The sequence below is a fragment of the Desmodus rotundus genome, chromosome 7, assembly GCF_022682495.2.
Source record: "Desmodus rotundus isolate HL8 chromosome 7, HLdesRot8A.1, whole genome shotgun sequence".
In the NCBI taxonomy this organism is placed as follows: domain Eukaryota; kingdom Metazoa; phylum Chordata; class Mammalia; order Chiroptera; family Phyllostomidae; genus Desmodus; species Desmodus rotundus.
In genome coordinates, this window is record NC_071393.1 from 18,072,035 (window position 1) to 18,125,592 (window position 53,558).

Consider the following 53,558-nt stretch of genomic DNA (forward strand, 5'->3'; position numbering starts at 1 on the left):
TGTTTTTTCACCCTCTCTGCTTAACACCTGTGTTATTATTTACTTAACGTTTTTATTTAAATAGACTTACTATTTTACGCTTATACGCCTTGATTTGTAAATAAGACTTTATAACACTACAGGAAGTGGAAAATCGGCATCATATGCCATAGATACAAAGCAATCTCATAAATAAATACAATTAAGAGAAGGCCAAGTAGCGAATTCTCAACAGCCACCGCTGCCTGAGGGAGGCTCTAAGCCCGCGAGACCTGCTCCTCTTCCACAAACTGGGTGATTGACAGTGTCAGGGGGATGAAAGACAGGCTTGTACCAAACAGATTTTTCTCCCTGATTTTATCAAAGATGATTGAAAAGAGCATTGTTTTCTTGTATCTGATTCAGTGTTATTTAATCCCGGGTCCAAATTGCACCTAGAATCACCTCTCCTGCTGCAAATGGTACGTGCCCTACGTTTTAGAAATACGCACCAGGCAATATTGACTCCCGTATCACCAGTTAGCATTGATTGATGTTGTTAACCTTTAATCCACGCAGGAAGCCTGGGGGAGGTGTTTCCATGGTTATCTTCGAGGAGGATGGGGAGATAGTTGAAGGAGGCCTTGAAGGATGGAGCAGGAGCTTGCTTAGTGGAGAAGGGGGAGGTGGAGGATATTCCAGGTGGAGCAAATAGCAGGGCACCAGCTAGCGCTACAAAAGATGTCTTTTCCTTAAGACATTTGACTGCCATCTGCCAGAAATGAGTGGCATAAACCTGTAATGCCTGCAGCGTGGACGTGGCACCCTGTGCTGCGCTCAGCTTGAACAACTGACCATGGGCCCCCTGGAGCAGCGTGGGCAAGGGCACAGAGGTTGGGAGTGCTTGTGGTGGGCCCAGGGCCCAGGCAAAGCTTACTGCGGTGGAAGCAGTGGCTTGGTGGTTGTGGAGGCAGACGAAGGGGGTGGGAAGGGGATGCTGAGTGGCGCAGGAGATGAAGCTGGAAAACAAGACGGGGCCTCCTGACTCTGCTCCATGGTTTTGCTGAGCTTCCAAGTATAGGTACAGCCTGACCTAGAAGGTCTTTCCATCTGGACCAGGCATTCTCCCTCTTCCTCCCACCCTAGCTCCCCTACCTCCGCCCCCCAATTTGCCCTGCAGCTTGTGTTAGAAGGGAAGTTGTCCTGTCTTGGCCTAGAAGATGGGATTCCTGGGCAGGAACCAGGAGACACCCGTATTAGCCCTGTTCTACTGTTAGAAGCCACAGCGTTGGGCAAATCACTTCTATTCCCTGGGCTGTATTCTCCTCATCTGTGAGATGCCAGCTCAAGTGGACACCCAGCCCCGAGATTCTGATGCGGGGATTCTGCGGTTCCAAAATTCCACAGTTCTTCCAGATTCTGTAATTTATCTCCAGGGGTCCACAGTTCTTTGATTTCAAAGTCAAGCTACGTAGATTCCCATCCTCAGTCCCTAAGGTCTGTGGCTGCAGCTCTGAAATTCTACTGTAGTGGAGCCTAGCCTTACAGTATGAGCCACACAAACCCGACATCCGTGCTTCCTCAATGCTAAGACCTCGGTGGTGGCCAGACGCACCCTGATTTTATGACCCAAGAAAGACAAAGAGAAATACTGTCCGTTCCAGGCAAACACAACTGCTTTCTGATTACCTACAATTTGTATTCCATACATGTTGAAAAACTATTTCAGACTTCTTTATACGTAACTGTTTTGTTTTCAGTGTATTTGTATTGTGAATATTATATTTTCCATAACAGGAAAATATAATAGAAATTTATCAGCTAAGTCAGTCCTAAAACTCCTTTACATTCATTCATAGTCTCGATCTGGATAACTTTCATCTCAAAGTTGTCCCCATTGCATTTTCTCAAGGGTGTTAGATGGAAAAATGTGCATATTCTCATTGCTGAAACATGATATGTACATCAGGCAAACGAACAAAAACTGGAAGAAAATAACAAAGCGATTACATTTATTTAACTTCTGTTAACAAATGTATGAATTAACAAAGCATGCGATAAAAAACAGAGACGTTACTAAACTTACAAGAAAAAATAAATAACAAAGATAAAAAGAACCAAGTAAAGGAAAATAACATGTCGAAAGGCCAGGAGGGAGTGAGACAGAAGAGTTCTACATGAACCTGTTGTTCCTTTGTGGGTGCCAGTTTCAACACGCCTCTTGAAATGTGAGCCTCTTACCACCTGAGGCAGAATTTCAGAGCTTAAAGATGTCACACTTTGTTTGCCTCAAAACTGAAACTTTGAGTTGGGTACGATGCTGGAGGTGACCAGTGGAGCTGAACTTGACCGAGGAGCCGTGCTGCTCACAGCTTTGTCTGGGGCTCCTCAGCGCTGGTTTCGATTCTGCATTATTTGCCCTAAACACAGGCTTTAGAATGCAATGCTGGGCGACCTGGGATGTCCCTATGTTTCATTGCTGGATCGCAGCTGGTGAGTCTCTGAGTCGCAGACCTTTGGGAAGACAAGCACCTTGGTTATGGGACACCATCTGCTGTCCATAGCAACAGGAGGCAACCCACAATCTTTTGGGCATTAAGTCATGGATACAAAGCCAGCAGTGTGTGTTCAAGGGGCAGGCTGTGTGTGGGAGGGAGAACAACCCAGAGGCATGATCCCTTTTGTGCCAGCACCAGATGCTGGCAGACACACAGCAACTGAGTTTTGGGAAAAAGGTATGGTGCTGGGGTGCCCTGAGGAGGTTTTAGACAGGTAAGCATCTCTTTAGAGCTGTGTTGCCATGACAGCCAGTCACCTGGATCAGATACCCCCAATCAGAGTGCTTTGTGAAACCTGGGTACCCAGCTAGGTATGGTAACCGTGCATCCTTCCAGCAGGAGGAGGGCACCTGACCCTCTCTCTACCTTGGCTTCCTGCCCAATGCTGCCACACCTGCTTCCATCACTGTACTAAGTTTGTATCTCCGCTCTGACATGTACAAGCTGTTGCTCTTGGTCAAGTCACATTACCTGATAGAAACTCTGTTCCCTCATCTGTAAAATGGGAGCAATGATAATAAAACCATAACAGGTTGTAGGAAGGGGTAAATGGTCAGCTTGAATATAATACTTACGAGGTGCTTAGAGCATATCAGACACCTGCATCATCATCATCAGTATCCAGTATCATCTTCCCAGATGTCAGAACTGGAAGGAGTTTTGGAGTCAACGTGTGTCTCGTGCCACATTTATTCTTCCTGCTTAAGGAATTTTTTTCATGTGATCGTTTTCTTTTTTTAAGATTTTATTTATTTATCTTTAGAGAGAGGGGAAGGGAGCGGGAAAGAGAGGGAGAGAAACATCAATTGGTTGCCTCTCGCATGCATCACAACTGGGGACCCGCCTGCAGCCCTGACTGGGAATGGAATCAGCAATGCTTCCCTTTTCAGGACAACGCTCAGCCAGCTGAGCCGTGCTGGCCAGGGCTATTCTCCCCACTTTGAACAAATATTGATTCACTATCTCCCAAGCACCAGGTTTGTCTAGATGCTGGGGATACAGGTTAGGGGGAAAGAGAGTAGAGGCCCCGCCCAGCTGTTTACAGAGTGGGGGAGCAGACAGGAATGAGCTCTTTCATCTGCCTTCAAAGTCCCATCACCTTCCAGTGTCTGTCCCACCAGGATGTTCTGGGGGCTGGCTGCACTGGTAGGCTTCCTCAAGGCAGCCAGCTGGAGGGCTGAGTGGGTTTGCCGAGTTGGGGGGCTGAAATGATAAGTCCCAACCTGAAAACCAGAAGATCATTCTGGTCCGCTTCCTTAGCCCTGCAAAAGATCTACCAGTTCTGTCCTCCTAACAGCTCTGGAACTGGATGCTCCCTCCCTGGGTTAGCCAGCCTTCCCTGGAGTATTTCAACAGCCTCGAAAGCAGTCTCCCTGCCTATCCTCCACCGCGCAGCAGACAAAAGGATCTTTGTAGGAAGCAAAGCTAACCATGTCTTTTCCCTGTTGAACACCTTCCATCCGTCCATCGGCCATCACTGCAAGATGAAGCCCTGACTCCTCCCCACAGCCCAGGAAGCCCTGCAGCATCCAACCCCTGCGGACTGCTCTGACATCCTCTCATCCCTTCCCCCACATCCTGACTACTCTTTAATTTATGCAAGGCCCTGAAACAAAGGGACTTCCTGCTGAACCTTTGCACGTCTGGGTGCCTGTCACTGGTGTACTGTTCTGTAAACCCTCATCTGTGTTTCAGGGTTCAGTACAAGGAACGGTATAAACCACCCCGGCCCTCCCTTCCTGGACCAGGCTACCCCCTCTGTTCCTAACGCCCCAATCCTTGTTGGAGGGTCCAGCTTCCCCACTTGGACACAGGGCCCTAGTCCTCCTGTTACCTGCTGACTCCCAGTGCCCAGGAAATGCCTTACTCAGTCCTCTTCCCTTGATCTCTATTTCTCCACCCATAAAGGAACATTATAAAACACCCAGCAGGGCTACAATGCAGCTGGCCATACAAAACTTCTAATATGTGCACAATCAACACTAGATAACGTTGGTCTATTGATTCCCGACCACTAACAGCCAGCTCCACGAAGGCAAGGGATTCTGTTTTGTCAGTTCCAGCACTTTCTGCATGGCGGGCTCTATTTATTAGACATTTGAATGAGTCAATGTATGAGCTATGGAGGAACTTACAGCTGTCCATGGATGATCACTTAATATCTCTATGCCCTGATTGCCTTATCTGTAAGATGGGGATGGTAACAGACCTAGCGCCAGGCAATGCCTGGAACTTAGCAGGTAATTTTTATATAGATATAAAATGTTTGTTATTGTTATAACTATTACAAATATTTATTTTAAATAGGTACTATAGACCTACAGTAAAAATTAAAAATTCAAACAGAACAAAGAACAAAGGTTTACAGTGCAAAGTAAGCGGCATCCCTTCCTCTCCTCCCTTCAGGTATTCAGTGCATATGCATTTATGCACATAGATCTAGTACATGCCCATTTTATTGAATGAGAAACAGAGGCACAGAGACATTAAATATCCTAGGCTGAGCTGAGCTCTACCAGCCTGGAGTTTATTTTATTCATGTGTATCGGGGTTCCTCAAGCTCGGAACAATCTACATTTTAGGTTGGACGGGGAAAGGTGGCTGTCCTGATCATCGCAGGGCATTCAGCAGCATTCCAGGCCTCTACCCGCTAGATGACGCATCCACGGTCCCCTCCTTCCCCTAATTGTGACAACCGAATGTTTTCAGACATTGACAAGCGTCCCTGTAGGTAAAGGGGGCAGCGCAAAAATCATCTCCTCCTTGAGAACTTTCATATATTTAAATATATACGAACATTCCCTCTCTTTTTCCTTTATTTTATACTAACAGTAGCGTAAATGCACCCTGCTCAGGGTCTAGTCTAGTTTTCTTGTCTTACACCACTTCTTGGCGAACATTCTACTCATTGCTTATAGACAGAAGGGAACGACTCTTAAACAGAGCTGCCTCAGGAGGAAAAATCGGTGAGCGGTGGTGCTGGCAGTAAGCCAGCAGTCAGACCAAGCCTTCCCGGTTTGGGGTCACCTCCCAGGGCCCCTCCCCACCGCGTGGCCTGGAGGCGGGCGGCGAGGGCGGGGGGGGGGGGGGGGGGGAAGAAGAAGCGGGCGTGGTTTCTCCGGACCTACCCTGTCCTGACGTCACGGCGCCGTGGCCCCGCCCCCCGCGCGGGTGCCTCCCCTGCCTCCCCTGCCTCCCCTGGCCCAGGCGGCTGGCGAGCCGGGAGTCGCTCGCTGGTCGCACGGGCCGCTTCGCTGCTTCTCCGCACGGTAGGTGGCCCTGGGGCGTGCGGGGAGCCTTGGCAGCAGCCACCGGCAGGGGGCTGTTCGCCGATCGGCTTCGGGCCCTGGCGAGCCCTCGGCCCTCGCGGTGTCTCCCGGGCCCGGCACGGCTGCTGGGGCTCCGAGGCTGGGTGCAGGCAGGGAGGCAACCCGGGCGCTTGGTTCGAAGATCCCCGCTCGTCGGCGCTCCTAGCGCTTTCCGCGTGGTGGGACAGAGACCCAGTCCAATTCCCGTGCGTCCCGCTTTGTACTCTGCACCGGGGAGGCGCTCAGTGTGTCTGTGTGTGTGTGGCGGAGGGTGGGGAGTTGGGGGAACGCGGCGTGTCACCGCCATCCGAGTCTTGGGACCTTTCCCCGGCTGCCGGGACCCCCAGGTGGGCGCCAGGACGGACGGAGGGCGCGTGCAAGGTAACTTGCAGCCGTCGTGGAGTTACGAGGCGAATCAAAAGTGGAGGCATTGGGAGGCGGCTATTGCTGGCGGGGGACGGGCACGAGGAGAGCATGGGGTAAGGGAGACCCTCATGAACTTGGGAGTCACCAGGGAGGAGTGGGGCGAAATTTGGCCAGAGGATCCCGACTCCCGGCAACCTCCCCCTATCCGTATGAACTGGACGGAAGGTGCCTCATAAAGCCGGGACTAGGAGGGCCCCTGAGGTTGGGCACGCCTGACCTGACAGTCTTTATTATTGTGTGGGAAAGCACGTAAAGGTCCGTGCCCCTGGGAGGAAGAGTGAGAACCACTTGATTCAGCAGGCCTTAGAAAGAACTGTGCCTATCACCCCGCCCCTTCAGCTTTTACAGATGGGGAAACTGAGGCTCGGATAGGTCACCTGTCCGTGGCCCTAGTCTCTGCAGCTAGGATGTGGCAGGGCTTAAACTCACCCTCAGACCTCCTGGTTTGGGGTCCTATAGGGATGTTGGAGACCGGGCTGGCCAAATCTACTCATCCTTTGGAAGCCTCTCTTGGCACCTTGTCCTGGAAGCCTTCCTTGGTATTCCCCAGGCATTGTTGGGTGCTTCCTGTTTTGAACCCCAAAGAGGTAGCTGGGCCTTGACCTCACGTGCCAATTTCCTTGAAGGTCTGTCTCCCACACTGGGCGGTGGACACCCCTTGCGTACCTCATCTCATATCCTTTCATTCCAGCTAGGTCTCCTGGTGGTTAGGCCGAGTGCTGGATTTGGGCAGATTTAGGTGTGGCTCTCTCTGGTTTAGTAGAGATGCGGCCTGGGGAGCCATTCTCCCCCAGCCTCAGTTTCAGTAACTGTGGTATTGGGTTCAGTTGTTAACCGTTGTACCCCATCACACCCCAGCTGTACTGTTATTTACTTAATATGTAGGTTTCTATCCCCTTATTTTTGAAAACCTCATGTGATTGGTTTTATAGCCGCTTTATTGAGATGTAATTCATATACCTTACAATTCACCATTTTAAAGGGTTCGATTCAGTAGTTCTTAGGATATTCACAGAGTTGTGCAGCCATTTAATTCTAGGACATTTCATCTAATTCTAGAACATTTTCATCCCCCAAAAGAAACCCTGGAACTGTCCCTTCTCAATCCCTCCTTCCCCGTCCCCTGGCAACCACTACTCTACTTCCTGTCTCTGTGTATTTGCCTGTGCTGGGCATTTCCTGTAGATGGAATTATGCATTGTGTGGCCTTTTGTGACCAGTTCATCCATGTGATAGTACTTCCCTTTTTTTACTATTTCGTTAATTTTTTTTTGATAGATTTTATTTATAGTTAGGGAGAGGGGAAGGGAGGGAGAAAGAGAGGGAGAGAATTATCCATGTGTGAGAGAGAAACAGCAATCAATTGCTTCTTGTACGTACCCCAAATGGCTACCCAAACTGCAACCCAGGCATGTGCTCTGTCCAGGAATCGAACTGGTGAGCTTTTGCTTTGTTGGGAGGATGCCCAACAAACTGAGGCACACCAGTCAGCACTCCATTACTTTTTATAGGTGAGTAATATTCCATTGTGTGGGTAGATCACAGTTTTTTTTTTTTTAGCATGTATTAGTTGATGGACATTTGGGTTCCTTCCACTTTTTCGCTATTATGAGTAATGCTGCTATGAACATTCATGTATACGTCTTTGTAAGGCCATACGTTTCGAATCCTCCAGGGTAGAGCCCTAGAGTGGAATTGCTGGGTCGCATGGTAATTCTTTGTTTAACCTTTTGAGGACCTGCCATACTGTTTTCCAAAGCGGCTGCACCACTGAACATTCCAAAGCAGCCTATGAGGGTTCTGATACTCTTCCATAAATTTGAGTCTTCTCTTAAGCAGTTACAGTCTTCAAAATCCCTGGCTTTGATAAGCTAGCTATAAATTATTCTCTCATATGCATGCATTTAAGGGCCTCATTAGCAGAGTAAGGAGTGCCCTGCAGGTCACCCGCAACGTCTCTGGGACCATCAGTCAGCGAAACAGGTCAGGCCTGTCCAGCGCTTTGCTTAGCCTGAGGTGTGTGCGCACTCTGTCCTTTCTGTAACAAAGTGACAAATACTTGCGGAGGGTACTCACCCAGGCCCTGGGCGGGACAGGAGGAGGCAGTGGGGAACCCAGGGCCTCACAGCACCCACCCTAGGGACTTGTACAGGACCGGGTAGTTCCTGTGAGGAACCTGTGAGTGGGGGGTCCCCTTGAGAGCTGCAGATCCATTAGAGTTCAGGGAGACCCTCGGGTTTCCTGGACTGCAGCCCACAGGGAAGGCCTGCCCCTGGGCTTCAAAAGGGAATCTGGTCCTGCCCCACCCTGGCCCCCCATGCTCACTCTGAAGTTGAACTTCCCTGGTGGCCATCGTGTGGCTTCAGTGAGACACTTGAGACCAGGCCTTCTGGCAGCTCTCTCTAGCCTCTCCTGCTTTTATTCATTTGTGTATACTTTTCCTTCTTTGCCTTTTTAAATCCTGAATCCCTGTGCAGGAAGAACTGGGGAGCCTGGGGAACTGGAAATCGGGTTGAGGAGACTAGGCAAGGGACTGCCCCTCTCTGGGCCTCAGCGTGCCCTGCTAGGGAATGGGCATGGACTGAGCCAGAAAGGGTGCAGGAGGGCGAGCAGGGGGCAGGCTGTCATAGGCTGTTACGGATGTGACTTTGTGGATCCATTTGTAGAAAGAGTAGCAGTTTACACGTGGCCAGGATTGGTGATTTGAAAACCCAGATGTGGCCTGGTGGCTGGGATTGGCCATGTGGCCTTGCGGAAGCTTGTCTGGGTAGCCACAGCTCCTGTCTCCCCACTTTCTACCTGTTCTACTTCCTGCAAGGCCCTTTGCTCTCTGTTTACATTGGCCCTGTTTGAGGCCTGTCCAGAGAAAGTTCTGGGATGCACACCCCTTGCCACGCCCCTTCTCAGGTATCCTTCACCCCGGGCAGTGGCCTGAGGAGGATTCCTGGGAATGATTCATTCAGAGTATCCCTAGAACTGGGCCAAGCCCCTGATATTGCAGGGAAGGACCTTTAAGGGAATTGCCCTATGGCCTGGGGAGCAGCACCTGGGGCTGCCGCAGGGCGGGGGGGGGGGGGGGGGGGGGGGGGACTTCGTGTTGTCCCGTGCTCAGATGGCAGGCAGCAAGACAGGTATCCAGCGGTTGCCAGGTGGATTCTCCAGGCAACCAGACGTTTGACCTGGGCTGCTGTGGCCAGAAGGCAGGCTCAGTGGTCGCCTGCTCAGAGGCTTGGGTCTGTGTTAAAATCCCGCTGCCCCGTTTAGGGTTCGTGCGTACGAGGCCTTTGGCGGCCTTCCCTACGCATCAGGTTTCTCATCTGCGGCACAGAGGTGAGAATCAGGCCCAGTGCCTGGGGTGTTGGACAGGAGGGGATGGGGGTAAAGTACCTACCCTGCCACCGGGCAAAATGTGGGGCCCCTGTTCAGACAGGCTCTTTGGACTTTTGAGGGTGCTGTTTGTTTGCCAGCTGACAGAAGGTAGTCATTATAAATGCCTTTTATGCACTTTAACTCATTCAGTTCCCCCAGCAGCCCTGTGAGATGAGCAAGCTGAGGCACAGAGAGGTGAAGTGATTCGCACAAAGTCACCCAGCTGGGCAGTGGGGGAGACAGGGTTTAAATCCAGAGTCTACACTCTTTAACGACCATCGTACCCCTGTCACTACCCTGTCTGGGTGCCCCGCACATAGAAAACACTCAGAAAATGTCAGTTATTTTCACATCGTTATGTAATTATTGCTGTGTACGTTAAACATTATTGCATGTTACTGATAAATGTTCATCTCTGTCCCTTTGTCCACGCTCTTTCCTGGGTGGACAGAACAAGCCGGGTCTTGGCCTGTGAAGTCGAGATTCCTGCCCCCCACGTCCCCCCGCTCCCTCCCCCTTCCCACATTCTCATGAACATTTCGGGGTGGACGAGAGCTTGGAGGCAGCCGAGTCCCAGCCCTCCTCCAAAAACACTGGGTCACACTGGGCAAGTGCTTCCCCTCTTCGAGACTCAGTTTCCCCCCTGTGAAATGGGTGTGTTGGGCTAGAAAAGAAGCTGCCAGTCACTGGTCCTGGCTCACAGGGTGGGTTTTGTTTGGCACCTGTGGTGTTTTATTTTAAATTGAGCCAACAGTCAAATATTTTTTAGAGAATAATTCCAATTTCTCGCTTCTCTTGGAAACTCAGGAGCTTGGGCCAAATTGGAGCGGCCTGAAGCTGCTGCTCAGAGGGCCCCTGGGCTCTCCTGGTCACTGTTCCCCGTCACCAGTGGGTGCCCTGCCTGGCCCGAGGTGCCCTCTGGCCCTCTGGCCCAGCACAGTCATCAGGGCCCTGAGGACACCACGCACCTGTCCGGGTGTCACTTGAACGAGCTCTTCCGTTGCTTTAAGAGCACTTTTCTTTTTAACCACCACTCTCTTTGCTTCCTAAGAGTTCTTCCAGCTCCGCGCTTCTAGGACATCAGAGGCTCTCTGAGGTCTCCTGATGCCTTTTCTGCCCCTAGAAACCTTCAAGGCTTTCAACGCACCAGAAGCTTGTCCCTCATTCCGTGCTACCCAGATGAGGAGCCCCTGTCTCTGGGCCCCAAGGTCTCTCCTTCCCTGGTTCAGGCCCCCAACTAACCCGCACTGAGATGTCCCGGGCCAGCCTCAGTCCGTCTGCTGTGAGTGCTGGCGAGTGCGTGCCTGTGTCCCCGCACATCTGTACCAGCTGCACAGCTGCCGCGGCCCCGTCTCATACCCTTGCTCTGTCCTCTCAAGGTACCGGGGAGGCCACCCCCTTTTCAGAAACAGAACCTCAGAGACACTTTCTTGAGGTCATGCAGGCCCAACGGGACAGCACCAGGATTTAAACCCAGGTCTCCCCACCTCCGGAGGCTACCCGCTGGAGTGCCCATCTATCCCATCACCGCGCGGACATCCACAAAGCAACGTCCTCCACTAGCGTCTGCGGTCGCTGTGTGTCCCCAGCGCCTGGCACTGGGCCTGGTTCATAGCACGCACTCCGTACCTACTTGATGAAAGGGGACAGGTGGCCTTCAGGATTTAAGAGGCCACCAGGTCTCAATTTTCCTGGAATTTACCCTCTGGTGGAAGCATCAGATGAGAAAAGGGACCACCCGTGTCTCTGACCCGAGGAGCTGAGCCAGGAAGTTGGGCACAGCCCCTCTCAAGCTTGAATGCTCACACAAGCCCCCTGGGAACCTTGTTAAAGTGCAGACTCGGATTCAGCAGTTTTGGGGCCGTGACTCTAACCAGCTCCCACGGGAGGCCAGTGCTGCTCCTCTAGAGCCCACACTTGGAGCAGTGAGAGCAGAGGTCAGAGGTCAGCAAACTATACTGCCTATGGGCCAAATTCGGCCCGCTGCCTGTTGGTATAAATAAAGTTCTATTGGGACACAGCCATGCTCATTTATTTACATTTTGGTTACTCTTTCTCCATGGCTGCTTCTGTCTCCAGCAGAGCCGAGTAGTTCCAACAGAGACCATATGGTCCACAAAACTGAAAATATTATCAGGCCCTTCACAGAGAGTCTGGCAATAGCTGGTATAATCAGTCTCTGGGTGCCTGCAAGTTACGCTTTGTGGTTTGGTGAACGTAAGGTGGCGATGATAATGTCTGTAGTTAAGTGAGTGTCTACTGGGTCCTTGGCTCAACCCCGTCATAGGTACCACTCTTGTCTCCATTTTGTAGATGAGAAAACTGAGGCTCACAGGGGCCCGGTCACTGGCGCAGAGGCTGTGGACCGGGGAGTGGGTGAGGCCCACGGAGCCTTGTTTTACAGGAGCTTCTGCCTGGAACTTTTTCACAGAGCACATAGAGGGTTTTGTTTGGATTTCAGCCTGTCCAATGGCGGTAGGGTGCCTTCTCTTCTTTATTCGTCTCTTTTTCCCATTTAGTCAGCTGGGTAACCCATGCTGGGTTACCAGCACCCTGCTGAGTCCTGAGAAGGTGTGGGGAATTCACACCTCTACACATTCCAGAGAGGTCACACAGGGTGATACGCGTTTTAGGAGATACTGGTACAGGGGTGGGAGACAGTCAGGGAAGGCTTCCTGGAGGAGGGAGTATATGTTATGCCAGTAGAAATTCGCTGGGTAGAGGAGGGCAGGAAAGGTTTTCTAGGGGGTGGGAGTCACACAGGTGCAAGTTTGGAGGTGTGAGATGCTATGGCCTCCTAGGTTTGGTTTATGGCTTAGGGATTGAATACGTGTGTGTGTGTGTGTGTGTGTGTGTGTGTTGGGGCTGGGTTGGGGGTGGGGGTTAAAATTGGAGGTCAGCAGGAGTCAAGTCACAACACAGCCTCAAGTGCCGCACCAGAGAACCCCAACATGATCCTGGAGAATGAGTTTTCCTCTCCAAGTCCCCTCCACTCTCTGGTGACTTCGGGGAGAAAACCTCCACTTAGTGCTAATTTAATGCTTCTTTCCAGACTTCCATCATTTAATAAGGACGGACTCCTGCTGGGCTCCCCTGGGCCCCTTGGGCAGGTGGCAGCCTCCAGCTAGGAGGCCTCTCAGGATTGTTTCCTTTGCACATATTTTTGTTACTTTTTAATTATGGCATGTTTTTAAGTTTAAGCCAGTGGGTTACAGTTTGCTTGGAAAATATTGAATCTATTTAACAAAAATATTAAGTGAGAATAAAGGGGGTTCTGGATGTAGCCAATACCAGCAAGGTGGTCCTCAGCAGGGGGAATTTGGGGAACCCAGTGACAGGAGGTGGGAGGCTTGGAGGGGGCCAGTCCAGCAGTGACCTTGCACTTCATGTTCTGCTCCTTCCCTGAAGCTTCAGGAGCCTTGCCTGGGGGGCTGGGGATGACTCTTAGCTGTGGCCGGTGCGGGTGCAATGCTGGTTGTAGCTGAGGCTCCTGTTCCAGGCTGCTCCTACTCTGTCTCCCTTTTGGTCTCTATTTTTGTCTTTCCTTGTCTCCTTTCCATCCTTATCTCCCTCTGTTTGTGTCTCTTCCCCTGACTGTCTGCCTCCGCCCATCTCAGTCTCTCATTGTTTCCCTCTCCCTCTTTCCTGCCTGTGTCTCCCATCCTCCAGTTTTGTCTTGCCTGTATCTGTCAGTGTCTGGCTGGCTCTCTCCTTCTCGGTGTGTCTGTCCTCTTCCTTCACCACCCCCTGCACTACTTCCCCTCCCCTCTCCCCTCCTTTCCTCGCACAGGCCAGCAAGCGCAGCTCTCTTCCTTTCTCTCTGTCCCACTTCCTTTGGCTGTGAGTGACATCCTGGCCTGGGACCGTTGGAACCCTCGCGGAGCCTGTTGGCGTGGGAGATGGTGGTATGCCACTTCCCTGTGAAGAGGTGGAGGGAGATCTGGAGCCTGAGAAGGCCACACTGTGCTTCTAAGGTTCTGGATCCCACCCTACAACCACCCACCAGCCTCTGGCCACGCCCCACCCCGCCCTACCCCTCTGGCCCTAGGGCCTGGGTGGAGGGAGAGAAAGAGGAAGCCTGGGTTAGGATACCATTTTGGGTTTGGTTTGGTTTGGGGTGCTCAGCAAGGCTCATCACTTGGGGCGAGGAGTTTGTTACCTGCCTCTGGGGCTCCTGCTCACAGTAGGTGTGCGCCCCGCCCACCCCCGCAAGCCCCACGCTGTGTTCATTGTCACTTGGCTAAGAGTTTTGGGAAGAACAGCAGATTGGAAGTTGAGTCCAGCCTCTTCCCCGATGGGGACGGAAGCCTAGGGAGTCCAGGTGACTTGCTCAGGATCACAGGTACAGCTTCGGAGGACAGACAGAGTGGGACCCTTCCCCTGCCGCCAACGAAGGGAGAGTGTAGCTGGTGCATGCTGAGAAAACCTTCCCTTAGGAGGTGGGGGACTTGGGTTTGAGGCTGGCCGGCCCTCCCCCACTTCTGGGGGACTCTGGACAAGCTGTTCCTCCCCCGAGGGCCTGAAGGTCTCTGCACCCTCTAGGTAAACCTGTACCTCAGGTTTACCCTCTGCTTGCTCTCGGTCAGGGGCTGTGGCTGCCCCAGGCTTGGGAAGCCCAGCTTCTGGTTCTGTGTGGTCTGGTGTGTCTCGGATCACAGGGATGCTGTTACATCACAGGGCCGTTGGCAAATCACCTGAAAAATCCCAGGAGGAGGAAACGGCTCCCAGCCTCAAAGGATTGTGGGGACCTCCTTCTCATGTCACTGGAGCCTGAGCTCTGGCCCCTGCCTTCTTCTCCTGCATCCTCTCCCCTCCCCTCCCGAGAAGGTGTGCAGGAGCGCAGTGCCCGTTGAGAGAGCAGTGCCCCCTGGCCCACCTGTTCGCCACAGCTTGCTGCATCCCAGGCAACCATCCCATCCTGTGTCGCCTGTTCAGAAAGCCTGGAAGGGGCCCGAGAGTTTGTTTGCCTTTCTAACGGGTTATCCAGTGCCGCTGATACTGCTGCTCTGGAACCCAGTTTGAGAACCGCCCTAGTAGAGGCTGATGGCCTGTAGGTATAAACTATTTCACTCTCCAGAGACACGCTTTTAGTACATCCCCATTTTCAGATGAGAATAATGGGGCTCAGAGGAATCGGGCCATTTATCTGGGGAAGTGGGGGAGTGGGATTCGAACCCAGCCCTCCATCAAGGGGCTGAGGGCTCATATAGGTAAGTGATGGGAGGTGAGACTGGTAGGGGCCTGGGCCAGGTGAGGAGGGCTTGAGTTTTGCCTTGAACCCCAGAGGTCAGGGAGCACATCCTCCTGTTGGAGTCCCTACCACTCCCGTTGGTGGCCCTGGGTACAGGGTGGCGAGGTTCACGGCACAAATTCTCATCGCGTGGTCCGGGAAGCCAGTGCGGCGTGAAGCCCTGCAAGAGTGGGTGGAAGAGGTCGGCTGCTCTTCTGGTGGGGTCAGCTGGTGGGCGGCAAGTTCCTGGTGGGGCTTGGTTGGGGCAGGAAGTGATGGGCACAGCCGGCCATACCTAAAACACCTATGACTTGCCAAATTCTGAGCAAATAGGTGCGTGTTCACCTTTTTGTGTATAATGCCATTGAAACAGTGCAGGGACCCAGGAGGCAGGAGAAGCCTTGATGTGGGACAAAGATGGGCCTTTGGAGTCAGACACACTTGAGTGGGAACACCAGCTGGCTTGTACACGTGCTGTGAGACCTTGGGCAAGTCACTCGCTGTCTCTGGGCATCAGCTTCCTCCCCTGTAAAACAGGCATCGCAATGGTGACCATCTCTTGGGTTGCTGTGGTGATTGTAGGTGAGATTGTGTGGTGCTTATGCAGAGAAGTACTCAGTGCTTCAGAGCAACAGGGACTGTTGTTCACCCATTTTATAGATGAGGAAACCGAGGCTTGGAGAAGTTCAGGGACTCTCACACAGCACTTTGCTCCCTGACCTTGTTCCTGGCAATGTCCAGAGACGGGTGCAGATGGAAATACTTTGCAACGGGGCCCCAGGCTTCCTCACAGCCCCAGGCCGTTTTCCTTTCGGACAAGGCCGCTCACTCACTTTGAATCAGGCCCAGAAGACAGTGAACTTTAAGGAGATGCCCCGTCTTCTGCGTGGGTTTCTCTCTTGAAGCCTTTGAAATTCTTCCTCTTCCCTCTGTTGTAGAAGCAGGGGACAGGGAGGAGGGTCTCCTAGTCCTGGGCTGCGTTTCTCCAAGAGGGAGGCCGAGGGGCAGGTCAGTGCCCTAGGAAACTGGATTCCCTGCTGTGTGCTGCCTCAGAACCTGGCCTGCAAACTGTGCTCCTCAACCCCCCACCCAGCCAGCCCCGAGTGCTGTGGCCCCATGGATTGGGCATTGCCCCACAAAGCACAGCGGTTCGATGCCCGATCAGGGCATGTGCCTGGACTGTGGTTCCGTCCCTGGTTAGGGTGAGTGTGCGAGGCCACCGATTGATGTTTCTCTCTCCTTTCCCCTCTCTCTAAAAATAAATACAATCTTAAAGGAAAAATCCACCTGCTATAGGTGCCCAAAAGATCACCAGGATGTAAGCCTAGTGCTCTTGGATGAGCCAGAAAAGCAGGTTTTCACCATCTTATCTGGGAACATCCACATCCGGGGACATGACATCAGCAAGTACTTACACTCGCCTGCTTTGTTCTTGGTCAAGCTTTTCCACCTTTTGGCTGTCAGCCATTTCAAAACCTCCACAACAAAGCAATGGACGGTAATGCAATCAAAAACCCCATAAAGTGCAATTAGGGGCAGGGGAAGGGGGAAGTTAGCCAAACTTCCTTGGCAGAAAAGATCAGAACAGTGCTCTGACCTTTGCATCAGGATATTCTGTAGTCGGCTTCCCCAGTGGGAAACTCAAGTTCATTACTGTGGGACAGAAGTGAGAGTCTTCGAGGAGCTGGCTCCAGCCATCAATCACCCTGAGTCTTCAAATAAGACTTGGGAAATTTATTGCTTAGTTTCGTCAACCTTTTTTTAATTTTTATTTTTTTAAACACTTTATTTTTAGAGAGGTGGGGAGGGGAGGGAGAAAAGAGGAAGAGAAACATCGATGTGAGAGAGAACATTGATCCATTGTCTCTTGCCCATGCCCCGACTGGGGACCGAACCTGCAACCCGGGCATGTGCCCTGATGGGGAATCAACCCGGGACCTTCCACATTGTGGAATGACACCCAGCCAATTGAGCTACACTGGTCTGGCTATTTTTTTTATTTTTAAAGTCATGCTGGGACCTGGGAGAAGACCACCTGAGTGGTAAGGATTCAGAGGTCAAAAGAGCCTGTTATGTGTCTGTATCAGTTGGCTATGAGTGGTAGAATCCCAATTTCAAATAACTTAAGCTAGCAAGTGAAGAAATGTATTGCCTCAGGTAAATGGAAAATACAAAGGCATATTGCCTTCAGGTATAGCTGTATCCAGGTGCTCTGATGTATCAGGGTGCTGTCTCTTTTGCTGTCTTAGGTGGGCTTTCTTCTGTGATGACTTTGTTCTCTGAGGCATTAACTCTGAGATGTCAGCTCATTGCCCAAGCAGAGGTGACAGGGAGACAGTTGATGTCTGATTCTTGTTTTGAGTAAGGAGATCTGGCTTAGGGATGACAGTGTGGGAGTCAGTGGCCTTTAGGAAAAGAGGAAAGAAGGCCTGGCTGGAGGGAGGGGAGATGGTGGCAGAGAAAGGTAGAGTGTATGGAACTCCTGCTCTCTGTGCCAGAACGGCCTGGCCCAGCCTAAGGAAAAAGCCTGAAAATTGTCCTGCGCCAAAGGATGGTGGGGGTGGGGGGGCGAGGATGACAAGCAGACATCACCTCCCTGGCCTCTGATCAAAAGCCACCTCAGCCCGGCCACACATTTATTGAGTGTGGGTTTTGGGGTGTATGTGCCAGGAACTGGGGTGTGGGTGGCACGATCGGAGGCTGTGTCTCAATTCACTTTTATGTTCCTGGCGCCCGGCACCAAGCCTGGCCCTGGGAGAGCTCCTGCCAGTGAGTGTCGATTGAATGAATGAATGGAGGCCTGTGTGTTTCTCTCTACTCCCGTCAGGAAAGGTGTGTGGGTGGGAGGACAGAGGACACCCAGCCAGCAACATCACTTCTCTGTTTGACAACGTGTGTTTCCTTAAGACTGTGTTTGTGGAAATCCGTCACCCCTAGAGAAGGGCGCGCACATCCTAAGTGAGCAGTTTACTGAATTTCAAAGCACATCCCAGCATGCCTCCCGCCAACATGTCTTGTGCTCTCTGCCCCTCCGATCACGCTCCCCCCCAAGGTCAGCCACCATCCCGAAGTCTCCGACCAGGGACTGAGTTAGCCTGCCTTTTTACTTAACGTGCATATGTAGAAGCACACACACGTTTTCTTTTGCATCAACCTTTTTTGCTCAGCATATCTGTGAGATCTATCCATGTTATAGTGTAAACTTCTGGCTTGTTCTTTCTCCGGGCTGCTTACATTTATTTGTTTGTGTTTACTTATTTACCCATCCTCTCGTTAATGGGCATTTGAGCAGTTGCCAGTTGGGGGCTCTCGCCAGTAGTGCTGCCGGGAACTTTTCAGGGCACGCTGCCGGTGAAGGCTTAGATGCGTTTCTGATGACGTGTACTCAGCAGTGGAATTGCTAGGTCGTAGAGGAGGTGAATGTTCAGCTTTCATCTCTGTTATGCCAAAGAGTTTTCCAAAGAGTTTGTGCCAGATTACCCTCCCACCAGGGGTGCATGAAAGCTCGGGTTGCAGCTCATCCTTGTCAGCACTTGGTATTATCTATTTTTTTTTTAGCCATTCTGATGTACAGTGGTCCCGTAATGTACTGTTTATTTGCATTTATTTTTCTGGTGGATGAGATTGAGTGCCCATTCATATGCTTGTTGACTGTTTAGATAACCTCTGGTGTGACGTATCTCTTCAGACTTGCCCGATTTGCTAGTGAGATGCCTGTCCTATTTTTATTGATTTCACAGAGCTCTTTATTTATGCTGGGCACAAATGTCTTGTTTGATATTTGTATTGTAAATACCTTCCATGTGTAATTTCTTCGGATCAGTATGAAGAGAAACCAGGAATACCAGGAATTCACTTATTTGAACACAGGTCAAGCGTTTCATCTGTCTGAGCCTCAGTTTCCCTCTGTAAACCCAGCAGAGTATTTATTTAGCTCAGTGTTTGGTGTATAAACACAGCTGTGGCTATTAGTAGCACCTTTGCTGAGATGAAAGAGCCCTGAACTAAAATGGGCAAAACTTCCCCTGTGGGGCTTTTCAACCTGAGTCATCCCCTTTTCTCAGGTCACGTCTATAAATGTCTGTTAAGTGCCTACTACATACCAGTCTTTGGGCTGAACTTGAAAGTACATCAATGAATAAGACTCGGTACATTTGGAGGGGGTTGAACCTGGGGTAAGTTCAGGGAGCTGTGGGAGCCCAGGGGAAGCACTAATTGGGCTAGGGCATCATGGAAGGCTTCCTGGAGGGGGCGAGCTTCATGGTAGAGAATACCTGAGTGTCTTCTGTTCTGCATACTTGGTGCCTTCTGTGTGCCAGCCAGTGATTCCCAGCATTGGGGATTGTGCCCCCAGGGGACACTTGGCAATGCCTGGAGATACTTTTGGTTGTCGTGATGTAGAGGCCAGGGGTGCTGCTCAGCATCCTTCAATACACAGGACAGCCCCCACCACAGAGATCTGTCCAGCCCAAATGTCGGTAGCACCAGGGTTGAGACACCTCGAGGCGGGCAGTTACAATACCGTGTGACGTCACAATTAGAGGATTGAGCAGAGGGGACCGGCAATGTCATCCCACCCAGGGGAAGGCTCCCCAGAGGGAGGAACCTGCAGCTGAGGTTCCTGACTCTGGAAGGAGTCAGTGGGAATTGCCAGGAAGTCAGGGGCATCGAGGAAGGGCAGGATGGTGTGGGTGGAACTCGGAGATGGGAGACTCGGGGCGTGCAGAGGCTGCCTGCGCTCACTGTCTGGGGCAGGCCTGGGAAGCAGGCTCGCGGGAGCTGTGGAGGGCAGCCGGTGAGGATGTCATCGGCCTATGGGTCCACTTGGGGGGCGAGCCGCAGCCCCCTGTGGCTGTGGAGCCCTTGAAATGTGGCGGGTGAGGCTGAGGAACTGAGTTTTTTGTTTTAATGCTATAATTTAACTGTAGATTTCAAAACAAATACTCGATTTTCTCAGAAAACTTTGAAATATGGGTGGGACTCTGGGGATATGAATATATTTTTTCAACTGTAAGTTTTATGAGCTCTCAGTGCAGATGAGATGAGCCCACTGGAAATTATTGCCCACGCTGAGACATGCTCGTGTGCACCCAGGTTTCGAAGGCCCAGCACTAAGAGGGGAAAAAAGGGAAAGTACGGTGTCTCGTTAATTTTAATTTTTATATTTATATTGATTCTTACGTATCGATGTAAATTTTTCTGTTGATTTTTATTATATTTATTTTAATTTTCATTGACTAATGATAATTTTGTGGATGTATTGGTTGAAATAAGATTAATTGTATTTCATTTTTAAGATTTAAAAAATGTCTGGTTGTGGTTGACGATGTATATTAGTTTCAGGTGTACAAGGTAGTGATTAGGCATTTATTAGTAATTTACCAAGTGCTCACCCCAGTAAGTGTAGTGCCCACCTGGTACCGCACCAAGTTCTTACGGTGTTACCGACTCTGCTCCGTGTGCTGTGCTGTACATCCCCGCGACTGTTTTTATGACCCGCTCTTTAATCCCCTTCACCTTTCCACTGATTTCCCCCCGAACCCCCTCCCTTCTGGAAACCACCAGAATGTTCTCTGTGTCTGTGAGTTTCTGTTGTGTGTGTCCATTTGTTTTGTAGATTCCACATATAAGTGAAATCATCTGGTATTTGTCTTTTTTTGACTGACTTCGCTTAGCGTAATACCCTCTAGGTCCATCCACGTCGGGGCAAATGGCAAGATTTTGTTCTTTTTTACGACTGAGTAAATTCGTGCCACACCTCCTTCATCCAGGCCCCTACTGATGGGCACTTAGGCTGCTTCCGCGTCTCACTGCTGACGCCGCAGTGACCAGAGGGGCGCGTTTCTTTTCGAATTGGTGTTTTGGATTTCTTTGGGTAAATCCCCAAAGATGAAATTGCTGAGTATATGGTAATTTTATTTTTAATTTTTTGTGGAACCGCCATACTGTTTTCCTTAGTAGCTGCACCAGTCTGCATTCCCACCCACAGTGCACGGGGACAGGGGTGTCCTTTGCTCCACACCCCTGCTAATGCCTGTTTGTTGATTTATTGACGGCTGCAATTCTGACAGGCGTGAGGTGATGTCTCACTGTGGTTTCACCTCACGTTTTTCTTCCTTGATGTGGCCACTGGAAAACTGAACTCCACGGGATGAGGTGGGGTCTTTGTCAGATGTCACTGTTTGTTGTAAACCGAGGGGAGGAGCCGGAAGGTCATCCTGAGCCTGAGGGCTCCTGGAAGGGTTTAGGCCAGGGTGATGTGGTCAGGTGTCTGTGGTAACTGTCCCCTCTGGCCACAGTGGTGATAGAAGATTCCAGAAGATGGGCAGGCCTGGTCAGAAGGAGACTGCACAACCTAGGAGGCCTGCCCTGCAGCCGCAGAGAGCAGCCCTGGCCCCCAGACAGGTAGTGCCCGCCGTCGATCCCTGAGCAGGTAACCAGGGTGGCCCCAGCGTGATGGGGCGTCTTTGGGGAGAGGCAGAGACACATCCCAGACTGGCCAATCCTTCAAAAGTCCTCCCCAGCCAGGAGCCAGCGGGAGAAACCTCAGCCGCTGCAGGTCTGCCTGTTCCTGGTAGTCATCACTCCAGACACCTGCCCGCCTCGGCCTGGCCCTCCCCCAACCCTGGCTGCCCCCTGCACCCTGCTCAAGTTTGATACCCTGCCTCCTGCTGCCAGCCTGCTTGTCGCTGCTCCTCAGCTGTGTAACCTTCAGCAAGTGGCTCTCCCTCTCTGGGGGCTGCCAGTTTTGCATGGCCTCGCCCACATCACACCCAGAGCGCAGGAGGTATTAGAGATGCCTGTGGGTGACAGGTCTTCCTGGGCTGGGTCTTCGGGTGGTGACAGTATGCAGCCCTGAGAGGGGGGGTGCACGGAGCTCTCCGTTTTGCGGGTGGCCTCCCATCTCCAAACTCCGTGTGGTGAGACCCAGAGAGATGACGTGGCTTGCCCGGGTTGACGGAGGCCGAATTCAGATCAGGAATGCTGACCTTTTAGGTCCAAGGCCGCTGCTTCCACGATTGTATCTCAGGGCGAGGTCAAGGGCAGGGCACTGCACCTCTCTGGGCCTCAATGTCCTCATCTGTCAAGTGGGAGAGCGGCAGTGCTGACACAGCCAGTTGCTGTGAGCATGCAAGCTGAGTGAAGCAGCCCAGTGCCAGCCCCGGCAGTGCTCCCGATGGCGGCTACTGTGTGTCGACTCATCTGCTCTTGAGTCCTCCAGCAGCTTTCTGCAGTGGGCAGCGTGAGCCCATATTTCAGGGGAGAAGACTGAAGCTAAGATGTGTAGCTGGTGAGAGCAAAGCTGGGGCCCCAACCTGCCATTCCCCCCACTGCCCAGTCCTTGCCCAGAGCCCTGGCACTTCCTGTTGTGCCCGGGAAGGGTAGTCTTGCTCCGTCCCCCACCTGGCCCTCCGTCCTGGGTGACTGGACACGAAAGGGCACACGGCAGCCTCTGTGGCGGCAGCACTTGCAGACGCCCAGCCCACGGAGGCTGTGCCCGCCCTCGGAACTCTCCTTCCTTTACTAGGGGAGCCTGTAGCCTTTCCACCTTCCTCCTCTGCGCGGCTTTCTGATGGGCAGAGTTGTGGGGCAGGAAGCTGGCTCAGAACATCCCCAGGAGGAGGCTAGATCCTAAAAGCTAGAGCTGAGAGACACCTTGGAAGTCATTGCCTCTGGTGGTCTCGACGCCTTGGTCTGCCTCAGTGTCCACATCTGGAAAATGGGAGGAATCATCAGCTCTGGGTAAATGGGAGTGTCTGACAATGCAGAGTGGGTGCAGAAGGGGAACTTGCAGCGGGAGTCTTTGGAGGCACTTTGGGAGTTTCTGCTGAAATGGAAAGGCTGCAGGCCCTGAGCCAGCTGACCTCTCTTAGGTACCTACCAGAAGCTGCACTGGTCAGTTTTAATGTGCGTGAGAATGCTTGGGGGCTGGTTCAAGTGCAGAGTCTGGTTCAGTGCCTCTGGGGTGGGATAAGCCAGCTTCCAGGAGACCCTCCTGATGATGTCAGCAAGGTCCTAGGGTGGCTGTTACATAGGTTCCTTTGTGACAGGGTGCATGCATCAAAGATGACAACAGCCTAAATGTCCCTCGGGAAGGCCTCGGCCAAGTTCACAGTGGGCCATCCCTGCCGGGGATGCTCGGAGCAGTTAAAAGGAGGAAGGGCGATCCATCAGCGTCTCAAATCAATGGGTGTTGCCCTCCGTGAGGACAGAGCACCCCCGAGTGTTGGGACTCTGTGTGTATCATTCACCCCTGTGGCCCCGTGCTGGAGCAGGGTCTGGCACACAGTGGACGAGGTGCTCGGGCGGTGAGTATCGAATGTCGGAACAAATCTGCTGGGATGGAAAGATCTCCACTAGTCAGAGGCACCCAGGCCAGTTTCAGAAGGATACGCGTGGTCTGAGGCCTCTCAGCCTTGGCGTCACTGACCTTTTGGGCCAAATGGTCTTTTGTGGTGGGGGCTGGCCTGGGTGGGCATTGCAGGACGTTGAGCCGCATCCCTGGCCTCTGCCTGTTAGGTGACCTCTATCTGTGACAACCAAAACTGTGTCTAGACATTGCCAGTTGTCCTCCGAGGTGCAAAATGGGCCCTGGTTGGGAACCACTGGTGTGACGTGCTAGCATGCGGGTGGAAGGAGGAGAGGGTGGGAGAGGGGCCCTGTGGGATTTCCATTCAGGTCAGTGTTGGGCTATAACTCAGACAGCAGGTGAGGGTGACTCCTTCGTGAGCTGATCGCCAGTGGTCACCTCTTAGAAAGGAGGGACGAGGTTGGGATTAGAGACTTTCCTCCAAAGAGACTCTCAGCCTTGTCTGTTTTGATTGTTTTTAAATACAGAGACTGTATCTGTAACTTTAGTAATTAAGTACATTTAAGACGGAGGAATGGTATGAGGACCCACTTGTGGAGACGCGAGGGTGTAATGAAAGCAGAGTGCCTGGCACGCAGTGGGAGCGCAGCCAAAGGGAAGCGCTGTGGTTTTATTGAGTCGCACCCCTCTGGCCGCCCCTGTCTAGACCCTTGTTCCGTGTGGGCCCACTGGAGCGCAGAGAGGGGGAGGGACTTGCCCAGGGTCACACACACGTCCTACAGATCACACCTGGGGTCTGAGGCCATCATACCTGTGGGCTGTTTCAAGTCCCCCAGCTTCTTGATTGCTTAAAATTCACCAGCCCTACGGGCACCAAGGAAGCGGGCAAGGCTGGAAGTGGCGGGGGGACAGCCCGTGGGAGTTGGGCTGCAGTTTTGCCCCGCTGCGATGGGAGGATTGCCAGGGGTGCGGAGCCTGTGATGGAAGACCTTGGCAGAGACGGCCTCTGTAGGTGGGCACTGGCTGCCAGCCCTGTGCAGCTTCAGAATCATACTGCACCTCTCCTGCTCAAACATCCCCCATGGCTCCCTAGTGCTCCAGACTGAATTTCCTTTATGTGCCTGCTGGGTTAGCATTCCATTACCTATGAAAGATTCTCCATGGTGTAGCTAGATTCCAAATGCTAATAATAGTAATAGTAATAATAATAATAATAATAATAATAATAATAATAATAATTAGAGCACCTGCTGTTTGCCAGGCACGCATGGTATTAAGCACTTTACATGCATTATCTTACTTAATTTTTACAAAAGCCATAAGCCAGTGATGCCCACAGAGATGCAGTGTCTCGCCCAAGGTCTCCTAGCTCTGACCCACTCAGGACCTGCAGCCTGACCCCAGAGCTAGCCTTCTACCTGGGAGCCACCCTACCTAATCTTGTTTGGAGAAGGAACCAACCAGCATGCTGCCAGCAGGGAGGGACCCAGGTCTGGATGTCTGGAGAGCCGGCCATGACCTCGCTGTGTAACCTTGGCCAGACTCTCCTCTCTGGGCTTGCACCAGGCTCAGTCCCAGGCTGCCAGGGCTTTTCCAAGGCTGGCTCTGTACTGCAGGCCTCAAGGTCCCAAAATTATGTAACACACCTAGAAATCACCCTGACTTCATTTTCCCATTGCTTTATCTCGCGTCACACACCACGGATACATACTGCTGTAGAACAGAATTCAGTGGGGAAGGGGGGACATGTGAAGCTCCTGTTGGTCTTCCAGGGTGTCTCTTTCTGGGGTATTTTTTCCGACATAAATATTTATCAGGATGGGATCAGATAACCTATTTCTCGCCTAACATCTCATCCCAGATGTCTGTCAGAGTAGTGAATATTTTTTTACAGACCCATCCGGATCTGTTAATGTTGTACCATGAATATTTAATTAGATATCTAATTAGAGATGATGCTGCATTAATAGCTGGCATTTACTGACATCCTCCTCCTGCTGGGTCCTGCCTGGAGCACTTGACAGTCACCCCAGCAACCCTCTGAGGCAGGCAGTTCAGCCCCATTTTACAGAGGAGTAAACGGAGGCTGTTGAAGTCAATGGGCCCCAGGGCTCATGGCCAGTCCTCCGCCAGGCGGCCGTGGGCGTGTCCCTAGCCCCTTCAGAGTCCTCCTCCCACGGCCTTAACCACTGGGAACCTGGCCATGTGCCTCCATGTTCTCCTGATTCCCTGTGTCTTTGAGGTGCGTGAGCTAGACGGGTGCTAGCCAAGGAAGAAAGACCAGTTAGGAGAAGCCACCGCTGTCAGCGGTAGCTGGATATGCAGCCTTGGCCAAAAAGGGTGAGTGTTCCTGTTGGAAACAGCCCCTCCTCCCAGGCAGGAGAAGCACCTGCCCACGGGGTTTGCCAGAGCTGTCTGGGATGCAGTGCACAGCTGGTGCCCGGGATGCAGAGCCTTGTTCCGCTGCCCTCGGGGCCGTGTGTGCAGCGTCTGGGGCCAAGGTCAACCCACTTCAGTCCCTAGTGTCCTCTCACCTACTTCTGACTGAATATCTGAGGTCCCATGTTCTGGCGTGTGAGGTCCGCATGGGTGGACACCTTGCTTCTTTCATAATAGTTCTGTTGCCTCCTACTTTTTAAAATAAAATCGAAACACTTAAATCATGCTCCAGAATATGCCGTCAAATTCTTCCTGGTACAAACCCTGCTGCTCTTGAGTGTGATGGTGGAGAGGGGAAATGGGCTGCAGTGGGAGCCAGGCCCCTCCCCTGGCAGGCGCACAGCTCCTTGGTCTGTGGATGGCCCCCCAGGGGCCCAGGAATTGGGATGGGAAAACAGGAATCTTTACTGACTCAATTTCACACTTCCTCCAGGTGTCGGAGAAGGTGGCGAATCTCTGCAGCTGGGCCCCCCGCTGTCCCAGGGAAGCCACATACATGTTTGTATCACATTTCCGTTGCTACAAATACCTCCTCTCATTACCACATGCAGATCATAGTCCGTCTGGTTATTTGTTGCTGTAATAAAGGGCCATATGGGTTACTGTGTCGCAGCGTTCTTTTATCTGCTCTTCGCCAGATTTTACTATACGGTAGTTGGTGTCATTACAATCCTCTGTATTTTGTTCCATTTAGTGACACTCTTCTGGGCCCATAGGTTTCACCAGAGGCTCAGAAGGGCCCACGGCACAGAAAGAGTCAAAGGACTGATTAGACCTGTGTGCGAGCCCCGGTGCCACCCCGCACCGCGGCGGCGTGGGCTGCCGTCTCCCCAGTCTGCGTTTCGCAGTTTTGCATTTGTGGCCCGGTCAGAGGGGAGCTTTCTCCCTGGTGGGTGTTTGGGGAGATCAGCAGTGGCGTCTGTCTGTCTGTCCATCCATAGGGTATGGCACTGGGCTGCTCTAGCATGCCCAGGGTGGGGGTGGGGGTTCCCACAGCCAGCTGCATGTTGCCCATCCTGGCATCCACCCCATTCTCCGTGAGCATTGCACTCCCCATGCCTGGCCTGGGTGGGTGCCCAGGCAGGAGCCCTGGCACACTGAATGCAGGGTCCCAAGCAGTATTTCACAGAGCAGGGCGAGGGGGCCACACTTGGTAAGGCAGATCCCTGGGCCCCCTCTCATAACTTCCGAAATCAGAATATTTGGGGGCGGGATCCAGGGATGTGTCTTTTAACAACTTCAGGAGATTCTGATGTGCTTGTGAGTTTGAAAACACCGTAAAGGAAGAAGTAACATTGATACACTAACAAAGCTCTGCTCCTAGCGCTGTGTATCAATTCCCGTATTTAATCCTCGCTGCTGCTCTCAGCGTCCCCATTTCACAGATGAGGAGACCGAGGCACAAAGAAATCATGTAACACCTTCCTGTTCCCTCTCCCCACCCCCCAGGGCATCATGGCTAGGAATCAGCAGAACCAGGACTCAAAGCCAGGTGTGTGGGCTCCCACTCCAGTGCTCACCCCCCACTTCCAGAGACAGGGTTGTGTGTGTGTGTGTGTGTGTGTGTGTGTAGCAGGTGCAGGAAGCCCTGGCCCCAAACGCTCCCTCTGGGCCTTCCCTATTTGCATTGTTGACCAGGCAGGGGCCCCCTGCGTTCCCAAGCAGGCACTCTAGAGCAAGGGCTGTGCCAGGCGCTTAGAGGCAGGGCTAGGAGATGGGGACCCAGTGTTGGACCTGGTCACCACCCTGAGCTTGACCTTGGACAAGTAGCTTCACCATCTGTGCATTGGGCAGGGTAGGGAATTGGGGGGCTGGTTAGGAGCTTGGGTTCTGGCATCCGACAGACCTAGGTTCCATCAGGCTCAGTCAGCTCCCAGCTGTGTGACCTCAGGCCAAGCCCTTCTACTCTCTGAGTTTCAGCTCCCCTGTCAAAGGGGACTAATATCGTGCCTACCCCCAGGGTGGTTGTTAGAGGCAAAACCTATTGGAAAGTGCCAGATGCACCCAAGGCTCTTTCCTTAAGTCTTTCCTTGATGAGAGACCAGATGCTGGATGATTCTGTGGGCGTGAGTGTGCTACTGTTTTTAAAAAATCAATGATTTGTTTTCCCGAGTTGTACATTTTTCTCTCGCCCACCAAAGGCCGGCCGTGAGTCCTGCTCACCCCACTGAGATGGGGCCCGGAACCGAAACGCACGCCGGTTTCACCGAAACTCCCCGCGTTTGCATCTCGTGGGCTTGTCCCAGTTCTGCCAGCACGGGACCAGGGGTTGGCAAACTCTGGCCCGTGGGGCAAACCTAGCTCGCAGCCTGGTTTTGTGAGTGGTCTTTCCTGGAATGCCGCCCCCCGCGTTCCTGTACGTGTTGCCTAGGGCCGCGCTCACACTGCAGAGACAGTGTGGAGTTCCTGCAGGGGACCAGCCACCATGGGGCGAAGCCCTTGGCTCTCTGGCCCTGTGCTAACCCGCCTCACCAGGCCGCTCGTTCCTCAGGTTGTGTGTCCCTTCCAGTCTCCGTCCCTGTGCTGTGATGACAGGGATGGCAATAATCAGTGCCGACAGTTTTGCATGTTAATCCCGTGCCAGGCTGGATGGGAGTTACGGAGTTCCTCCCGGCTCTTTCCTGCAGGTGTTATTCCCATTTCTCAGACGGGAACAGTGAGGCTTGGAGAGCCCCAGAGTCACCCAGGAGACCTGGCCTCTGAGCCAAAATGTGACCCCTGACCTCATCACCTCCCACCCCCAGCTTGTGCTGAACTGGGTCCCCAAGGGGGAGGTGGGCAGCATGGCCCTGCTTTGATCGTTTTAGGGAAAAAATGCAAAGCAAGTCAGGAAAGAGAGATCCTGGATCTAGGAGCATGGGCTGTGAAGACAGAGAGGGAGAGGGCTCCCAAGCTTACCAGCTTGTGTGGTCTTGGGCAGGTGACCCCCCTCTCCAAGCCCCAGTAAATGGGTGGCTAGTAAGGGAGGGTGGTTAATAAGGGAGCGGGAGATGGGGTGGCTGGGGGGCAGTGCCTGAGAAGACATAAGTCGATGACGTGTTGTAAACCCTTAGCTCGGTGCCTCACCTGCCGCGATGCTCAGGTAGTCGGAGCTTGTTCCTGAGGCAGAATCAGCCTGACTTCTCTTTACCCCTCTCGAACCACCCCCAGCACTTGTGTGCTTAAGCCGCAGCCAGCACCTCGGAATTACTGTTTTTCTCTTCCTCTCGCCTGCGGAATCTGGCAGGCTTTTCTTGGCTGGCTTCCTTCCAGAGCAGGTCAGAGGTCTCTGATTCCCAGGGGCCCTGCCAGAGAGCCCTGGTCTGTCCAACTCTGCACCTGAGAGTGGGGGCTTGGGATGATGAGGTCAGTGGGGCCCAGTGGAGGAGGTCGTAGCCGTGGCAACGGAATGTTTGCTAGCTGGTTCCCACGGGGGAGGGCTTGCAGGACAGATGGCTGAACTCAGGCACATGGGCACTGGCCAGCGCTCCAAGGCCACTCTGTAAGTGCAATGACCTGCCACCTCAGCTGGTGGCGGGCGCTCCAGCCCCCCTCCCCTGTCTGGGAAACCTTTGATCTGCTGAGCTCAGGGAAGGCACGCTGAATTAGAAAGTTCAGATGAGTTGGACCCAAGCCAGTGAGGTGTCAGCGTGACTGTCACCTCGTTCTCTGACCTTCCACGCATGGCTTTCCCTCCCACCAGGGGCATTTCCTTCCGAACATCTGTCACAGGTGTAATTACTGTCTCACGTGCTGGATTTTTGCTTCTTGCGAGACTGTCAGGTCCAGGAGGGCAGGGCCCTCTGTCTGTTGCTCTTGCTGTGTCCTAGCATCTTGATCAGTGCCTGGCGCATAGTAGGCTCTCAGGAAACACTTGTGGAATGAATGAACCTGGGCCTGAAGGGATCTTGAAGACTGACCAGCCCTCCCTGTCTCCCCTCCCTACCAGGGCAGCCCACGGGTCAGTGGAACGAGCGAGCGGCCTCCCGGCCACACTCTCCTGCAGCACGCGTACTTGTGAGCCGCCGTGACCTGATGCCGCAGAGACCCCCTGGGGGCCAGAGGCAGATTTGGAAACTGGCACCTCCTCTCACTAGGTGTGGGGCTTCTGGCCACTCCAGCTCTCAGAGCTTCAGTCTCCTGAGCCCATCAGATGAAAACAAGAATCCCCACCTTAAAAGTTTCCGCAGAGCCCTGGCCGGGTAGCTCAGTTGGTTAGAGAGTCTTTCCGATGCTCTAGGTTGTGGGTTTGATCCCCAGTCAGGGCACCTACAAGAATCAACCGGTGAATGTGTAAATGAGTGGAACAACAAATTGATGTCTCTCTCTCTCTCTCTCTCTCTCTCTCTCTCTCTCTCTCTCTCGCTCTGTCTCTCTCTGATCAGTGGAAAAAACTGTTAAAAGTTTCCGCAGAGGATGACATTAGAAAATGAAAGCCGGCATGTAAATAGCACGCCCTGCGCACCAGGCGCGGCTCTAACACGTCCTGACTTATCTACGTCCCCCGGTGCCTCTGGAGGCAGGCTCCTTGTTCGCGGTGGCTGCACTCCAAGGGCCCGGGTGCCCCCTGTGCGTCGCCAGCATCTCCATTTTGCAGACGGGAAACAGGCCCAGAGAGGGTAAGCAACCAGCTACGGGCACGTACAGCCAGTAGCTGCAGGAGCTTGGATGTGAGCCCAAGACGTCTGGCCCCCGACATAATTTTTAAAAATACTAGTCATTTTATTATTATATAGAAAGGCGAAATGACCACACTGAGAAAGTTTGTTTTCAGGAGAGAGGTGGCATTTTGAGTCTGTTTCCTTCTTGCCTTTGTCTTTTTTCACCTGTGGTTGGTATTTGCTGGTGATTTGGCATCGGCTTTTTGGCAAAGTCTTGCTTGCCTGGCACGCACACGGGCCTTTGCCACCCATGAATCAGAGAACGGGGGCTCTCACCTACCCACCCACCCACCGCTGGGCTGCTCTGAGGATAAAACAAGGTGGAACATGGGAAGCCCTTGGCCTGGTGTTAAGTATACAGTGGAGCATAATGAAGGCTAGTGCTGCTTCTATGAGACAAAGAGGGCTCACTGACCCCTCCCCCCACTGTGCCTGTCACTCGTCTTCGAAGTGGGCGCTGTCCAGCAGAACTTCATGCAGATGGCGGGGAATGGCCTAGACCAGGGCCCACAGACTTGCTGTAAACGTCCAGGTAGTCGGTGTTTCAGGGTTTGCGCAGCACACTTCTCTCCCCTCCCCCTGCTTCTCCTCCGCTTTCCCTTAAAAATAATTGAAAAGCCAGTCTTAGCTCCCAGGCCACACAGGCCTGGGTCCAGGGGCGGCTGTGGCCTGAGGGCCGCCGTTTGCTGCTCCCGTTCTAGATCTGCACTGCCCAGTCCAGTAGCCACTGGCCACCACGTGGATCCTGGACACGTGGCCTGTGGCCAGCACAGATGAGAAGCTGAATTTTAAATTTTCTTTCATTGTACTTACTTTAAATGTAAATGCCTACCAGGGGCTAGTGCTCCACTTTGGACACGCAGCTCTGGCTCTGACAGCCCTGTCCCTCGGCCGTGAAAGGACCCCTCGGCTGCGGGGGCTGCCTGACTGGCCGGCCTCCCCGGCTCCCTGGCATCTCAAGGGCACCCTGAAGGCAGCTGGGCCCGAGCCATCTCCCTCCCTCCCGCCGCCTCCTTCTGGAAGAGCTTCAAGTGCCTGGTCCCTAATTGTTTGTATTTGTTCCGAGAGGCAGGCCCGCCCTCACTGGCCCCTGGTGCCCCAGGAGTGCCAGGCCTGTGTGTTATTCTGGAGCCGGAAAGGTGGGGGCTGGCGGCTGTGCTCGCACCTGGGAACCTTCACCATCTGGGCTGAGATGCACTAATTGGGCTGGTATTTAAGGATCAAAAAAAACTGTAGAAGTGAGAAATCGGGGACCAGTAAGAGAGAGAGGACAGAGAACTGCACCCAGTTTACCTCTGTCATGGCTCAAAGGAAATAACAGCTGAGATTTCCTAGCGCTTGCTGTTATCTTATTGAAAACCTCCCCACGGCCCATTTTACAGAAGCGGAAAACCAAGGCTCAGAGGAGAGACTGACTGTGTAGTCAAGGGAGTCATCCAACTCCAGGCCTCATTCTTAGCCACCGTCCCCTCCTGGAATGGCAGACCCCGAGGGCGGAGGTTGGGCCCCAGACTCAGCATGCTATTCTGTGCAGTGATTTCCCGTCTTGGGCCTCAGTCAGTAAAATGGGTGCACGGAGGCCAGGGGCACCCTGATGCAGCGGCACCCCAGCTATGGTTCGCCGCTCACACCCTGAGAGCTTCGTTCCCTGCAGGCCCAGGAGGGTCAGACCCTCAGCTCTGACATCTTGGGCCGAGGTAGTCTCACCCTGTGCTGCACCTCGTCCCCCAGAGCACTTCCCCCCAAAGTCACGCCCCACTGGCTCCGCTCAGGGTCCCAGGCCCTGTCTGTGGTGCCCACCCCCGATTCACATCTCTGCTCTGCGGGGGTCAGTGGGCAGACGGCCGTGGCGAGCAGTCACTAGGGCTGGAGTCCAGGGCCGAGAGTGCCCAGAGGAGGTGAGTGCAGCCGGAGTCCCCCAGAGCCTCTAGGCGCTGTCACCTGCACACCCCCAGCCTCCATTATTGGGTGGCTCAGCAAGCCTCCTGGGCAGTGCTGGACCCCGGGCCGTCCGCACCCCCTTTTACCAGTGCTAGTGCTTTTGGTGTCCTCGCTCAGCACTTCACACACAAGTTCCCCAAACCTCCTGTTGGCTCCCTGAGAAAAGGTTATTCTTATCTTTTTTATTTTTGGAGAGGGAAACGGAAGTTCAGAATAATGAAGTTCCTCACCCAGTCACCAGCTGGGATGAGGCAGAAGTGATATGTGAACCTGGAACTGTAGGGCTTCGAGTCTGAAGCTCTTACCCTCCCTCCTCACTGCCGGGATGCCAGGACGCCGCCTCCGACGGAGTCCTGTGGGCGGTGGGTGGGAGACAGGCCCAGGTGCCCAGGCCGCACCCTCTGGCCCCTCCAAGAGTGGCTCTGGGCACCCAGGAAGCTGGCTTCTGTGTTGCAGATCGCTGCTGCCAAGTCACCCTGCTTTTGCTCCTCCAGCCGCCCTCCAGGTCTTTGCTGTCTTCTGCTCATGTCTGACCTGCCTGCTTTGAGCTGTTTTCCTCTGGTGGCAGCGATGGGCCTCTTGCTGGGGCCTGTCCTCGGCCTGGTTCCCCAGGCATGGGATCTTGGGCAGGTTGCTTCTTCTCGCTGAGCTGCTGGGGGGAGGCATGCCTGCCCCAGAGGTCAGAGGGGGCCCGTTAGATGACACATGGAAAAAGCTCTAGCACAGTACATGCCCAACCTGTGTAAACACACAAAACTCGGGAGTTTTGTTTCAAAGTACCGTTGTCCAATGAATGACCAGTATTACGCAAACCTGGCGAGCTGATGACATTTTTCTTATTCCGTCTATCCCTTCTTCCACGGGTTTCCCCCCAGCCTTTAGTATTCAAATCACATCTATCCCCAAAGAAGCTTGAAAGGACAGTAGTGGCCCCCATCCCTGCTTTCACTGTTTGCGATTTCAGTTACCTGTGGTCAGCTGTGGTCCAAAAACATTAAATGCCAAGTTCCAGAAATAAACAATTCCTAAGTTTGAAAGTGTGCACCATTCAGAGTGGCGTGAGGAGGTCTCTTGCAGCCCCACCTGGGATGTGAGCCTGCCCTCTGCCCAGCATCTCCACGCTGCGTCGCTCCCTGCCTGCCAGCAGCCCTCTTGGGTATCAGAGACGAGTTGCTATCACAGTGCTTGAGTCACGTAACCCTTGTTGTACTAAGTAATGGCCCGAAGTGCAAAAGCAGTTTAAACTCTGCATAGGTGTGTACGAACAGGGAAAAAACACAGTATATACAGTGTTTGGTACCATCTGCGGTTTCAGGCGTCCACGGGGGGTCTTGGAAGGTATCGCCCAGGAGAAGGGGACTACTGTGTACATAGTAATGTTCATACTATACCTTTCCTTTCTGGAAAGATCTTTCCTAAATTACCACCGTTTCTCCCCTTCTCTGCATCCTCCCTCACCCCTGCCATCGGCCTCTGTCCCCTCAAAGCTCAGTTCTCTCACTCCCCACCAAGTGTCGGGAAGAAAGGGGGGTTGTGCTAATTCAAACTAAAGTGTGATGGACAGTTCCCCAGAGGTATTGACGCTGAAGTAATAATATTAATAATCTGCACAATTCTAGTCTCTGGTGGAAGTAGAGAAGTTCAGTGAGCGCCTGAAGAAGCTGAGGGACCCTCTCGGACATCTGAGTGGCTTTGCGTCCTCTCCTGCCCCGCCCTCCACCAACAGTAGCTCTGGACTTAGGTTCCCCATCTCAGAACCTGAATTCAGGGCACGTGTGAGCCCCCAAATTGTCAGCAAGTTTCTGGGGAGAGGGTCCCCAGCCAATTTCTGATGCCCAGAGGCCAGTGACCCCAGGAGGAGACTCATCCTTGCTTCGTCAGTCCTTTCTAGAACCCTCCCAGCATCTTTGAGGTCAGTGGACCCACCCTTCTTCGCAGGGGAGGAAACTGTGGCTTTGGTGGAGGAAGTGACTCTCCCAAAGCCACGTGGCCAGGAAATGCTAGGGCCTCTCAGGTGTTTCAGCCCCAGGCCCAGGGCTTGGGCGTTTCTTTTCCATTTGCTGTGGACTGAAGGGCACCAGGCAGACAGGGCCCTTAAGGGCGGATTGGTCCTTCGGTGGTTTTGGCTGAATCGGATGTCCAAAAAGGAATGCTGTCTCCCTACTTCCTTCCCTCCGGACCCGGTACTGGTCTCCAAGCTGCTGGCAGCTCCCCAGTCATGTGGAACTTGGCACTGGCTGTCCCCTTTGCCAGGAACACTCTTCTCTCGCTTCTCTACCTGGCTGTTCAAAACTTCACCTGCTGAATGTTCGGAACCCACCCAGCATGAGGGCTGCTTCTTGCAGGAAGCCTTCCCTCACCTACGCAGTAGAACTCATCACCCCTCCTAGGTGTTGGTCCATGGCGTGCGTGGACTTGGGGGGCTGAGACTGTGTCTCTTAGCTCCATAGCCCAATTCCTGGCACACAGTAGGTGCTCTTTAGATGTTAGAGTAAATGAATAACCAATTATCATGGTAGAAACCGCTGATATTCTTGCTAATGTTTCCTATCTACTGAGCACATTCTCAAGTACTTAAGGGGGTCATCTGACGTTCATTATTAATCTTTGATGTTGACGCTCTTAGACCCGTTTTACAGACGAGGCTCAGAGAATCAAAGTCTGTTGCCCAAGCTCACGCAGCTACACAGGAAGTGGCAGAGCTGGGATTTGAACCCAGGTCTACCGGATTCCTTGAATGCTCAGAAACCTCAAGCCCTGACTGCTTCTGGAGAGAGATGGGAGAGGAGATGAAGTCTCAGAAACGCGGCAGGGGCCAGGCAGAGAAGGGCTGGTCTGGACGGAGGTTGACTGAGTGTCCGGCGTCTGAGTCTGCATCTCCTGTATTGGCTTCGGTGGCAAAATTGAAGGGCTTGCGGGTAAACTGGGGAGAAGGGCAGATCTGTCACTGGAGGTGACCGAGAAGGATGACCTGGCTGGGTGGGTCCTGCTTTTCCAACCCCTGCCTCAGGAATTGCCACTGAAGTCCGGTCATCTTTGGTGCAATGCCTAGGATGGGGTGGGGGGTGAGGAGCACAGGGTCAGGGTTATAGTTCATGTCCTAAGTTATGCCCTCCCCTCATTCCCACGTCACCCCCACCCCAGTTCCGGGACACCAGCGTGAGCCTCCAGACCAACCTCCCCGCCTCCATTTTCTCTCCTGTAGGCCTTCTTTCCAGGGCTGCCCCTGTCCCCCGAGAGTCTGCCTAGAAGCACCCCTTCTTCCCGCTTCCGTCCCCCTCCCTGGCCCCAGTAGCCTCCTTTCAGGGTCTTGAACACCCCACACCTCTCCCATCTTGGGGTCTTTGCACCCTGTTTCCTCTTCCTGGAGCACCCTTCCCACACACCTTCACATGGCCGGCTCCTTCTCATCCAGGTCTTGGCTTGTTTGTCACCTCCTCCAGGAGGCACTCCCTGCCTGACCTCCCTCCTCCGTTCCTTACTTGCTCCCTCCCACAGTGTCTGGCTGGCTCGTCTGCTCTCCTGTCCCCGCTCCGAATGCAGTGCTGGCACCTTTCTGTGTTTCATAAGCATTTGTTGGATGAAGACTGAATGGGTGGGGGTTCTGGAAGCAGCCCAGACCGGGGTGTTCTGCACCTTCTCCTGAGAAGCGTCTCGTGCAGAGGCAGAGTGTGTTCATTCAGAGCAGACGCTGGAGCTGGCTGGCCTGGGCCCCAGTCTGGACCCCAGCTTGGCCGCCTCCCCGCTGGGGGCCCGTGAGCAACGTCCACAGTGATCATTTCATGGCAATGAGTCTGTGCCAGGCCCCGCTTAGTAGGTGTGCTCACTGCACACCTACTAAGTGCCAGGCGCTGTCCTGGGAGCTGGGAGACAGCCATGAACAAAACAGGCCGAAACCCCTCCAGGAAAGGGTGTGCAGTGGACTCGGACATTCCAGTGCATTATTATTGTCCACGCTTTGATTGTCAGTTGAAAAATAATTCCTCCCTCCACTGATCAGATGAGGAAACCAAGGCATTGAGTGGTTGAGGAACCGGGCAAGGTCCCACAGGCAGGAGGTGGTGAGAAGGGTTTGGACCCCGGCTCTCAGGCTCCCCACGGGGTGACGACAGCACTGACCCGCAGGGTGGTCGGAGGACCTGATGAGACCAGGTAGATGAAGTGCCCAGCCTGGTGGTGAGTGCTCTGCCGCGACCGTCACCATCCTCACGGTTGCAGGGTCAGTATGCCAAAGGGCCAGCAGCGAGCAGGCCTCCCTGACCACCCCTGTCCCTCTCTCCCCAGATGTGAGCCCGGCGGGCCTCCTGCTGACCTGTTGCTGAAGCAGGCCCCCCACCCCAGGCCCAGCATGCGCCTGTCGGTGCGGAGGGTGCTGCTGGTAGCCGGCTGTGCCCTGGCCCTGGTCTTGGCAGTCCAGCTGGGGCAGCAGATGCTGGAGTGCCGGGCAGTGCTGGCAGGCCTGCAGAGCCCCCGGCGCACCATGCGCCCAGAGCAGGAGGACCTGGTGATGGTGGGCATGGACCGCGAGGAGTACCGCTACGGCAAGGCCATGCCGCTCATCTTCGTGGGCGGCGTGCCCCGCAGCGGCACCACACTGATGCGCGCCATGCTGGACGCCCACCCCGAGGTGCGCTGCGGCGAGGAGACCCGCATCATCCCCCGCGTGCTGGCCATGCGCCAGGCCTGGTCCAAGTCCAGCAAGGAGAAGCAGCGGCTGGATGAGGCAGGCGTGACGGACGAGGTGCTGGACGCCGCCATGCAGGCCTTCATCCTGGAGGTGATCGCCAAGCACGGCGAGCCAGCCCGCGTCCTCTGCAACAAGGACCCCTTCACACTCAAGTCCTCCGTCTACCTGTCGCGCCTGTTCCCCAATTCTAAGTTCCTGCTGATGGTGCGGGATGGCCGGGCCTCGGTGCACTCCATGATCACGCGGAAGGTCACCATTGCAGGCTTCGACCTCAGCAGCTACCGCGACTGCCTCACCAAGTGGAACAAGGCCATCGAGGTGATGTACGCCCAGTGTGTGGAGGTGGGCAGGGACAAGTGCCTTCCGGTGTACTACGAGCAGCTGGTGCTGCACCCCCGGCGCTCCCTCCAGCTCATCCTCGACTTCCTTGGCATCGCCTGGAGCGACGCCGTCCTGCACCACGAGGACCTCATTGGCAAGCCTGGTGGCGTCTCCTTGTCCAGGTGAGTGGACCCCCGATGGTCCTCCCAGATCCTTGGTCCTGGGGTGGGAGGCACTTGGTGGGAAGATGGGCATCTAGTCTCTGAGCTGTGTGGCATTGAGCAAGTCACTGTACCTCTCTGAGGCTCAGCTTCATTGTCCAAAAAATATAGGCAGTCACTCTTCTCTTTTCTGACAGAATCAGCAAGCCTCGAGCATGCTTTGTAGGAAGGCTTTAGTGAGCACAGGTTACGAACACAGGTTCTGGAACCACGCTGTCTGGGTTTGAATCCCAGCTCTGCCATGTCCTAGCTGTGTGACTTGAACAAGTGACTCGACCTCTCTGTGCCTCCGTTTCCTCATCTGTAACACAGGGCTCTAATCTGTCTACATTATAGATACCAGATACCTGTGAGTTCCAAATAGGGTAACACATGTCCGGGGCTACTGTTACTGTCATTGTTAGGGTTGATACTGTTTTATTGAACGCTCATCGTCCTCACCGTCAGTGCCATGTAATAAGTGCCTGCTGTGTGGCAGGCACTGAGTCAAGCCCAACAAACGTTATTCCTTTAATGCCCACAGCAACCTGGAGACGTAGGAGCTTGCTTAACCCCTTTTGCAGTTGGAGAGACTGAATCTCCGAGAGGGGAAGCTACTGGCCTAAGGCCACACAGCCAGCCACGTGTGGTGCTAGGGTGTGGGTCCAGGTCTGTCAGACTCCGGGGTGTGTGCGCTCAGCCTCTTCCTCCCCACTTCCGCCCCATGCTGTCTGCCTTTCCCCCTGTGGGAGGCCGGCCCTCTGCTGAGACCCAGGTTACTGGAACAGGGCAGGATGAGAGGGAGCCAGCTCCCTGTCTCCATCCTGGTCAGGCCGGGGCACCCTGGAGAACCCAGTGAAAGGGTGGCCCTGTGCAGGACCCGCCTCTCAGTTCCCTTCGTGGCCGGGTCCTGCCAGGCTCCATCCCCAAGCGCTCCTGAGCCCAGCGGGGCGCTTCACCCTGGCCAGGAGGTGCTGTAACTGGGCTTTTGTAAGTTCTCGTGACAAAACACCAGATTACCAAAGAAACACACCTTTATTGAAGGGAAGTGGAAGGAATACACAAAACGAGAAACAAAACCCATAATCCCACCGCCCCAATTTTGATATACGGCCTGCTGGTCCTTGGTCAGGGGCTGCTGACAAAGCCGGAGCCCTACCGACCGTGTTCACTCTGGATTGGGGCCACTTACCCGGGGCCCTGAGCACTCCTCTGCCCCATCATTTTGGATGGCTGCGCAATACTCCACTGTGTGCATCACCGTACTCTGTCACCACTTCCTCTACATGGGGTATTTCTAGTTTTATTGCTTCATGTGAAGCTTCGCTCCCGTTCATGTTCTGAGATGCATCTGTGTTATTTCCGTCCTGGAGATGCAAGGGCTGTGGCAGAGCCTGTGCGTGTATTTGGGAGTTTTGACACATGGGCTAGAGTCAAGATTTACATCCAGGTCTGCAGACTCCAAATCTGTGCTCTTCTCACCTGTCCACCCCCTTTTCCCCTCCCCAGTCCTCACTCCCGGTCCTGTCCTCCTTTTTGTTTCTGTTCTTTCCCCCAAGTTATCTCTTAGTTGGGATGGAAACACCTAGAAAAAGCCCATGCGCCCTGCAAGGCCCCTGGAGTGTACCCAGTCAGATCTCCGTGAGTCAGATGGCTGGGCGAGCCAGGTACAGGGGCCAGGACGGAAGCACACAGAAGGTGATGGTAGTTCCGTTGTTGTAGCGCAAAGCTGAAAACAATCTAAATGTCCGGGAATGGAAAAAGCAGCTGTGCAGGAATGCTACACAGCTGGAAGGAAGAATGTGTTGAATAGAAAAAAGAGAGTTACCTATATATAGCATATAATTTTTGTTTCAGAAACTACAGACAAAATCACAGGTTGTCTGTGTGGGGGTGGGGGAGGAAAGGAGAGAGAGAACGCTGACACCAATGTGCTGTATACTCTCCTACTATTAACTCATTTACTCCCTGTAACAGCCCAGCCAATAAGGTGGGTGCTGCCATTATTCCCATTCATGGAGGCGGGAACTGAGGCTCCAAGAGGTGTCGTAACTCTCCCAAGGCCACATAGCTGGTGTTGGTAGAGCTGGCATTTGATCCCAGACATTCTGGCTCCTGAGTCAGCTCTTAGCCGCTCTACTACTTAAAGCACAGAGAAAGAATTGCAAGGATGTGCTCCAGAATGTCAAGACCGGGTGCCTATAGGGAGCTGACAGACTGGGAGTGGTGACCACAGGGACTCTTAGCCTCACCATCAGTGTTCGATAATTATTTCTCATCAACAAAACATCCATCTCAGTCACATAAGTAAAAAGTTATTTGTAAAAAGTCGGAGACATCAAGAAGGCAGGATTTAAGCACTACCGGGGTTCGCTGCCTAGTACTTTCCTCTGGCTTCCCATCACATGCTGTTACCCACCCTGTACAGAGGAGGTGGGACGAGGCCAGGTGACTCGTCCACAGTCTCAGTTGGTGGAGGCAGAGTGGGCTGGGGTCTGGTCCCCCAGTCTTTGCTGCTGCTCCAGAGTGACTGAGCCGGGAGCCTGCCGGGTACCCTCCAGCCTGTCCTCTCTCTCCAGGATCGAGCGATCCACAGACCAGGTCATCAAGCCTGTGAACCTGGAAGCGCTCTCCAAGTGGACTGGTCACATCCCTGGGGACGTGGTGAGGGACATGGCCCAGATCGCCCCTATGCTGGCTCGGCTTGGATATGACCCCTATGCGAACCCTCCCAACTACGGCAACCCAGACCCCATCGTCATCAACAACACCCACCGGGTGAGTGTGCGTGCACGCAGGGAGGTGTGCTCTTGGGCCGTGGCAGGGGTGTGAGCCCCAGCTATCGGAGAAAACGGTCTCTCGATTCCTGAGCCACACCCATGGTGAGTTGTATGGCTGCTTGTATTTCCCTTTTTGCTTGGGCCACAAGGAAGCTCAAAGCCGACTATCTCTCACACTCGCGAATCTAACTCACGGGCCCATCTGTGCACTGATTTTGCTTTATTTTTCTATGCTTTTTTACCCTTTTCCACCTATTTCTCTGGCTGGTTTTGTGTGTGTGTGTGTGTTTATTAAAGCACTTCAAGTCTTTGCTGAGACTGGGCATAAATAAACTCTTGGTTCCTTAATTCCCCCATAAGGTTTTTAATTTGATTTCTCAGACAAGTTGGAGTGAAGGACAACTTGAATTACTTTTTAAATCCCCCTTAGTTGAGGTGGTCAAGGAAAACGACTTCAAAGAGATGTTTTGAAAGCGTAAAAAAAGTAGGCTAATTCTGGATCAACGAAAGTTTGCAAGTCCGTGGTCTTATTTACATGTTGCTGTCACAGCTTCTAGTTTTCTTCGGGTGTTGTGTTCTGACTTCCTTATAGGCACTAAGTCAGAGGAAATATTTGAAGTTGGGACCCGGGCCTGCGGAGCCCTGCCAGCCCCCCCGGAGTCTTCACAGAAGCTGCCCTCAGCCTTTTAAACACACGTCACAGTCTGGTGTTGAATCACGAAGGGAGAAAGTCATTCCTGTCTTCGGTCTCCTTGAATCCTTCTGTGGACTCAAGGAGAAAGACCCCATCCGGTGCTCACAGGCCTTTAACGCCTCCCCAGGGCAGAGAGAGGTTACCAGCACTCTGTGCTGGGGGCAGCGTAAGCCCATCTTTGGGTCTCTCTACTTCCTCTTTCCCAGGACATCAGTGCATTTTGCAAACACCTATTTATGGAAATTCTCAGAGACCCAATGTAGACACCCACACCACAGTGACAGTGGGGTGGTTTGCAGCCTGGACGTGGCTTCTTTTTATTATTAGTGTTTATTGTTACATATTTATTTTTTTAACAGTAGTTACTATTCTTTAAACTGTACTTAGGTGTTTTATATACTTTTCTGTACGTAGGCTATATTTCACAATAAAATAATTAACTTGATTAGAAAGGAAAAGAAATCTTCCTGAAATGACTTTGACATCCAGCCCCCTGGGTGCTTCTCAGAAGCAGCAGTGGGGGGGGGCAGGAAAAGGCCTGAGGCCCCACCAGGCAGGCCCCCCTTACCCCACGATCCCAGCCGGAGGCGCAGCAGCGGCTCCTCTGAGGTCTCTTTACAAGGTGGAGGCCCCTGTCTGGCCCGACGGTGGGGTCAGAAGCTCCTGGAGCAAGGCCTGACCTTGTGTGTTGCATGAAAAATTCTGATGCGTACCAGTGATTAAGATCAGCTCTTTGCAGCCATGTTGTGTTTAAAATGGAAGATGTTTCTAGTTTTCTCCAAAGAGGTCTCCTTCCTGGGGGTCCCAACATCTTGGCCAGTGCCGCCCGGTCGTTCAGTCTTTACAGGGGTTTGACGTTACTACAAAGTTAAGTTCCCTTGTTGAAAGCCTTATGTGTACCCGCGTGCACACGTGTGTTCCTGTGTATACCGTGCGCCCTCCGTGTTCCTGTAATGGATCCTGGGGTGCAGTGAACTCCGTGGCTGAAAGGACCCCAGTGTCCATGAAGTCGTCCGTGCCTGTGTCATCCATGACAGCCACCCCCTCCTGACCCGGCACGGCCATCGAAATGCGACTGGTCCAAATGTAGATCCTCTGTGTCAAGTACGGACTGGGTTTTGAAGTTCTGGTACAAGAAAAAATGCACGATTTCTCATTGGTCATTTTTACATGGATTCCATGTTATATTGACATTTTAGATCTATCAGGTTAAATGAAAGATATAACTAGAATTAATTTTAGCTGATTCACTTTTTTAATGCACTTTTTATAAAAAAGTGTGGCTACTAAATTTTAAATTACAGAGTTGGTTCACATTATATCCTATTTGACAGTGCTGGTCTGTACTGTGCCTTGTATTGTGAGACAGCGGAAGGCCTGGAATTCCGTTTCCCACCCCAGGGCCTTTGCCCTGCCTGTGGCCTCTGCCTCTGCCTGGAATGCTTTTCCTTCAGCGCAGCCTGGCTGGTTTTCTTTGTCACTGAGGTCTCAGCTCAAAGGTCCCCTGTTCCAAGAGGCCCATTTGGACCACCACTCAAAAGAAGCCTCCCCTTCACTCCTGACCACATCGCTTGTTTTTCTTTCTTTGCAGCACCTCCGGTGTTTTGAAATGTTCTCCCTTATTTGTGTTTATTGTTACCTGTGGGTTGCCTGGCGACCCCGGTAAAGTGGAAGCTCCAGGAAGCCAGGAGTTTTAGTTGTCTGGTTAATGTTGTAGCCCCAGAGCTTAGAATAATGCCTGGAATAAGAGGAGCTCAATAAATACGTTTTAGATGGGTGGGTAGGTGGGTGGGTAGGAGGAGGGAAGGAAGGGAGGGAGGGAGGGAGGGTAAATGGGTGGGTAGATGAAGGGTGGAGGGATGGATGGATAAGTCGATGAGTGGATGGGTATGGAAGCAAGTGACTGAATTTTATTTTTTGACCATTTCCATGACAATGATTTTCTTTTTCTCTTTCTTAGGTCTTGAAAGGGGACTATAAAACACCAGCCAGTCTGAAAGGATATTTTCAGGTTAGAAACCCCAAGGGGAATTCTGGATTCTGTTTACCCGGCTGTACCACTAGCTGTATGACTTTGTACACCTCACTTCTCTTCTGTGGGTGATAGCTTCCCCACCCGAAAACTGGGTGGGGTGGGGGTCCAGCCGGAGGCTCTCTGAGCATCTGACCAGCCGGGCCGGTCTCAGCTGCCCACTGCCTGGGCCCCTCCCTTCACCTGGTCTCCGGGCTTAAAAGCAGTTTAAGGGGACTTGGTGGCAATGTTCTGTCTTCAGCCTTAAACTCAGTTTTCTTTAAAGCAGCAGTTCCCAAACACAACCCAGCGCTAAGTTTCCATCAGGCTACCAAAGGAGGAGGGCCGTGAGGGTCGGGCGGTGTGGGCATCGGTGTAGGTGTCGACGGGCATGCGCTCCTGCACCCCACCCCCGTCCCCTGGGCTGTGCGGCTCCTGCGTGCGGGATGTCCCCTGTCCCGGGGAGCTGGTCCGTGGGTCGTGTCAAGAACTGCCCCTGGCCCACCATCACAGCAGTCCTCCTCCTGCTGGTGTTAGGGCGCTGCCTTGTGAGTGAAGCCTTGGTGCTAACGTTGGTCCTTCCGTTCCTTTGTGTTTTATTTGACTTGGCGAATAAAGGGCGGGCCACCCGTGCCAGTCCCTTGCTTAATTACCAAAGTCAAGAAGTCCGATTGCCCGGGGACTCGGCTTCTGTGCACACCTCCCTGCTTTGGGGAGGGCGCACACTCCCGTCGCAGGTGTTAAAGACCCATCGCTTGCCACTGCGAAATCACGTTGCCAGAATTAGTTAGCGCTCACGTGTTACCTGTTTTAACCACAGCGGTGATGTAACAAGAAGCAAACAGAGGCAGGGCTGAGAGGAATGAGCCACAGTCAGACACCCTTTTCATTTTTGCCTGTGACCTTTCTTCGCCCGCCGGAATAGGCACTTCTGCATTCACGGTGATTCCAGTGTATGAGCTGCTTTGTCTGTAAAATAGTGGCTTTCACACTGGCCATGTTGGATGGCTATGCAGTCCTCTCTGGGGGGCATTATTTCTGCGTGCCACCAGTTACTTAGCTGTTGCCCCAAGGTCATTTCCAATCTATCCGGAACGATAAATTGTAAATTGTCATGTGCGCAGCACCCTAATTCGGCCTCTCTTCTGTTTGGCAGGGGGCTCGGGGTGGGGCTCTATTGACGCATTCCCTTAGAATACATTTTTAAGGAGCAGAATCAGTGGGTGGAAGGGTCCAAATACTTTTATGACGAACTCTGAGGCTAAAATTGTTTCTCGAAAGAGTTGGACGGCTTTCTAGGCCTCTGCAGTGCAGGGCGTGTGCGGGACGTCCAGCTGGCCCGGGGCTGTGTTCTGCTCTGTGAGGAAGGAAACGTGAATGAATGGCGTGTGTTCTGTCTTCGTCAGCGCTCTTCACCCAGGAGAGCCGCCCTGCACTCTCCGCCCTCCGCCCCTCCGCTGCCCTCCCCTGTGCACACCACTTCCTTCAGGATGTTGCAAAAACTGGAAATGACTGTAGGGCAGCAGTTAAGTAAATGCTGGCACATGCATTCTATAGCACCTTAGGTAGCCATCCAAAATGGTCACTGTGATGCCCCCCAAATGGAAAAATGTTAAGCCCGCAAAACAAAGCCGCTCACACACTAGGATTGCAGCTAATGCAAAAGTGTACACTTGCTCCCTAGGCTCCAAACCCCGCCCCTTCCCAGGTCTTTGCTGCTCCCTCTGCCGGGGATGCTTTTCCATGTGAGGCTGGGCTCATTTTCATCTTTTAGATCTTTGCTTGTGGGGTGTTTTCGAACACTGACAACCAGTTCTCTGGACGCCCCCTGGGTATTGAGTTAGGTCGGTTCTGGCCCCGACCCCCAGGGACAGTCTCAGACCCTGCAGTCTGAGGGCCCCGTCCCGTGAGGCTGACCCCAGCCCAGATGCCAGCCGCAGTGGGGCGCGCAGGATAGCCACGTTTCTGCCTGGACAGCTACACAGGTGGGGTTTCCTGCACCCCTTACTCCTCAGGTTTGATAATTCTCTGGAACAACTCATAGGAGTCAGGAAAATACAACACTTCCTAGATTATGGGTTTATTATAAATACAATTTAGGACCAGCCAGACGGAGGAGATGCACAGGGCAAGGTACTGGGGGAGGGGCGGAGCGTCCATGCGGGTCCCAGGTGCACAACCCTACCAGCACCTCCGTGTGCTCACTGACCCGGAAGCTCTGAACCCGTCCTTGAGGGACTTCCCTGCAGGCTTCACGAAGTAGGCATGGTCGATTCAGCCACTGACTGTTCAGTAACTCAGTCTCCAGCCCCTCTCACCTCCCAGAGGCTGGGGGGTGTGGGGCTGAAATTCCCAACCCTTCCATCATGCGTTGGTCTTTGTGGTGACCAGCCCCCCCGCCCGACACTTCTGTGGGTCCCCCAGCCACAGTCATCTCCTTAGCGCACAGAAGATGCTTGGAGATTCTGAAGGTTTGAGGAGCCGTGTGCCCAAAGCCCGGTCAAAGATCGGAGGTTTTCCTCACACTACAGCCTAAAGGGCGTCCCCTGAGCGACCCGCCCTGAGCACCCGTGTGCATTCGCCCCAGCGGTGGTCCCTTCTGTCGGCTTGTTGTGCTGCCCAGGGCTGACATCGCGTCTTCCCTGTGCGTGTGCTTAACGGTCTCTCTCCCCCTTAGAATGTGAGCTACATGAGCACAGGATTGGGTCTGTCAGGTTTACACACCCCAGCACCTGGCACGTAGTAGGTGTGCAGTGAACACTCGATGGGTGAGTGTGTGTGTGTGCCTGACTATGACGCTGAGGGGTGAACCGCAGGGCAGTGAGACCCTTTCACCCCAGCCTGGCTGTGACCCCTTCCCCTGTGTGTCTTCTTCTTCCAGGTGAACCAGAACAGCACCTCCTCCCCCTTGGGAAGCTCATGATTTCCAGGTAGGTCCTCGCTGGGGACTCCCGCCACTTCTGAGCCCAGGGGCCACTTTTCTGAAAAGCTTGTCCTTCCAGAGCCTCCCTGGGGAGGAGTGCCCCCAAGGTGGCCTGACCCAGCCCTTGGGAGGTTTCCATGGTGACAGACTGGGGAGCTATTCATAGAATCAAGGCTTGGTCTGCCAGCCCTGGACAGGGGTTGGGGGCAGGGACCATTGCTGAGTGAAGGAGAAAAAGGTTTGTCTGGCACTAGGGAGGGTGCACCGGGGACCAGCGTGGTGGGGGATTCTAGAACCGTTTTTTGCACAGAATGCTGTCTGCTAGTCCGGCTTCTATAGCAGCCGCAGGTTTGGCCCAAAGCAATTAATGTTCCAATAATAGCCACAAGCAGTTCTGGTCTAAGAATAACCCCTGCAGTGTTGGGCCAAGCGCTGCCCCTGTGCATTTAACCCTCCGCCTTCCGGGGAGGCGGGCGGCACGACCGTCCCCATTTTACGGAGCAGAAAACCCGAGCCCAGAGAAGGGCTCTGACTCGTCCAAGGCAGTCAGGCAGTCACCAGACGGCAGAGTTGTTCCCCAGAGTCCTCTCCCCCGGAGTTTGCTTTTAACCACCGAGTTCAAGTGCAGATTTATCCATCCAAAAGGGGTAGTGAAATGGGTTCTGAACTTGGATTTGAACTGACATCAAAGATTTAAGAACTCACTTCAGGTTTGACTCAGTTCAGCCTCCATTTTCCACCCCAAGGGTGGTCGTGAGACAAAGTGAGCCGACCCAGGGGACTGCTGGGCCCTGGCTGTGGACCTGGGCAGAGCAGTCGGGTGACTGAGCTCCCTTCCCCATGCGCCCCAGCCTCTCTGATTAGGTTCAAGTTCACTGATATGCATGGGTATTTCCCCATGTCTTTTAAATGGAGAGAGAGAGCTTCTAGCCCAGGCTCTAGTTTTAGTCTCCTTATTTTAAAATAATCAGCAAATTTTTTCATTTTAAAAACAAAATCTACTTTGCACCAGCCTGCAAGGCTGGGGACACTCAGTCCCTACCATTTACCAGAGCTCCCATCTTAGGAAAGAGTGCATTTTTTTTAACAAATTGATTTTTAAAGAGAAAGAGGAAGGGAGTGAGAGAGAGAAACACTGAATTGCTGTCCCACTTACTTATGCGTCCACTGGTTGATTCTTCTCTATGTCCTGCTCGGGGACTGAACCTGCAGCCTCGGAAATCGGGACGACTCTGTAACCAGCTGACCTACCCAGCCAGGGCCACCAGGGTTCCCACCTTAAATTGTGCTAAGACCCTGGAGTTCTAGTTAATTCCAGAGAAAAGAACCCTCACATGGAAAACGGGTTTTCTCCACGTTTCTCTCTTCCCCTATTTCCCTTGCTCTGTTTCTGCAAGGAACAAGTAGAATTCTGAGTGTTCTCCCTGCCAAAAGCCAGATGTATTTGTTGCTTTACTGTTACAACGAGATTCCACATACAGGATGCGTTAGTTAATTCCCGGAGTTGCAGCCGAATGCAGGTTCTGCTACCAGCCGCCACGAAAGCCAGACTTGGGAGACGGGTGCTGGTGAGAAGGAAAGTGGTTTCTTCAAGAGCCGCCACCTGAGAAGGGGGGAGACTCTTGTCCCAGAGCCCATCCTAACATCTCAGTGCAGGCAGGGGGGTTTATCAGGAAGGAGAGGGAAAGCAGAACCAACGAATCGGGGCGGGGGAGGGGGCTGTGGTCATGCAGGCAGCATCCTTGCTGGTCCCGATACCTCTAGTCAGGGTCCTTGAGGTGCCATCTGACCCCTTAGCAGCTGAGCTCCTGGGGTCCTGAGGTCAGGCTGTTTCCTAGGTTCACACAGCAATGGAAGCTGCTGAACTGTAAAGTACAGTAAAAAAAAAAAAAAAAAAAAAAAAAACCTTTTAACCTGCAAGGTCTAGCTTTGAGAGAAAAATCAGGCTTGAGTAACGAGCTGGGTTTAATAGTTACTAAGAGCAACATGGGTAGCTTTACATGAATTCTTCTGTAAGCTTACTTTGCTAGTGCATTCTCCTTTTAGTTGTATTCTTTGGCTAGTCAGGCCAGGATAAGTGGTACAGCACATTCATTCCCTGTTGCAGTATGGGGTTGGCCTTGAAGAAATGCTGACCCTTCCCTTGCCTCCTGACATTCGCTGGCCTTTGCCACGCCATCATTGCCATTGGCTCTGCACAAATAAGAAGGGTGTGTCTGTGAGGTCAGGTGAGTGCAGGTTGAGATGTGAGGAAGCAGCCAAGAAATGTGATGTAAATTCTCTCTGGCCGTCTGGGAGGCAGAGATACCCTTACATCTCATGCGAATGTGTGAAGCCCGTAGATTCTGCAATCACACATGCAAATAGGAAAGATCTACTTCAGAATTGTTACTCTGGGCCTAACGTGCTTTTCTCCCCGACTTTCAGATCTCTGCAAGTGGCTCTGTTGCCAAGAAGGGCAGAAACTTTGCATTGGAGTGGAAATCGGACCTCGAATCCAAGCATATTGCTTGCTGTTACGGGACCGCTCACGAGGAATGTATTTGCTTATGTTTGCAAAGCCTGAACCATTGAGTACTTTTCCTGAAACACTCTTATCTTCGGATACTCTGGGATAGAAAACGAAGAGTGTGGAAGTAGTCAGGCCTTTGAAACTTAAGTATTTTATATATTTCCCCTTGAGAACTTTTTTTTTAAGAAAGGAATTTGCCACCCTTCCTTCCAAGGACCGCCTCGGTGGCTTTGTTTGCCGGGACAGGGCCCACAACCTGTGCCTCTCCTGTTGACTCTTATTTTTGAATTCAAAGAATCTATTTAAAAATTTAATATATGAGGCTTTCTTTGATTCCTCCTCAGTTCTCAATTTCACAAAGAAAAAAATATATATTATCGACTAAAGTGAAGAGGGACTCGTCTGTCTGTGCCTTACTTTACAGAGCGAACAGGCCCTGTGTTTGCATCTTGAATTGTGGCTGGTGGACGGATGGCAGGCAAAGGCTGGAGGTTGGGTCCACGCCAGGCACAGCTCCAGCCTGGGTCTGGGGTCCCCAAGGGCACACTCAGGTTCGGTGATTTGCCTGCAGGACTCATAGAACTCAGAAAAGCCATTAGACTCGAGTTTGTGGTTTGCTGCAGCAAAAGGACACAGATTGGAATCAGCAAAGGCACTTGGGGCGGAGTGCAGGAGAGCCCAGGTGTGAGCTTCCGGAGTCTTATGGACGCGCTTCATTGTCCTGGCAGTGCTGTGTGATGACATGTGTTCGGCGTTGCCACCCAGAAGAGCTCACCTGGGCCTTGGGGTCCAGCACTTTGTGTTAGGCAGCAGTCGGGTAGGCCTAAGGCAACCACATGACTAACCTCAGTTACTTAGTCCCCAGCCCTTCCAGAGGTCAAAGGGTAGAGCAAGACCCAAGGTCCCCATTGCAAGTCGCCTTGCTAACACAGACTGTCTGGCCTGGTGTGGCTTAGGGTCCCAGGTATTCAGAGAGGCTCTCATTGGACAGAATATTCCAGGGGCTTAGAGGTGATCTCCCAGAGTTGGTCAGGGGCCCGTCCTTTCTCTGGCCTGTGTGAGCCTTGAACTGTCTAAGCCGGCTGTGTTAACCCTTTACTGCTCGGCCTCCAAAGGCTAAGAGAGCAGCTGGGCCCCAAACAGTTCTTCATCTTCTTTTTTTTTTTTTTTAATTTTCATTTGTCGATTTTAGAGAGAGAGAGGGAGAAACACCGACCTGTTTCTCCACCTATCTGTGCACTCATTGGTGGGCTCTTGCATGCGCCCTAACCAGGGATCAAACCCCCAACCTTGGCACATAGAGATGATGCTCCAGCCAACTGAGCCACCCATCCAGGGCCAGTTTTGCATCTTTATTTTATTTTATTTTTTATTCTATGTGTCCAAGGCATGAACCAGGCACGGGCACAGACCAAAAGCCAACGTGGGACAAACAAGGAGTTGCTTTGTCCCTGGCTGATGTGAGAAGCACCACCAAGCCAGATGCAGCTCCACCCAGATCAGGGACACAGTTTTGCATCTTTAAAGATGGTAACAGTAAAGCTTCGGGAAGGAAGTGACTCAGTGGTTTGCGGCATGGATTTTGGAGTTGGGCCAATTTATCAGCGGAGGGACTCGAGTCTTCGTTTCTTCATTTGTAAAACAGGGAAGTTAAACTTCCCGGGTTTATTAGCGGGGCTGGTAGGTGACGTGAGCAGGGGTGCTTGGGATGTGATGAGCTCTTGGTGCAAAACAACTGTCATCTCTCCTTGTCTTGATAAAATGCATCAGGCTGGGCAGCTGACGGTTATGAACACAGGAAGCAGAAGACATCCAGCCCTGTTCATTGTTCCACTTCGTTTTTTGTTGCAAAACCAACCAGCCCCAAAATTTAAGTGAGTGACCTGACACAATTTATTGCAAAAATCTCAGCTCTGGGAGTTAACTGGAGTGAGCAGGGTGGTCCTCACAGCCAGGGGGAAGCGGGGAGTAATGTCAACAGGAGGCTTCTTCCCTAGCATGTCTGGTTGTGGGCTGGGGCTGTCGGAGCATCAGAGGCTTTTGCTGGGCGTCTTTATCATGTGGCCCCTCCACACGTCTGGCCTGGGCTTCTGCATGGCGGTCCCAGGATCGTCAGACTTCTGATTGGGCAGCTGGTTTCTCCCCAGAGCAAGTGGTACCAGAGGCCGGACGCAGCTGCCGTCAGCCATTTCGGGGCTCTGCCTGGAACTGGCCCAGTGCCACTTGCCCTTAGTTTGTCACAGCCATCACAGGGCTCTCCCACATCGAGAGCATAGAGAAACGGACTCCTCTTGAGGTCGGCATGGCGAGATCACAAAGCAGAAGAGCTTGAGGGGTGACTGACAGGCAGCCATCTCTGGAAAATAGAATCAGCCCCGGTCATGAAAAACAATCGATCGACCTTACCTGCAGGTCATCAAATGACCTATGAATTCATCATATCTTCCCTTCAGTTGAACATACGGCTTTATCAAATGTTCTCTTTGTTCAGTTAGGGTACAGAATAAAGACCTGACTTAGAAGTTTTAGTGATTCCAGGCCCCCCAAAATCTAGGTCATCCAAAACCCCAGCCTCACCTTGGGACCAGGGATGGTTCTTGCTACTGATGGAGCTCCTCCAGGTCTCCCCAAGCCCCAAATGTGGGCCTAGAACCAGGAGGACATCTCCTACCCTCTGCCCCGCTCTGTTCTAAGCAAACACTTCAGGATAGTTAGCAATGAGAATGCCATTTCTTCAGGCGAAAGCCCTAGCCCCCCTACCGCACTGGGCATGCCCTTGACCAAGTGGCCCTACTCCAACTTATGTCTTTACACATGTCTGGATTATTCTCATTGAACTTTGTTTCTGTAAGTAACAGCTGTTTTTTTAATGGGCTGTTGGTGAATTGATATGAAGTTGCAAAGGTAGTACAGACTCCTGTTTTCCCGGTGCTGATGCACAGCTGTGATCCACAGCAAAGCCAGGGAGTGGGCAAGAGCACGGCCCTTCCTCGGTTTTCACCATTTTTGGCATGTATTGATTTGTGTGTATTTTCAAGATTTTGTTTTCTTTTAATGGCAGAACTTCCCATATACCATCCCTTACACACACACACACACACACACAGTCACGTGTGAAAGCTCTGTCTACAAAACATAAAAGATGGTGGTTCTGATGAGGACCCCGTACCTGTCCCAAGCTCCAGCGACTTCTTTTTGAAGCATTTCATCACAGTCGGGGTTTTGCATTTATTTCCCTGGTGATCTGATGCAAGTTGGACTTACTGAACTGCCAACTGAATGAGAATGGGAACTGTCATTTGTAATGGCTCACCATTTGCCCCACGTCATACCTGGCATATGGAGGGTTGGGGGAGGCAGCTTCCAAGGTGCCCTCGGGGGTCCTCGCCTCCTGGAATCCATGCCCTTTCTGTGTGATGTCCCTCTGCACACTGAATAAGGACAGGGTTCCAGAGTGACACAAGACGGATGGTTAAACTTGAATTTCAGATCAAACAATGAACGCCTTTTTCAGTATTTTACGATATTTCATGGGGCATACACTAAGATTTTATTCATTATTTGTCTGAAATTCAAATGGAACTGGACATCCTTTATTTTCATATGCTAAATCTGGAGACCCTAAATAGGGCTGACCACGCTATCAGCTGGATAGAAGGGAAATGACTGTGACTTCCAAGGCGAGTTCATTAAAAACAAAAACTGACTTCGGCCTTGTTATCTCTTGATTCAAATCACTCAGCGGGGGGGGGGGGGGGAGGCATCACTATTTCACGAGGACACTCAGCGCCCTAGGTGGAGGTTCACGTGACATGGAGCTCAGGCCTCCTGCCCACAACCAGCACCAGCCTGCCAGCCACGTGGGTGAGTCACCTTTGAAGTGGGTCCTCCAGCTCCAGGCCAGCTTACCCACGGCTGCAGTCCCAGGTGCCATCTTGACCAACCCCAACAGAGAACAAGGGAGACCCCGAGTCAGCACAAGCCCGCTGAGCCACTCTTGAATTCCTCTCCCCAGAGAATCTGAGATAGTGTTTGCTGTTGTTTCCGGCGACTCTGCTCAAAGGTAAATGTTAACACTGCAATAGGTGATACATGGGAGCTTATGAAACAGTTGTTAATGAGTGACTGAATGAATGAAGGCTGTGGCTCCTCGTCTCACCTGTGTGCTTCTGAGGACGCTTGTTTTACAGGAAATGCCTCAAGCCTGCAGAACATCACGTCCCAGCTTTACATAAGGATAGAGCGTTAACAAGGTCTTGAAAGGGTAGAAAACCATCTGTAAGAAACACAGGGAAGGCAAATTTGCTAATCTAGCTGATCTGGATTTTCAATTCAGGACACGATATATATTTTTATGACAAGATTCAAAATAAGAATAAGCCATGTGCAACTGTATAATGTCACTGTCCTAGAAAAGGTACTTGTGCTAGACTTTAAATATATCGGCTTTGAAATGCCACTTGTGAGTTGTTTCTATGGTATCAATCTATTTCAAGTTGTAACTGAGCAAGGATTTTTGCCCAAAAGGCTCTTGAAGGCGACACAGGAACAGTGCAGGATGGCGCAGGCTGCCTGAAGGGGTGGTTAGGGGTGGACTCAGGTGGCTGTAGAAACTGCCTCGGGAGGTTGAGGAATTAAAGAGATGACACATGCCGAGGGCCTGTCTTTGTGACCCTGAACAGACACGAATCACTCCAAGTATTAGCTCAAATAAGTAGACAGAAATGGTATGGGGGCTCCAGGCGTGGAATAGCTGAGAAAAGTACTGGCCTGGAAGTCTGAACTCCTGGGTTCCAGTACCAGCCCCGCCCTTAAACTCGCTGTGTAGCCCTGGGCGTGCTCCTTGTGGCATGGCCACCTCCATTGCCTCATCTGTGAAAAGGGAGAGCTGGACGGATGAGTCCGAAGGCCCTGCCAGGCTCCTGCAGCGGAGCCTTGTTGCTTGGCAACCTCTTCTGGGAAGGCTACGAGTCTGAGTACCTCATTAGGAATCTAAACACGGGCCTGGATGTCCTTGAGTCCCAAAGCAAGGGTTTCTCTGGGCGGTGACTAGAGACCAGGATGGATATGAGATCCTAAATTGAAACCTCTGGCTGCCTCTTTTCTTGCTTTTCCTGAGTCTGGGTATTTGAACCCCCAAATCCCAAAAAACCTTTCAGGCTAAGAGGCCTTCCATGCAGAGGTATGAGATGGGGTCTTTTAAACGAAAATTAGCCACAACCATGTACAAAGCACTTACTATTTCAGGAG

General features: G+C 52.7%; 1 protein-coding gene and 1 non-coding gene across 5 annotated transcripts; one reads left to right on the forward strand and one right to left on the reverse strand.

Moving 5' to 3' along the window:
- The first annotated feature begins 5,671 nt into the window (after window positions 1-5,671).
- On the forward strand, window positions 5,672-48,699 carry TPST2 (tyrosylprotein sulfotransferase 2). Of its 4 annotated transcripts, XM_053928070.1 has the most exons (8): window positions 5,682-5,785; window positions 29,528-29,675; window positions 29,964-30,197; window positions 36,465-37,370; window positions 39,968-40,166; window positions 42,823-42,873; window positions 45,755-45,803; window positions 48,224-48,699. In XM_053928070.1, exons 3-7 carry the CDS (start codon window positions 29,995-29,997, stop codon window positions 45,794-45,796), a joined length of 1,401 nt encoding a protein of 466 aa, XP_053784045.1. In that variant the 5' UTR covers window positions 5,682-5,785; window positions 29,528-29,675; window positions 29,964-29,994; the 3' UTR covers window positions 45,797-45,803; window positions 48,224-48,699. The 4 variants fall into 4 exon arrangements, with proteins under 4 accessions (XP_053784046.1, XP_053784045.1, XP_071078002.1 ...); XM_053928069.2 differs by lacking the exon at window positions 29,528-29,675 and having other exon boundaries at window positions 5,697-5,785; XM_053928071.1 differs by lacking the exons at window positions 29,528-29,675; window positions 29,964-30,197 and having other exon boundaries at window positions 5,672-5,785.
- A 983-nt stretch (window positions 48,700-49,682) lies between these two features.
- On the reverse strand, window positions 49,683-49,816 carry LOC112310950 (small nucleolar RNA SNORA48). Its single transcript, XR_008427442.1, has one exon. It is a non-coding gene; the product is annotated as a small nucleolar RNA SNORA48 (small nucleolar RNA).
- Between the last annotated feature and the right edge of the window lie 3,742 nt (window positions 49,817-53,558).

Excerpts from the sequence above, each read along its gene's own strand:
- TPST2 (XM_053928070.1), top strand. The coding sequence starts at position 29,995 with ATGACATTAGAAAATGAAAGCCGGCATGTAAATAGCACGCCCTGCGCA. Across the intron at positions 30,198-36,464 it reads GGGAAACAGGCCCAGAGAGG|ATGTGAGCCCGGCGGGCCTC; the intron begins GTAAGCAACCAG and ends CTCTCTCCCCAG. Across the intron at positions 42,874-45,754 it reads GTCTGAAAGGATATTTTCAG|GTGAACCAGAACAGCACCTC; the intron begins GTTAGAAACCCC and ends TTCTTCTTCCAG.